Source organism: Sus scrofa, chromosome 10 (assembly GCF_000003025.6).
Source record: "Sus scrofa isolate TJ Tabasco breed Duroc chromosome 10, Sscrofa11.1, whole genome shotgun sequence".
Classification (NCBI taxonomy): domain Eukaryota; kingdom Metazoa; phylum Chordata; class Mammalia; order Artiodactyla; family Suidae; genus Sus; species Sus scrofa.
The window spans coordinates 65,646,716-65,716,953 of record NC_010452.4 but is presented as its reverse complement, the minus strand read 5'-3'; the positions used below and the strand labels follow the sequence as shown (position 1 = coordinate 65,716,953).

General features: G+C 47.4%; 3 protein-coding genes across 17 annotated transcripts; 1 reads left to right on the top strand and 2 right to left on the bottom strand.

The window, feature by feature from the left end:
* Positions 11,220-12,033, bottom strand: LOC100738684 (malignant T-cell-amplified sequence 1). Its single transcript, XM_003482845.3, has one exon. The coding sequence runs from the start codon at positions 11,907-11,909 to the stop codon at positions 11,364-11,366; it is 546 nt and encodes a 181-aa protein (XP_003482893.1). The 5' UTR covers positions 11,910-12,033; the 3' UTR covers positions 11,220-11,363.
* AKR1E2 (aldo-keto reductase family 1 member E2) lies at positions 12,253-36,640 on the top strand. 7 transcript variants are annotated; one of them, XM_021064075.1, is made up of 13 exons: positions 12,253-12,341; positions 14,764-14,861; positions 16,405-16,536; positions 23,459-23,545; positions 26,212-26,379; positions 27,850-27,966; positions 28,605-28,682; positions 30,342-30,464; positions 32,264-32,361; positions 34,447-34,519; positions 34,804-34,887; positions 35,861-35,943; positions 36,210-36,636. In XM_021064075.1, the coding sequence occupies exons 4-13, from the start codon at positions 23,507-23,509 to the stop codon at positions 36,250-36,252; spliced, it is 906 nt and encodes a 301-aa protein (XP_020919734.1). In that variant the 5' UTR covers positions 12,253-12,341; positions 14,764-14,861; positions 16,405-16,536; positions 23,459-23,506; the 3' UTR covers positions 36,253-36,636. The 7 variants fall into 7 exon arrangements, 5 of the variants coding, with proteins under 5 accessions (XP_020919734.1, XP_013835805.1, XP_013835806.1 ...); XM_013980351.2 differs by having other exon boundaries at positions 12,263-12,400; XM_021064076.1 differs by lacking the exon at positions 12,253-12,341 and adding an exon at positions 12,839-13,023.
* AKR1C1 (aldo-keto reductase family 1, member C1 (dihydrodiol dehydrogenase 1; 20-alpha (3-alpha)-hydroxysteroid dehydrogenase)) lies at positions 37,076-66,731 on the bottom strand. Of its 9 annotated transcripts, XM_005668231.3 has the most exons (12): positions 66,489-66,703; positions 61,417-61,503; positions 56,326-56,527; positions 54,489-54,631; positions 52,160-52,327; positions 50,457-50,573; positions 49,524-49,601; positions 48,472-48,594; positions 44,426-44,535; positions 42,799-42,964; positions 42,140-42,219; positions 37,076-38,893 (listed from the first exon to the last, which is right to left on the bottom strand). In XM_005668231.3, the coding sequence occupies exons 4-12, from the start codon at positions 54,576-54,578 to the stop codon at positions 38,851-38,853; spliced, it is 975 nt and encodes a 324-aa protein (XP_005668288.1). In that variant the 5' UTR covers positions 54,579-54,631; positions 56,326-56,527; positions 61,417-61,503; positions 66,489-66,703; the 3' UTR covers positions 37,076-38,850.

Here is a 70,238-nt window from a genome sequence, read left to right as displayed (position 1 = left end):
TTTTCTAAACCTAAAAGTGCCTCATGACACGTGAAAGGAAAGCCATCCGTCATGCATCTATAAGCATGATCCAAAACCATGTTTTTTTGAATGCTGTCTGGCCTATGACCTTTAGAATTTTTAAAGGTTAAATGCTTCGGAAATGATTTTCTAAATGACAGAGTCGCTCTCCAAATTATACCTGGAAACTCCGTTCTCGCAATGAAGGGCTCCTTCATACTGTCTCTTAGGAGGTGCTTAACCTGTGATGAACGCCTGGTGCCTCCGCCTCTCTGATGGGGAGCCAGTTTCTCTCCAGCATCCCTGCTGCTGCTCCAGGACCAGCCATGTGAAAGACCTCACTCTCCGTGTTTCCTGGGCTTTGGCTCTCAACCTCAAACCTTTGCTTACACACTTCCCTTGGCCTCAGTGGCTTTTCCCCCACTTGCACCTGCCCAAACCTTCCCTACCCTGCAGTCTGAAGACAGGTGTGGCTTCCTGACCCCCAGGCCTTACCCCCAGTCAGTGTCATAATTGCCTCTCTGCCACACTCCTCTTCTCACCTGCCAGGGACGCGTAGAGCAGAGCTTGGCTCTGCTGAGCATTTCATTTCCAGGCACCACCACAGACTTGATGGTCTATCGAACTGCTAATTAGTTGAGGATTATGTAGGGAAAAGCCCAGGTAGAGTTGGCCCTTTCAACCCCCAAATATCTTGCTCCTGCAAAATTGAATGTGCTCTCTCTCTCTCTCTCTCTCTCTCTCTCTCTCTCTCTCTCTCTCTCTCTCTCTCTCTCTCTCTCTCACATGCACACACACACACACACCAGGTATATAACTCTCAATCCTCTATATTTACAGTGCTGGGATTTTCCTCGTCTAGTCTCTCTTGCACAATATTTCCAAAATAATCGTTCCCTTGCTAGGTTCAAAAGGGAAACTGAAAGCACTAACAGCCTGAACCTAGCTGGAACACACACTGTTCTCGAACCCAGCCTAAACCCAGGTTAGGACTTGAACCCATGGTTTTAAATTAGAATCGCTCACTGAGGTTCAGGTTCTTCATGCCTCCTCGCAGAAGGATCAGCGAGAGACAAAGTGATAGGCAAGAAATAGATTCATTAGGATTGGACGCTTCTGAGAGATGCAAGTGGGCGGGCATGGAAGCTCTGCCCCAGGATCTGGTGGGCTAGGGTTTTATCATCCAAGGGGAGTGGGGATTGGAAAGGCCCACCTCTTCCTTTCTGGGAGTAGCAGCTCCTCCTTGGTATCTGGTAAGGTGTGTATGCAAATCAGCAGAAGGATGGTCCTCAAACTCCCGCCCTTGGTCTGAATCTGAATCCAGGCCTCATCCCACCCCCCACCCAACAACCTGAGGCAATTCTCATGCCTCCACTAGTCTAGTCGGGCAAGGCTGCCTTGTGCTGATGGCTTTGGGGGCAGTTTATTACCTTACTGTGACCTCCCAACATCCCCTAGGTTTCCCTCTCTCGCTACGATCCTTTGTTGGGACGTCCCCAGCCACCTGCGCCAACTCCGTCCCTATCAGAGCACAGTCTGAGAACTTGAGGTGAGCGCAGTCACTGAGAACTCAAAGCACCGTCTATGTGGCTTTAATCCACCCTTTCCATTCCTAGATTCCACTTTGGCCCCAAAGGAATGCGAGATTTATTTTTACAGCTTCATCTCTCGCCTCCATGAAGCCTCCTGCGCAGGTCAGACACAAGTTACTGCTCTTCTTCATGCCTTTATGGATACTGTCGTCCTAATTCATGTCTGTAGGGCCAGCTCCTTTGGTAGCATCTGAGCATTCGCAGTTGTGGTTTTAAAAACTATTTTTAAAAATTCACACTTATGGAGTTCCCGTCGTGGCACAACTAGGAGCCATGAGGTTGCGGGTTCGATCCCTGGCCTCGCTCAGTGGGTTAAGGATCTATTGTTGCCATGAGCTGTAGCAGACATGGCTTGGATCCTGCATTGCTGCGGCTGTGGTGTAGGCCGGCAGCTGTAGCTCTGATTTGACCCCTAGCCTGGGAACCTCCGTATGACACGGTGTGGTCCTAAAAAGACAGGAAAAAAAAATTCACACATATATCAATTCCATATATATATATAATTATATATGTTATAATATAATTCCATATATATGAATTCACCAAGTGCAAGAACCCTGTTTCACACCAGCTTACAGTTCTGAATGCACCCGGCACTGTGCTTTTGCTGGTAGATGACAATCCATGCAGCTTTTATTTGATTCCTTGAAGTCAGTGGGATAACGTGCTCTTAAGAGGTCAGAAGATGTGATTTTTGGTGAGAGGAATACTAGGGAGATGGAATGGAGGAAAGGCTGATCCTTCATTAAGTTCTGAAGAAAAATGGTCATGTAATTAGGCCAAGCAGGAAGAGCAAACTCAAGACAAAAGAATAATTTGATGGCAGTTCCTTGGTGGCACAACTGGTTAAGGATCAGCATTGGCACTGCAGCAGCTTGGGTCGCTGCTGGAGCGTGGATTCGATTCCTGGCCTGGGAACTTCCACATGCCACAGGTGCAGCAACAAAAAAAAAAAGAAAAGAAAAAAATTGAACCAAAGCTAGACTCCAAAATGTTCACAAAAACTCTGTGACAGGGAAGCATTTTGGCTGGATTGGAGTGGGATGTGTTAGCTCTTGTCAAGGAAAATTAAGATGCCCTAACTTTTTTTTTTTTTTTTTTTTTCAGTAACGGGAAACTCACAGCAGTTCGTGAACATCTCTGGGGTGAGGTTTCATGATGAATCACTTGGGAAAATCTGGAGGTGTCTTGTACAGACCGGCACCCAGATTCTGGAGTCAGATGGTCTGAGGCCCAGTCCCATCTCCATCACTCACGGGCTCTGTGACTTGGGGTAATTAGCCCAGCCTTTCAATGCCTCGAGTTGTTAGCCCCCAAAGGCGGTTATAATCCTATCTCAGACGGATGTTCTCATATTATGGTTATTTTTAAGGGCTTATGGCGAAGGGGGAGGCTGCAGAGGGAGGGCTGTACAGGTTTGGGAGAAGAGCCACCAGGAAAAGAAAGATAGAGTCAATGGTAGTAGCAGCCACAGAGAGTTAATTACCTCCAATCCTGTGTGGAAGTAGCCATAGCTCAGGGAGTTCTCCTGCATCTCCAGCTACAAATAGTGCAAAACAGCATCCTTTAACCACAGAGTAATTGTACGCTAACTAAATTTCAACAAAAGCAACAAAAACCCCGAAATGGTGCTTTACCTGTAATTAAAAGAGTGATATTCAAAATCTTAGTGCAGCTTCTCAGATGTCATCTAGTACAACTTGGAAGCTTAATAGGATAAACGAACAAACAAAAAAGCCCAGCATAACCAACAAACAGCAACAAACAAATCACAGCTCTTTTTGGCCTGAGAATCGGCAATGGTTTTAAGAATGAGCCTCACTTAGCGTAAAATGCCCTTAACATTCACCCAATGTTTTTATTCGTTTTCACATTATTGTGGATTTTTAATGAGATATAGAGATCAATACATATGTAAAAAGACCAGTTGTCCTTTGACCTCAAAAAAATAGAGACATAATTCTTAGGGGGGCCATCGGACCTGACTTGCTAGGCGACACCCAAACTCTAATCAGACTTACAATCTAGAAGGCTGATCCCTCCCCTACCCGTGGGCTGCCTTGGAGACCAGCTAAAGTCACCTGTCACGGGATGTTTCTTTACAACTTCCCCCCACCCCTAAACCACTATCCACCTTCCTAAGAGATTGGCTCCCCCTAACCCTTGAATACTGACCTAGCCCAAGAACAAAGCTGGGCTAGAAATAGAAGCTACCCCATTTCCTATATAACTAACTGCTCCCAAAGCAGCGGGGAGGCTGCGTTCTCTCTCAGCGCTCCTGGCCTGTCTGTTGGTCAATAGAACTCGCTGGAAGTCTTGGCCCTCCTGCCTCTTTCATCTTATGATCTAACAATAATTATCAAGCGTATCTTTAAGGAGCCCTGGCAGAAGCTCTCACTTCCTGTTTGAAAAGACACGGTCATCTGCAGCTCAAATCCTCAACACCCTGCAAACGCAGGGCTTACTTTAAAAAGCACGAGAAAATGTTGCTCTAAGAAAATCATTGAATTTCGCGTTCAGTTTTCATGATTGTTTGGCTAAGCTTCTGACACAACCATGACTTGCCCACATTTCTAAATCATTCAGACTGAAGGGGAAAAAAAAGCCTTTGGACAGAGATAACTCCAAAACATGCGATTGAAAATGTGATATTTTGCAGAGTCAGATAGACTTTTCCTGCTTAGAAAATATGTTCTCTGTAACACAGATGTGTTTTTCAAAGCCTCGGAATTTCCTCCTTTGAAAATATGTTGAGCCAACTGAATTTTTAAAGAAAATAATTATGTGCTGAATTTAGCTCTGCTGAAAGAGCACGCAAGAACTGCAATCATGCTCTTTGTAAGTGTTTTAAAGTTTTCCTGGAGTTTATCACGTGAGGTTGTGCTGAAGGAATCAAGTACCTGGATTAACATAAATTTTGATTTTTAAAAGGATGAGATGGGGCAGAGGTGGAAAAAAAATGTGCCGACATGTTCATTATTGTTAATCCTCAGAATCTGATAACCTCAGTTTATAACGTTCAAAATCCTTTTTGGTCATTATTTGTTATGTGTTTATTGTTAAGGGATCCCTAGTAAACTAAAGATGAATAGTGGATAACTGTGACGATGCTAAGAATGTCCCTTTATGTGTTTCAAGTTTGAGGAGTTACAAATACAGCCAGAAGGAACGATTTGCATTCCCAAGCAGCAGTGTGGATGAGAGTTTCATTTGCTCAGTTCTGGTTCTTTGTTTTTTTTTTTTTTTTTTTTTTAGTCTTTTTGCCATTTCTTGGGCCACTCCCACTGCAAATGGAGGTCTGGGAACCCAGGCTAGGGGTTGAATCTGAGCTGTAGCCACCGGCCTAGGCCACAGCCACAGCAACGCAGGATCCGAGCCACGCCTGCAACCTACACCACAGCTCACGGCAACGCCGGATCTTTAACTCACTGAGCAAGGCCAAGGATCAAACCTGCATGGTTTGATCTCATGGTTCCTATAGTTGGATTTGTTAACCACTGAGCCACGATGGGAATGCCTCAGTTCTGGTTTTTATTGTTGTTGTGCCTATGTTGTGGTAATTCGTTGTGGTTTAATCTGAATTTCTCTCATCCTTAAAGATCTTGAGCATCTTTTCATGTGCTTGTTTGCTATTCATATATCTTATTTGGTGAAGTGTCTGTTCAAATCTTTTGCCTCGTTTTTACCTGCTTCTGCTCTTTCACCACTGGATTTTGAAAATAGTTCTATATTCTGAATTCTAAAGACTTATTAAATACGTTTCTATATAAGTTTCTCTTAGTTTATGGCTTGTCTTTTCCTTAACAGTGCCTTTCAGAAAAAACTCGGGAGTTTTTTTCTGCTTCTTCGTTGAAGGGTGTTCTCTTGGTGTTCCATCCAAGAAATCTCTCCTAAACTCAAGGTCACAACGTTTTTCTCCTTTTTTTACTCCTAGAATTCTTTTTCTATTGAGGGCCGCACCTGCAGCACATGGGAGTTCCCAGGCTGGGGGTCCAATTGGAGCTGCAGGTGCCTGCCTACACCACAGCCACAGCAACACCAGAATCAAGCCTCATCTGTGAGCTGTGCTGCAGCTGGTGGCAATGCTGAATCCTTGACCCACCAAGTGAAGCCAGGGATTGAACCTGCATCCTCATGGACACTATGTTGGGTTCTTAACCCACTGACCACACAGGAACTCCTGACATTTGATGCGTTGTAACATTTAGGTCTAAGATGCATTTTGAGTTAACTCGTGCATACATTGCAAAGTGTGGGCCAAAGATCACTGTTTTTGTGCATGGATGCCCCCAGAACCATCTATTGAGACTATTCTTGGATGAAATTACCTTTGCTACTTTGCAGAAAATCAATCAATTTGCAATATTTAGCAGGTCCATTTCTGTATTCTTCTCAGTTCCTCTGATTCATGAGTCCATCCTTTAGCTGATAACACACTGTCTACTGAAACCTTATCAGAAGGTTTGGAGCCTGGAATTGTCAGCCCTCCAAATTTTTCTCTCCTTTTCCAAAATGGTTTGGGCTATTCAGTTCCTTCGAATTGCCATTAAAGTTTTAGAAATATCTTGCCAATTCTTATGAAAAATCCCGTGTGATTTTGACTCAGATTGTGCTAAGTTTCTATATTGATTTGGGGAGAATTGGCGTGATCACCTATTCAGTTTCCTCTTTTCCGAACAGATCAAACCTCTGTGTTTTAGAAAGTTTCCTTTCAGTGTTTCACTCGTAAGTGTTTTGTGGTTTTGACATACAGATCAGGCCCACATCGTTAGATGGAAACTTAAGTATTTCATGTTTTATGGTGCTACTGAAAATGGTCTACTTTTAAATTTCAACAATTGTTCATTGCTATCACGTAGGCATGCTGTTGCTTTTTAAATATTGATTTGCTGTATTATTCATGTGTTTGTTCTAGTAGCTTATTCTGTACATTCCTTTGGGATTTTCTGCTTAGTGGGTTAAGCTGTGAATAGAGAGTTTCACTTTTCTTTTGCAGGCTGTATTCCTTTTATTTTTTTGTCTTCCACATGGCACTACCCAGAATGGCCGATAGAAGTAGTTATGGGAACATCATTACTGTCCCATTCCTGATTTTTGGAAGAGAGCTTTTAGACTTTTGCTAATAAATATATGTGAGCTGTAGGTATTTTATAGATCTATTTCATCAGGTTGAGGTAGATTTCTTTTACTGAGTGAATAAAATTGAACTATGTCAAATATATTTTCTGCAGATAATGACCGTATGCTTTTCCTTCTTTAATCTATTTTTATGGCAAATTACATTGATTTCTGAATATTAAACCGGCCTTCCATTTCCAGAATAAACCCCACATTTTGCCATTTTTACATATTGCTGGGTTCCACTTGCTTATATTTTTTAACAGTACTTGTGTTTATATTCAGAAGGAAATTAGTCTGTAGGCTTTCTTGTTGTTGTTTGCTGTGTCTTTGATTTGGACTTTCCAGCACTGTGGGCCTCATAAAATGAGTTGGAAAGTGTCCCCTAAACTTCTTTATTGTAGAAGAAATTTTGTAAAGTCTTAAAATCATTTCTTCCTGAAAGTTTTGGTAAAATTCACTAGTGAAACTTTCTGGGTCTGGAGTTTTCCTTGTTTGAAGAATGTTTAACTACACATTTAAATCATTATTTTACTAGATATATAACTATTGTAGTTATCTTTTTTCTTTTCTTTTCTTTTTTAGAGCCACACCCTCGGCATATGGAAGGTCCCGGGCTAGGGATCCAACTGGAGCTGCAGATGCCAGTCTACACCGCATCCACAGCAACACAGGATCCGAGCCACATCTGCGACCTACTGCACAGCTCACGGCAATGCCAGATCCCCAACCCAGTGATCGAGGCCGGGGATCAAACCTGCATCCTCATGGATACCAGTCAGATTCACTTCTGCTGCAGCACATCAGGAACTCCTTCCACTTCTTTCTTTCTTTTTTTTTTTTTTTTTTTTTGTCTTTTTAGGGCCAAACCCATGGCATATGGAGGTTCCCAGGCTAGGGGTCTAATCGGAGCTATAGCTGCCGGCCTACACCACAGCCACAGCAACTTGGGATCCAAGCCACATCTATACCACCGCTCACAGCAACACCGGATCCTTAACCCACTGAGCGAGGCCAGGGATCGAACCCGCAACCTCATGGTTCCTAGTCGAATTCATTTCCACTGTGCCACCACGGGACCTCCCTTCCATTTCTTTTTAAGTGACCTGATAATTCATTTCACTTCCTAGGAAAATCTCTGCAAATATTTTTAGAATAATTCAAATCCTTTTAGTCGGTGCCGTCATCCTTTGCCTGAAACACCTGCAATCTCGCATTAGTTACGTTTTCCAGTCTTATCCCCACCTGAACCCATCCTCCTCCCCACTTTCTATCCAAAATACAACGTTTTCACATGTCTTTGTCTCTTTCTGTCTCGACAGCCTTTTCAGGCACATTCCAACTGTAAGTGTATCAATTCTTTAGTACATACAAAGGCGTGTCTTCAAGACTCTCCTTTCACCTCCTCTCACCTCTCCTGGGAAATCAGGGCCCACAAAGGCCAAATCCCTTTGATTTCTGACCTACTGCTTCACTTATGCTATTTCTTCTATGTAATTTCTCACCATATTCCTTAGGAACACATTCTTCATCATTTTTCTATGTCTCCACTCAGAGAGCCTCTCGTTCAGAAAGCCTCTTGGATTCTCTAGGCAGAGACATTTCCTTATCCGTTCATACTATATTGTAGTACGTGTTCATAAATTTACCATTCCTAGGTTTTATACACACACATGCAAGTGAAATGATCTAAGTTTGCCTTTCTACCAAGACCAAACTCCTGGAAAACAGTTAAGGTGGTATTACATTTCTATTTCTGTCCCTAACTCCTGCTCCTAGTCTTACTGTAGCCCCAAAGTAAGTACCCAGTAATGTCTGCTGAAGCACTGGAGTGATAGATTCTTGAGGTGAGATGTGACTATAATTTCCATTTCATTGGCCAGCACCCTCCTCGCGGAACTAGGTGCTGGCATTAGCCAAGAGGAAGGTGAGGCGCTCCTCTTCCACTTTAATCGTTCTCAATATCTTCTTCACTCACAGATCACCTTAAACTCCTCATCAATGGAGAGAACACTTGAACAAATGAAGTTGTCTGTGCACATACACACCAAATTTTGTATGACATTCCAGGAAGTTCATAGAACTCTTCATCTCCACCTGTGTCTCAGTGTGTACACACGCTTTCAATTCTGAGTGGTTTGGGAGGATTACAACAGCATCCAACAAGACCAGGTGAACCGGGAATGAGTAACAGGGAAAGAGAGGGAGTTCTTGCTCTGGCACAGTGGATGAAGCATCCAGAGTTGTCTCCGCAGCTGTGCAGGTTCGATCCCAGGCCCAGTGCAGTGAGTTGAGGATCTGACATTGGTCAGTCACTGGTGCTCCAGAGTATTATCATGAGAAATGCAGGGACCCTCCACAGGCACCCAGCAATGCTGAGTTAATGGTGTTGATTGGGGTGGAGGATTCGTAGGGGCAAAGGCCCTAATCCTTTAAAGAAAAAAATAGCGTTTCGAAGAGGAGTGTTTAACGGTTGTTACACGAAACCCCGCCGTGGAAGAAGATAATCCGAATGTGTGGATTTCCGGGGACAGAGGACAATTCCCTACCCTCCTTTTGGAGCCACCCTTTCCTGCTTCCCCTCTCTGCTGATTAGATCCCCATCAAGTCTTCCCTCTATTAGGGAATCTTTCCCCTCAGCATATAAATGTACTCAGCCCACTAGCAAACAGGCCTTACCAAGAAAGGAAAAAAAAAAAGCCAAAACAATAAAAATAACAGCAAAATAATGTAAATTCCAAAACTAAGTATCTTGACAACATTCCCCTTTCCCCCACCTTTTAACTCCCCAAATCCTCCACGTAATAACATGAGGTGTAAACTCTCTTACTCTCTCACTCCCATTCACCTCCCCCCAAACCTACTGCACTTATCTCACATTCATAGGAACTTCACTGCAACTTCATGAGCTTCATGTGAAAGTCACTGATGAACGTTGGGCTGAACTATTTTATCCCCACATAAGATATTTTTTCAGTTAGGCATCTGTGACGCCAGACTATAAAAACTGAGCTATTTCCAGCTTTACATTTCAGAAAATGCCAGTAAAAATGAAGTAAGACAATTTTATTGTCTCATAGAATTTAGTCACATTGCTTAAGAGGCCCCAGTATATAGAATCGGCATAGTTGATTAATGGTACGTTCATAAACTATCAAGAGCACTATTGCTTTCCATTTTCAATTTTACCACGGTTCAGACTTTGTGTTTATTGAGGGTGTGTGGGTGTGTTTGGCCAGAGCAAAATCATACACTCCAATGCCCATCTAAAGTAGGGAGACTTGGGAGTTCCCATCGTGGCTCGGCTCCGTGGACAACTCCAACTAGGAACCATGAGGTTTTTTTTTTTTTTTTTTTCTGTCTTTTGTTGTTGTTGTTGTTGCTATTTCTTGGGCCGCTCCCGCGGCATATGGAGGTTCCCAGGCTAGGGGTTGAATCGGAGCTGTAGCCACCGGCCTACGCCAGAGCCACAGCAACGCGGGATCCGAGCCGCGTCTGCAACCTGCACCACAGCTCACGGCAACGCCGGATCGTTAACCCACTGAGCAAGGGCAGGGACCGAACCCGCAACCTCATGGTTCCTAGTCGGATTCGTTAACCACTGAGCCACGACGGGAACTCCTTTTTTTTTTTTTTTTTTTCCCTGTCTTTTGTCTTTTGTTGTTGTTGTAATGAGGTTTTGGGTCTGATCCCTGGCCTCGCTCAGGGGGTCAAGAATCCTGCATTGCCATGAGCTGTGACGTAGGTCACAGACGCAGCTTGGATCCTGAGTTGTTGTGAGCTGTGGTGTAGGCTGGTGGCTACAGCTCTGATTAGACCCCCTAGCCTGGGAACCTCCATATGCTGAGGGAGCAGCCCTAAAAAGACAATAATAATAATAATAATAATAATAATAATAAAGTAGGGAGACTTGCTCCCCAAGCATCTTTCTATTAGCAGCCCCTGGTAACACAAGTCACACATCCATCTAAAAATGACTCAAAACCATGGGTTTCTCATTTTCCATGGGTTCCTAAATAGAGAAGATCCTGCTTGGCCTTAGGCCCCTGCCCCGCTGTAAAGGAATCAGAAAGAGACCACATTGAGAGGCCTGGACCAAGCAGCACTTTCCAGTCATGAAGCAAAGGGGCGGACAGAATTCTGCAGGCAAGTCGGGAGCAGGCTGTGTTTGTTGGGTGGACAACCGGTCATGCCTGCTGTACACTCTTTACTGGTTTGGTTTCTAGCACTCATCCCTTAAACGGTCGTAGAGAGTCGTTTGGGGCTCTCTCCACTCATTTTCTTCTCAACGTTTCACTCACAACTCAGGTCTGTTTAACTAAGTGCACGCTCCTGACGTTGAAATGTTTTTCTACGATACTTTACCTGCTTGAAAGGATAGCTGTTTAGACAAGACAGTCCATCTCAACTGGTCACCCCTCCGTAAACACACACACAGAAACCCAGAGGCATACACACTCACACAGGCACACACACACACACACCGTGACACAGACACAGACACAAGGATTCGTTCCAAAGCTTTACTCCCGCCCTCTTCTTTAGCGTCTGTGGAACTGCTAACCCGAGGTGCTGTCTTCGCGCCACCGCACAGACACAAACACAGCGCCCGCACGAGGTCCACGTGGAGCGCAGGCGCACTTCTCCCGAGGCTCACTTGTACGTCTTCATGTGCCACAGCCCGTCATTTAAATAGTGGATGTTCTCAATCCCGATTCCCTTGTTGACCTTCTCGATTTCTTCCGCGGACATCTTCATGACTCCGACACACAGGGCGTGCTGCTTTCCTTCGGCCATGATCGCCACCACCGTATCCGCGGCGGCGGGGTAGAGCTTGGCCCCGGGAGAGGTCAAGCCTGGACACATGATGTTGGCCCCGCTGAGCACGAACTTGATGGCTCCCTTATCGACCTGCTGGCGGGGCAGGATGAAGGGGTATTTGTGGAGCAGCCTCAGCGTCGGATAAAAGGGCCCTTCTCTTTGTCTGAAAAACAGTAACTCTCCGTTCACCGTGAGGATCTCTATGTGCTCGTGGCACCGCACTATTTTCACCGGATCCTTCTTGGGCATGATTTGATTCAGCCACGGCTCGATACCTGGGAACTGCTCTATCAGCTGGTTCTTAATACCCTTAATGACGGAAGTTTTCAACTGGATGCAGTTGGACACATTCTCTTTCTCATCGAACTTCTTGAACATGATCCAAGGTGAAAAAGGCGACGCTCGGGGAGAAAAACGAAGTACCGACACCGGCGGAGACGCTCACGGCAGACGGCCGGCAGGGACGGTCCGGGCGGCTGTCGTGCGCGGCTGTCGTCCACCGGAAGAGGCTGCGCTTTACGGCTCCCGTGAAATCCACTTCCGCCCTGGGGACCCGGCGGCGCGCCTGCGGGCCGTTAGGGGTCGGCCGACCCCCGTGCGCAGCGGGCAGATGAAGGGGTGGGACTCGAGGAGGACGCCGAGAGGGAGCCGTGGTTCTTGCGGCGGGAAGGGCAGCGTGGAGGGGGCCGGACTTTCATTGTGGGGGAGTCGAACCGCCCTCCGTCCATGTACCCACGCCCGAGACCTGGGGGCGAGTCTCCACGGATGAGCCCTCCTCCTCCGCGCGGTCACTGCCAGGAGTCGAGGCCGGTTCGTTCCTCGTCCACGGTCTCTCACGCCCTCTGAGGTTACCGACCTGTTTGGTGCAGGTTGGTAAACTTGCAAACGCTTGCTGCCTGTCACCTGCCGAATTCGGCCCTCCTGCCCGGGAGAGGAGAGGCTTCGTGGCCAGGAGGCGTGCACATGTTGTGGGATTTCAGTCCTTTAAAAGATACCCAAACTCACTTTATGGCCTGGAAGACGGGCTCTTGGTGAATGCAAGTGCTCCTGAAAAGAATGGGCAGCCTGCTTTGTTTGGGTCCAGGGTTTTTCTGTTCTTAACTGATTATCCGTGCACTCGTTCTGTGCAGTTACTGAGCAGCATATTGAAATCTCCGTGACTGTGCATTTCTTTCCCTTTTCAGTTCTACCAGCTTTGGATTCTTTTTTTGGCCTTGCCTGGGGCGTCCGGAAGTTCCCTAGCCAGGGATCAGAACCTGTGCCCAGCAGTGACAACAATTATATATATTTTCCTTTTTCTTTTTCGGCCTCATCCGTTGCAGATGGAAGTTCCTGAGCCAGGGTTGGAATGAATTTGAGCCGCAGCTGCTGGTGCACCACAGCGCGAACTCTGAGTCGACCATCTTAATGAGGCAGTGTGGTCGGGTGGTTCTGCGTGCTGACCCTACAGCCCGGGAATGACTGCTGCTCCATCACTTACTAGACTGAAATCGTGGGAGTTAGTGAGCTTAATCTGTGTCTTAGTTTATTCATCATGAGTGTGTGGTTAACAAGAATACCCATCTCCTGTGGGTTGGGGTGAGAATTGCTTGAATTAATACTTGTAACAAATAGGTTTTAAATATTTGTCATAGCTGTTATTATTACATTAACATCTAAAGAGTTACATGAATATTTTAATACACTCTTTGCATAGGCCACAGTACTGCTGGCCCCACGTATGAGCTGAGTCTGTGTTTTGCCTCCAAATCCTATGATGAGTCACATTTCCAGACATTCTGGTTATTTTATAAGCAGCTAACCTTCTCCATTATATATGGATTTTATGTATTTATCTCTTATAGGCTATTTGTCTATCCTTTGTTATTGAGGGTTGTCCCCTTGTTTCTATGTGTGGAGTTATACACAGGAGCAGCATAAAGCAGATATAGAAATTCAGGGGAGAAATAGGCATTACTGACCTGTCTGTAGATGCCTGACAGCTGAATCAGAAATGATCTGACCTAGACCTGCCTGCTATGAAGAATGCCCAAGGGATTTTTTTAAGTGAAGCTGTTTTAGGCAAAGGACCCTGAAAAAGTTTAGCCTGGAGTTCTATAGCAACGAAAAATCTGTTTGAAGCTAATTATTCTTACCTGAAATCATGCTCTTAATTCTGTACCTTGTGACCCTTCCTCAGGTTGTACTTTTTCTTAGCCCCCAAGCATCTGTTTGCTGTCCACCTTGAAAAGGGACAGGGAGTGCTAGTTTTCCTTCTAAATTCTTTAGTTAAAAAAATGAAAAAAAACAGAGTTCCTGCTGTGGCGCCGTGGGTTAAGAATCCAACCGCAGTGGCTCGGGTCACTGTGGAGATCGGGGTTTGATCTCCGCCTGGCACAGTGTGTCAAAGGATCCTGTGTTGCCCACAGCTGTGCTTCAGAGTCCGTCCCTGGCCCAGGAACTTCCATATGCCACCGGTGCAGCCATAAAGTTAAAAAGAAAAGAAAAACCTCTTTGTAGACCTGCTCTGAAATCATAGGGCCTCGTTCTTAAACTTTACAGAAGAACCTAGGTCTTTGAGGCTGGCATGCATTAGCAAATGAAAAAATATGATACACAGGTGTTGCTTTAAACACACTAGTATGTTAAAACATTACCACATATTCTGATTAAATAAAGTGAATTAAAAATTAATTAACGTTATGGGTTTTTAAGAGAAGAAGGGACATTATGGCACAAAACTCAGCTTTTCTGGCCTGGGGAGTACTACCTCCTAAGTTTTATCAGCCCCCTAATACCACTTTATTTCCCCATGAAATCGGAATAATACACTGTATACTTCACAAGTTGTATTGGGTAGTTATAAGGAGTAAAAAATATAGTATATAAAGGACTTACCTAACAGTTGGAAACAGGGTAAGTATACTTTAGACTGATAATTTGCAAAGTACCCCTTATTCAGTAGTTAAAAGATCTAAGATTATTCTATATATGTAAAAATTTTACAGAAAATTACCATAGCTTTGGATAATTCACTAAATCAAATAGTCAAGAGATTCTGGAATTCAATTTTATGTCAGTAATGTCAAGGGAACGTGTAATCGAGACATGATTGTGTTACAAAAATGAAAAAGCCAACTGAGAACGACTCTCAGGTTTCTCAAATCTCCAAATTGCCAGTGTAATTCCCATACCTGGGTTATTTTAATAGTTTCAGAGAGTTGGCCTTAATACAGCTTTGTCTGCATTTTAGGAGATGACCACCAGAGGGCAGGATACCCCAACTATGAAGTCTATGTGCAGTCACCAAAATTGAAGCTCTGTATTAGAAGGAATATTCTCAACTAATAGGTAACTTTCTTCCTCAAGTGTATTTCCTAAATAAATAAAACTGTCTCTACAGAGTCACCAAATATTTCCCAATTTCAGGTAAAGCACATTCTAAATAGTAACCTACTTGATTTATAATTTGTAAATAAAAATTATAAGTAATCTGCAATAATGTAATTCTAAAATGATATCTACTAAAACAAGATTCAGCCCTACATTTTTGGCCTTTTGATTTTTTTTTTTTTAATCTTTTTAGGGCCATACTCACAGCATATAGAGGTTCCCAAGCTAGGGGTGGCATTGGCCTACACCACAGTCACAGCAATGCCAGATCCAAGCCACGTCTGCAACCTACACCACAGCTCATGGGAACGTGGGATCCTTAACCCACTGAGTGAGGCCAGGGATCAAACCTGTGTCCTCATGGATGCTAGTCAGATTCATTTCCACTGAGCCACGATGGGAACTCCTGAAAGAAATATTTAAAATGCTTTTCTCTCTTTGCTTTAATGTATGAACTATTTTTAAAAAAGTTATGTGTATTGTAAAAATAATCTCAACAACATCCAAAATGTTTTAATTATGTCATCTACCTCATTGCTCCATTCCACAGGTTAACACTGCTAAGCTGCTCATATACTCCAAAGATGTGCTCTGTGTACTGAGTGTATAGATGGATGGGCAGAACGTGAGGCAGAGTCCCCACACCTGTGCGGGGGTGGGGTGGGCTGGGGATGCCCGGACAAAGGGCCCTGCATGGGAGGGGTGGGCAGCGGGCCAGCCAGGATATCAGGGGTTCTCATTCTCAAAGCAGAGCCCCCAGGAGGGTTGAGCTGTGGCCTGTGGGTACCGAAACCTGCCTTCTCCTTTGGACTCTGCTCACCTCTTGGGCCCTGGGCTGATCCCTGACTCTCCTGGCCTTAACACAGGACATGTCAGCCCCACTCAGTGTGGACATGGGTTGGGCTCCTGACGCAAGGGTGGGTGAAGCAGGAGCCTCTTTCCCACGTGCTGACTCAGTGCAAGGCAGCCGGCCTCACATCCAAGTCCACCCAAGGGCTGACACTCGGGCCCACAGATGGTGCAGGCCCAGGACCCCCCCCTTCACTGCACGCATGCTCAGTGTGCCAACGGCTCCCACTCTGTCGTTACTGCATGTCCCCAGCGGTCCAGGCTCTGAGACCCACGGGCCACCTCACTTCAGTCAGGCTGGCCGGAGCCCTGGGACATGAAAGTCACGGAAAACACCCCCCCACACACACACACATCCTGCTGTCCTGGTCCCCAGACCCCTCCCAGGGCCAGCTCAGTGCAGGGCTGAGTAGAGGACCTGGAGGTGGCAGAAGACACGAGTTGGCAGCTCCCACTCCCTCCTCCACAGCGCCCCCCCGCTTCCCTGGCAGGACCCTGGGACACGCTGGAGGTCCAGCCGCGTCCTGGCTGGTGTAAGGGGCTGGAGGGGCCCCAGGAGGTGGCCCCACAGTGAGGACTCAAGGCTGTGGGGGTGATTCCTGGTCTTAGGGAGCCCCTCCCAGGCACTCAGGGCATTCCCCCTCTTTTATAGATGAGCCACTTGGCTCTAGTGCTCGGGGTCACTCAGGTCTCAGTGACCAAGCCCAGTCAAACTGAGAAGTCACCTCAAAGGCCATGCTGTGCACAGGAGCCCAAGAGGCGGCCCCTGAGCCCAACCCTGGAGGTGAGTCCCTGTGGATGGGGGCACATGAGGAGGAGGCAAGGGCTTGGCAGGGTCCCTGGGTGAGGAGAGCTCTGGGGGGCTGAGTGAGGGAGAGGGGTACCCACGGCGGAGGTCCTCTGGGCCAGATCACAGGGCTCTGATGCCCAGCTAGGATCGGGGCCACTGCAGGTTGGGAGCGGGAAGGTGCAATCTGGGTAGTCTTCTCAGCCGCAGCATTGGCGTGGGGAGAGCTTAAGTGGTGTGTCATCCACCCAAGGGAAGGAGGACACTGCCTGTGCCCTCCGTGTGCTCCGAGGGCTGTGGTGCCTGCTCAGGAGGGGTCTGCGCCCAGAGATGTCTGAGTGAGGGGACCTAGGGGACACCCCACCGCCCGGATTACCAGGGTGCTTTTGTCCATTAGCTCTTGTCCACCAGGCCTCCTGCCTGCTGGAGCTGTGCCTGCAGCCCCTGAGACTGGGGGCTTGGGGCTGTGCAGCCATCGCAGGCAGCAGTGCTGGGAAGGAGGTGCTGCTGGAAGCTGAGCTGAGGCTGTGGACTGGGGAGACTGAGGAGCTCGACCCCCAGAAGAGTGGGAGGGTGCGTGGCAAGGTCAGCAGCAGCCCTGCACTCTTCAGGGTGCCCTGTAATAGGGTGCAGCTTTAGGGGCTTCTTGGTTCCTTTTGTGGCTAAGGATTGGGGAGCCCTGGGAGGGGCTGCAGGGGTGCTGCAGAGTCGGGCTTGGCATCTGTCCTTGGCCATCAGAGGACTCAAGGGCAAAGCTCATGTTGGTCTCCACTTCGGAGCCAGGCTGCATGTAACGTTCCCGGGACTCGGGGTCCTATGGTCTGTGGACTTGGAGCTGCCTCTGGCCCTGGCTCTTCGATGGGCGCCTTGTGGCTGCATGAAGGGCTGGCCGTGCAGTGGTCAGAGCCGTGCAGGAGTGGTGCTCTGGGGTGCCTGTGGCACAGGTGGCAGGGACCCGCCCCAGAAGACAGGAGGGAAGTTCTCCGAGGACAGCAGTGGTAATGGGCAGGGCTGCGTGACCATGGCAGCGCAACTCAGCAAAACTGAGTTGGAGCTTGGACCAGAGAGCACAGGGCGCCCCAGGCTGTGAGCGGAAAGTCAAGCCATAGACCACTCATTTCTCACGTGTGACATGACATATATTCTCAACAGCAAGAGTGTTTCAGGTGAAGTGGAATCCGAGAGTAGCCTGGGCTCCAGGTGGGGCAGAAAATGCCCAGGCAGCTGGGTCTCCTCTGGCTTGTGCTTGCCTTCCCACCACCCGGGCTCTCTGTGCCCGCCGGTGCCAGGGCTGCCTGCCGGTGCCAGGGCTGCCTGGGAGAGGACTTGGTGAGCCAGAAAAAGAGGCGGCAAGGGAGCCCAGAGTTAGAGAAGGGAGGAAGTCATAGGGATTAGAGCGAGATGAATGGAGCAGAGGAGCATTCCTGGGAAACAACCTAAGATGACTAAAAGGTACATTTCCTCTATGTAAAATTTAAAATATAAAGTCTAATAAATCATCAAGTATATGAAACAGAAACAGAACTTTTGAAAAAAAAAAAAAATTTGTCCCCCCGGGCGGGGAGGGAGCTCCGGTGCGGAAGCTGCCAGTGTTCACCGCTCACCGCTCGGGGCTGAGGCTGGGAGCTGCCGCGCTCATGTCAAAATGTGTGCAGAAATACAAGGGCCAAGAATAGGACGGTCGTGAAGCAGCAAGTTGGAGGAGAGACACTACTAGACTGAGACTTTTATTAAGCACCAGCCAACAGGGCAGGGGGCAGTGGAGTAGGCACAGGTCCCGCGCAGCGTCCCACACACTGCTTTCTTCCGGGGTTTCGTCCTCGGGCACCTCTGGTCGCACCCGAGGGACAGCTGCACTGGTTCACAGGGCGCCCTTGGCCTAGAATGTGCCTCCCGAGGGAGGGCGCCCTCTCCTGGCGGCCCTGTGTAGGGTCCTCATCATGGAGCGGGGAGCGGCTGAGGTCCTGGCAGGTGCAGGCACCCCCGGCGCAGTCTCACTGAACCCGTCTTCACGTCACCAGAGGAGGCCGCTGCTGCCCCACTTCACGGAGGCGCAAACTGAGGCTTCCCTGGTCACTGCGTCTGTCTGACTTCAGAGCCTGTGCCCCGGCAGCAGGTGGCACCGTCCCAAGCAAGGCTATCTGCCCGGTCGCCCCCTCCCTTCCCCCCCTCCCCGCCCCCGCGCGTGGTCTTTCCATTGGTGGCGTTTTCCTTGTTGGACACCAGAGCCACCCTTTGCCTTATGGCTCCTGGCCTCCTCCGACACCTACAACAGCGGTTTCCACCCCGGGATTCTGAACACGTCTGCTGTAGAGGCTTCCGCCTCCACTGGGATTTCCTTTTTAAATCATAAAGTGCTATTTTAAATACAGGCAAAAAGGCACAATTAATCAGTCCCCACTTAAAATATGTGAAACAGACGCAAAAAGCCACATATTACATCGTGTCATTTATAGAAATAATCCAGTCGAGGTAAAGCCACAGAAAAAGACACATGAGCCGCTGCCGAGGGCTCGGGGCTGGGAGGGGGAGGGAGCGGCTGCCTTGGGGACCAGCCTTCCTTTTGGGGAGAGGAAGAGAGGCTGCAAGTGGACAGGGTGCCGGGTGCACAGCATATGGGGCTCTTAATGCCTCTGAACCGCACAATTTAGTCATTACAAGGTTATATTTTATTGAATCTGAATTTTAATGCACAAAATGTTAACATTAAATATAGCTCTGGTGCTGGGGAGGCGCTGGGTGTGGCCTCAGCTCCTTGGGTCGGGAGGGCAGAAATGCAGCAGAGGATTCAGCCGAGGATGCAGGGGCCCAACCCTCCGGGGGTAGCTGTGGAAGCAGCCCCAGCTCAGAAGCTGCCCAGGAATGGGCTGGGCCCTTGGCTCTAGCTCTGGGCGACCGGGGTCTGCAGTCAGCAACTGAGTCAGCTCTTGCGCCCAAGGGCCCAGGAGAGGCAGTCTGCCGGGCGATGGGTGTTCGAGGCCAGTCTTTGCTCCTCCCCTACAGCAGCCCCTGCGGGCTCCTCCCCGAGTGGCCTAGTAGGGACCCTCCTTCTCCACCCGGTCGCAAGTGCTTCCTCGCCCCAGGCTCGGCTCTGCCTCCCTGGGCTCCTGGTCCTCCCACGCAAGGAGGAGGAGGTGGGCCTGGGGCTCCAGGTCTGGGCCACGCAGCCTGCGCTGCTCCTAAGCCATCAGCTGCTTGAAGGGTGACAAGCCCATGGGCCACTCACTGGTCCAGCCCGGGGCCCGGGAAGGAGGAGACGGTGCTGGGGGTGGAGGGTGGGCAGCAGAGTCGGAGCCTGGCTTTTCCTTCCACTGGCCCCTGTGGGGGCTGGGCTCCGGCTTCCCCCTGCCACCCAGAGGCCATCCCCCCACCCCACTCGGCGGCCAGGCGGAGGCCACAGAGAAGGTCCACCGCAGGAGGCTCTGACCACCTGACCTCCTCCCAGGGAGGCCTGGCCACCCCTCTGCCCACCCCTCCCACCCTGGACCCTCAGTGCCAGGTGGGCAGGGAAGGCTGCGCCTGCTCTGCTCACGGCACACAGCAGCTCTCCACGGGCAGCTGGGCTCCGAGGCGGAGGTGCAGCCCTCCGTCCTGGGTGGGCCCTCAGATTGGGGAGGGGGCAGGCAGGGCGGGGCTGCAAAGGGGATGGATTCTCAGGTGGCTCTGAGCCCCCAGCCTCCCCTCTGCTCCCTGGGGCCTGGGACCACAGCCCCCCAACTCCTTTCCTCCTGCAGGAGAAGCTCCCCCCTCCCCCGCCTCAGTGCTCTAGCAGGAACCGCAGGACCTTAGGGAGCCAGGGTTCTGTCCAGCACCTCCCTCAGGCCCCAAATGTCACCACCGTGGAGAGGGGGCCCTCTGTCATTGCCTGCTCACTTCTTCAGTTGTTCCCAGGGCCTGTCCTCCTGACAACAAGGGCAGAGGGACCCCCACCCCAGGGGAGGTCAGGAGAGCCTCACATGTGTCCACTACCTGCCATGGCGTCCAGGGGGACTGGCGGACTCCAGACCTGAATGGAAGCCCCTCTTGGGGGGGGCAAGGGTTTTGTCTCCTCTGTCCACTGAGCTCAGCTAAGTGCCTGGCAAGCGCCTGTGCACGGCAGGTGCTCTGTACTCTTGCTGCCATGCAGCTTCTCAGATGTCTGCGTCAACCTGGAGCCCTCATCCCCAGGGATCCCCACTCTGGCCACACCCGGGACAGGAACACTGTCCCCAGACAGAGCGTGAAAGCGCCTTTACAAGCGTAAGAGCCTCACCCGAGGTCACAGGGCAAGTGAGGCTTGAAGCACAGGGCATCTAAGAACGGCCACGTCCTCTCCAGAGCTGGACACAGGCTCGGTGCTCCTGGTGCCTCGCACCACTCAGCCCTGGCAGGATGCCTCTGAGTTTGGACCTTGTAGCACCCCCGTTTCCACAGGAGCAAACCCAGGAACAGAGAGGTGACGGGAATTCCAAAGACACACGGCTGTGCCACAGAGGGGGAAAGCGCCCCCCTTCTCTCCAGCAGGCCCAGGACCTTCCGAGTGTCAGTGACATTTCAGCAGGTACACAGAGGTAGCATCCAGCTTAGGGGTGACCTGTCTTCATGCAGGGGTGGACCAGGGCCGGGGGCGGGGGGGGGGTCGAGTGAAATAATGTATGTTAACAGCAGGAAAGTGAAAAAATACTCATGGCCATTATGTGAAGTCAGAGCAATATATAAAGAATTTTCCCCCAAATATATGAAAAGCAGTTGTGCAACCGGCCAGGGAGGAGCCGATTGGTGGAGGCAGAGGGAGGGAGGAGCCCGACTCCTGGCCATTGAGACCCGGGCCACTCGAGGGCAAGGCCCCAGCCTGAAGCCCCACAGCCTGCTGCCCACCCCCAACACGCGGGGTCTGCACAGTGAGGACCTCACCAGCCTCTGCTTCCGGGCGTCATTAGGCCTGTAACAGTCAAGACCACGAGACCCCAGGGGTGACGCCACATGTGACCAATGTACAGACTCAGAGGTGGAAGGCTACAAACCAGGGAGGGATGGGAATGTAGCTGGCATTCAGCTCAAAACAGGCGTCGGTTCTGCCGTGATCTCCTGAGAGACACCTCCCCTCTTGGCCTCGTGTCCTAGTTTGTCCCTTGGGGAGGCTGAAATGAAATTCGCTCCTCGCCTTCTCTCGCATGAAACTCTCCAAGGACCCCCCACATTTAGAATCAGGCCCCCAAGGGCCTTATCTTGCTCCCCTAAGCGGCCCTCTGTGTCCGGGTTCGCAGGCACGTGTAATCCCTCCCCCAGAGGGTGGGTTCAACTTAGACACTGGCTTCTAACCAACAGAAGAGGATAAAGGTAATGGGCTCTCACCTCAGAGGACATACAGAAAGTCAGTGACCCTGTCTTGCTTGCTCTGTCCTGAGTACCCCCTGCCCACCATTGCAAAGAACCAAGAGAGGGCTCAGCAACTGACCTCCAGGCAACCTGAACCCTGCAAATAACATGTGGGCAACCGGGAGGGGGGGGGGTGGCTTTGGGAGCAGGGCCCAGTGCCCTGGAGACCGAGGGGCAGAGGCTCCCAGCTGAGCAGAGCCTGGAGGCTGGTCACAGAAACTGAGATGCTTATTCTTGTAATGCTTGTTCTTGAAAGCCACTGAGTTAGCATGATGCTGTCACAGGGCAACAGACTTGCTAGTACTTCCTTTCAGGCTGAGGATCTGACCCTGCCCTCTCCCCTCCCTCCTCCCCACGCGCGCGGGCTCTAGTCACCCAGGCCGGCTCTTGTCCTACCTCCTTCCCGGGCCAAATTCTCCTCTGCACCTCTGGGCCCCACGCCGCTGGCAGATGTGCCCAGGGCTGGCGCCTCTGGTCGTTCTGGTCACCAGGAGCTCCTGGCCCTCTTTCCCGCTCCCAATTTATTTCCCTAGAGCACGTGCTCTCCTCTTGCGCACGGATTTGCTTTTCTGCTTTGGTCCACCTCCCTGTAGGGTCTCTGAGTTCCTGGGCGGGGCAGGGACCACGTGGGGCCTTTCAGCCCCACCCACAGACTTCACAAGACCCCAACTCGGGGTGAGTGCTGAGAGCACAATTGATGAATGAATAATAAAAGGATCTCGGGGCCCCTTCCACCCTCCGAGCAGCTCATTCTGTGGAGATGGAGGCTAATAATAAGAGGAGGCAGGGGGACACCCAGAATGACCCTGGGTGTCCTTTCCAGAGCCAGTTACTCCGTTGACGACAATGGGCACAACCGCCCTCTGCTGGTCAGCGCCAGCACTGCGGCGCCGGGCAGGAAACAGAAATTAAAACACATCCTTGCAGGGTCATCAAGTCAGTGAGGTCCCTGTGGGCTCTAGGGGTGGGGGTGTCAGGGGACCTCGCATCCTGCATGTATTTATTTTGGCAAGTCACCAATGGAGAACCAAGGCCAAAAACTCTTCTACGAGCCTGTGAGACTCTCGGGGTCCGACCCAACACATCAATTTGTGGAGGAGGAAGCAGGCCTTCCCTCCTATCTCTTGGGAGGGTGGAGTAGGAGTGTCGCCATGGGAGCAGGACTGTCGGGGGCTTACCCTCCTCCAAGGCACTCATTGGTGGACACAAGGCCCCAGATCCTGTCCTCTTCCCGCTGCCCTGGGACTGCCCTGGCCCAGACGACCCTGGGACCTCCGGATCCCTGCTCAGCAGCCGGCATCTTCAAGTCCGGAAGCAGAGAGCCGCTGGAGAGTTGCTAGAAGACGGGCGGTGGGTCGGCTCCTGCCGAGGTCCCGATGCCCCGCGCCGGTGCCGGCGCGTGCGCACAACCACTCCCGGACGCCCAACCAGCGGCCTCTGCGCTCGTGGGCGTGGCCACTGCCTGAGTGCCCCGCCCACTAACCAGCTACCTCCGCCAGTCAGCCAATCAGGCCACCTGTGTCCGCCACGGTGCCGCCCCCTAAACTGGCTGTCCCCTTAGGTGGCGTCCCTCTGGAGTCGCGCGGCAGCCCCAGACCTGATCTGAACAATGGAGAAGATACCTGTCCTGGGCCTGGGCACCTGGCAGGTGAGGCAGCCTCGCCGTCCGGGAGGGGCGGCGCCTTTCCTTGGCGCGCGCTGACGTGGGCGGGGGGCACCTGCGGGGCCACCTGGGGTGGGGGCACCCGCCTGGACCCCTCGGAGGAGACGCCTGCCGCAGCCTCCACAGGACCAGCTGGTCGCCCGCACCTGCCCCCCCCCCCGGGGGGGGAGGGCTCTTGCTGTGTTTGAAAGATGGAATATTTAGGCAGCAGATTTTCTGAAAATGAGGGTTGTCCTTATGGTATTTCATATTGAGTCCCAATCATAATTATTCAGAAATAATGTCTGGGAAAGTCCAGAAGAAAAGGTTGTCCAGCTTGAATTTGGGCAGGAAGATTGGCAGTTACCTGACAGATCAGAGCAGCAGACAACCGGGAGATGGAGAAATGTCTGTCTCAAAAAGACAAGGAAACGCTGTCATCGCCAACTTAATTTTGAAAAGAAACTTTGAAACTTTGCCTTCTTCTGGGTGTGAAAACCTGATAGCGGAGGCACTTTGGACCTTTTTCTCTACTTTGGACTTTCTAATTGCTGTCAGGACTTTAGACACAGCACTAACTAAAAAGGCTTTCCTATTTGCTTTAAAAAAAATGCAGAAAACCCCTTAGGTTTTGATAAAAAGATACTCATTTAAGAAGTCACATAGGAAGTTATTGGATGGGTAGGAATTAGAATGATCAACCCTTGCTCGTTAAAATATTATTCAAATTATTTCTTCTATTCACTTATCAACTCGTAGAGGTCAGGAATGTGGTTTAATTCATCGCGGTTTGGCAGAATGAATTGGAATTATTTCCTCTTTTTCTTTTGTTGGAAGGATTTTGTTATAAAGTGGGGTGAATTCTAACCTGTAATTTTTTTGCAGCTATGTGTGTGTTGTATTTAATTGCTTCATTTTAAAAATAATTACAGGACAGTTCAGTTCAATTATAGAACTTTACTTCTTAAGTTTTTCTAGGAATTTTTCCATTTCATTCCAAATTATCAGCTTCTAGTCATTGATAATAGTTTCTTATATTTTATTTTATTTCTTTCTTTTTACAGCCGCACCTGAGACGTATGGAAGTTCCCAGCCTAGGGGTCAGATCAGAGCTGCAGCTGGGCTACGCCATAGCTGCTTGTGACAGCACCAAATTCTTAACCCACTGAACAAGACCAGGGATCAAACCAGCATCCTCACAGAGACAACATCGGGTCCTTAACCCACTGAGCCACAACGGGAACTCCCAGGTTCTTAGATGTTAAATCTCTCTCTCTTTTTTTTAATCTACATGTACTGCTTTTCTTTCATGTCATTTATTTACTTATTTATTTTTTCCTTCTTCCATTTTTTTTATTACTCAAATGAATTGATCACATCTGTAGTTGTATAATGATCATAACAATCTGATTTCACAGGATTTCCATCCCACAGTCCAGGCACATCCCCCCACCCCCCAAACTGTCTCCTCCAGAGACCATAAGTTTTTCAATGTCTGTGAGTCAGCATCTGTTTTGCAAAGAAGTTCCGTCCGTCTGTCCTTTCTTCAGATTCCACATGTCAGTGAAAGCATTGGATGTTCTTTCACGTCATTTAAAACAATCAGTCTTCTCAGTCTTGTCAAAAGTTTGTCTCCTTGGGAATTCCTGCTGTGGGTTGGCATCAGGTTAAATCCAGCGTTGTCTCTGTGGTGTTGCAGGTTTGATCCCCAGCCTGGTGCACTGGGTTAAGGATCTGGTGTTTCTGCAGCTGCAGTGTTGTAGGGCGCAAATGCAGCTAGGATTCCCTCCCTGGCCTGGGGAACTTCCATATGCCTTGGGTGTGCACCCCCCAAAAAAAAAAAGTTTGTCTCCTTTATTAAGGGGTTTCAAAGAACTAACCTCTGGCCTTGTCGATTTTCCCTACCCATTGTTGATACTCATTCTTATTTTCATTTTCTCTTCCCTTGTAATTTCTCCGTGGTCCTTCTAACTCGAGATGGACACTGGGTTCATTAGCGCTCAGCCACTCTGACCATGTTCTTGTTACGTGAAGATCCTTGTACTGGTGCGTCTTGTGGGGTCATGTGACGTTCACGTGAGAAAGCGCCTTGTGAGCTGCGAAGCCCTCTGGGAACGCTGGGTGCAGTGATCCCGCGCCCCATCCTGTGCCTCTTCCCTGAGTTCCAGGCCCCTCGCCTGCTTGAGCAACCCTGTTTCAGGGAGCCTTCTTTCCCACACGTCCACACTCTGTTCCTTTGGGTTCTGGCAGATGCTCCGTGGGATGGATTACCTTTGAGCGCACCTGTCTAGCTTTACCTCTGGGCTGACGGGCTTTGTGGGGTGGGGGTGCGTCTATTACCTCCTTGCATCTCATTCATGGTCATTGTTCCTCCTAAATCCATTTATTCCTTTGTCCAGCCTGGAAGCACAGCATCTAGCTCAGTTATTTACAGGCACTAAAATGACTGAAAATGTAGCATTTCCCCACATAAGTAAAGGAATTTGATCGTAGATAATCTGTGAATTCTTTCCGAACGACACTCCCTAATTTTACGATGGACTCATGTACCGAGGCAGTAGCGTCCTTTTGCAGCTACTGCTGATGCTGCATTGTTCTAGCGTGAAAGGGGCAGGCCTGGGCCAGGCTCTCCCGAGTGTTGGCCGATTACTTCTGCTTCATTCATTCTGTAGGCCGCTCCGGGGGAGGTGACGGAGGCGGTGAAAGTGGCCATCGACACGGGCTATCGACACTTCGACTGCGCCTACTTGTACCACAATGAGAACGAGGTCGGAGTGGGGATCCAGGCCAAGATCGACGAGGGCGTGGTGAGACGGGAGGACCTGTTCATTGTCAGCAAGGTAGGACCCCCTGCGAGAGGGTAGGGCGCAGAGCCCCCCTGGGCTGGGCCGAGAGGGGGTGGGCACGGCACGTGGGGGGCTTTCCGTCTCCTCCCAGCAGAGGGTGACTCCATCCCTGCTTGAATGGGGATGTCCGTGAGTACTGCTTCAAGAATACATGCAGAGCTTTTACAAATATTTCAGGAGTTCCCACTGTGGCTCAGCGGCTTAAGAACCCAGCATAGCTTCTGTGAGGATACGGGTTCAATCCCTGGCCTCTATCAGTGGGTTAAGGATCACCCAGGGGCGTGATCGAAGGCACAGGTCGAAGATGTGACTTGGATCCGGTGTGGCTATGGCTGTGGTGTAGGCCAGCAGCTGCAACTCCGGCTAGACCCCTAGCTGAAGACTTTCCATGTGCTGTGGGTGGGGCCGTAAAAAGACAAAAAGATGAGACTGGGGATCTGACGTGTCCTGAGTGATTTCCCGGCCTCCGTTTCCATAATTGGCAGGATGTACGGTTGCTTCAGTAGTGGATTTGCTCTTCTGGGTCACTCTGAGTTACTCTCGGTGCTTCATCCGTGCTGTCTAAAGCTAGCTTGGAGGGCTGCTCAGGAAGAGGCCTCGGGGTGAACTTGACTGATCTCCTGATCATTATGTGGGTGTCGGTAACGGGTCTTTCGCAGGCTCGCCCCTAAGTTGGTGACAGGTGGCTCTGAGTGGATCAGAGCCAGCCGTGGAAGTGTCATCTCTATCCTCGAAATTTGGAAGTCACGGAAATATAACTTAAAAAAAATAAATCATGTAAATACCATCGAGAGAGTACTGTTGCTGACAGTGTGATGCATTTAGTTCCAGTTTTCCTCTCTCTCTTTTTAATACACTGTGGTTTGTTTTTGTATCTTTCAATCCTCTTTCTTTTACTTATTTTTGTTTTTTGGTTTTTTTTCTCTTGCTGTGATGGAGCCTTCAGATTAGCTTCCGAGGGAAACAATGCTGACAAAAAGAAATTACAAATTTTCTACCTAGCAGAGGGTATGGATGGAAATATCTAAACGTACTCAGTTTAACCTGCATGTTTATGAGCCCAAGTGATGGTAGAGAACCTTTAATATGAATTCTCTTTAAGTGGGAAACACAAGATAGAAATTCTTCTGACTTTTTTTCCTCAAATCTTTTCTGCCTGTGGGCATTTTGGGGGTTTGGTTTTGCTTTGGGTCCCAAAGAACCAGACAGCCCTCCTGTAAAGTACTTCCCAGTGTCGTCCAGGTCCTCCAGCGGGCATCAGGCAGAAGGGGCCCCGCCTTGCCGTTCCCTCCCGGGGGTGTCCTGGAACCGTCTGAGGTAGCGCCCCTGCCCTGTTGTCTTTATTGCCATCGGGTCTTGGATGTCATGTGCCCTCCAGACCCTGGTTTGTGGGATCAGGCGAGGTGTGTTAACATGAGCCAGGCTGTGGGCATGTGTGTCACCGCTTCCGTCCCCTCCCTGTAGCTCTGGTGCACCTGCCATAAGAAGTCCCTGGTGAAGTCGGCCTGCACCAGGAGCCTGAAGGCCTTGAAGCTGCAGTACCTGGACCTGTACCTCATACACTGGCCCATGGGCTTCAAGGTACCGCACAGGAGCCGGGAGACACCCGTGGGCAGCCCCTGCTCCCTGGTCACGTCGCACTGGGCGGTGGAAGAGCCGGGGCACGTGGGGGCCACTTACCTCCAGCACAGCCACCCTGTGGCTTGAGGCAGCGGCCAGATCAGCAGCTGCAACGGCTCTGAGTGCCGGCTTTAGGTTTCACCATTTCCAAGGCCTCGCTCTGCGCGGGCAGCCCTGTACTGATTCTCTCTTCCTTATGTCTCCCCACGACGGGGATTCTTAGCAAAGAAGGGGAGATGCTAACGCTGGACCTGGGGGGCTGAGCTCTCAGGTGGCGCAGGAGGGAAGACAGGCCCCCTTTCCCCATTCTGCGCCCGAAATTGCCAAACGGTGTCCTGACAATGGGCCGGGATTCAGGGTCTTCCATTCCTACCCCGTGGGGGGTGGGGGCAGTGAAGCTCAAGGCTGGGGGGGGCTTTGCCCACCATGCCTCTTAAGAGACCCCAGCCCTCGGTCTTGCAGAGGTGGAGGCTGGAGAAGGGCAGCCGCCATGGGAGTCACATCCAGGCTTCCTGACCCCTGGCCCAGTGTCCCTCCCTGGCCTCCCTCCGCTGCCCTCCACTGGTCACGGTGAGCTCCTTTTCTTCTGGTTCTCACAGCCGGGGGAGGTGGACTTGCCTGTGGACCGCAGTGGCATGATCGTCGCCAGCAACACGGATTTCCTGGACACGTGGGAGGTGAGCTGGGCCTCTCCCCGCCCCTCCATCCTGCCGACGGTCTCTGGATGGGAAGCCACGCGGCCTGGGGCTGCCTGCGGCCTGGGGACGGACATTATAGAAAATATGAAAAGTTGGGAGTTCCCATTGTGGCACAGCAGAAACAAATCCGACTTAGGAATGATGAGGTTGCGGGTTTGATCCCTGGCCTTGCTCGGTGGGTTGGGGATCTGGCGTTCCCGTGAGCTGTGGTGTAGGTCGCAGATGCGGCTCAGGTCTGGCGTGGCTGTGGCTGTGGTGTAGGCCAGCGGCTGTGGCTCAGATTTTACCCCTGACCTGGGAACCTCCATATGCCACGGGTGTGGCCCTAAAAAAAAGAGACAACAACAACAAAAAAAGTATAAAAAGTATAGACCTTACAAAAAGTATAAGGAGGACAATTTGAAGGCCCGCTTCTCCACCCGCTGGTGACAGCCACTGCTGCTGTGGCGTGGGTCCCTTTCACTCTGTGAGCGGCTCAGAACAGCAGCTCTGGCAGCTGGGGACATTTGGGGTGAGGCTGGGGGAAGGGTTCCCGCCTTGAGCCAGAGTCCAGAGGAAGAGTGACCAGGCCAAGGCAGACGGGGAGCCTGGGAGTCAGAGGGAGTGGGGAGGTGCAGGGCAGGGCAGGACAGTCTGAAAGGAGCGTGGGGCCAGGGGGTGGGTCCTGGTGACACAGCTTCTACAGCTTCTAGCCTGGTGAGCATGAGCAGGTGGGTGAGATCCTGCACACCCATGGGGGGCATGTGGGGGGTTGGAGGCGAGCACGTGGCAGGTTCATGCTGGGACTTGCTGAGTTCAGGAAGATGGGGTTCAGGAACCCCTCGTGTGAGATTGTGGGGAAGAGACAGGAGGGGTTGGGCCAGGCCCTCTTCTCCTCCCTTTCACTTAAAGGGTGAGTCAGAGCTTCCCTGAGGTGTCTGGGCTTCAGGGCCAATGTGGGGCCCATCCCGTGCACTGCCCTGCCCTCCTCAAGGCTGTTTGTGTGGCTGAGTGAGGGTCCCGGGGACTTCAGGGATCACAGGTGCACACAGCCTCTGGTCACCAGCCTGTGGCCGCTCAGGACTCATCGCTGACCGCTCCTGGCACCAGGCCTCGCTCTTTCTGAGGCTGAGGGCCTGTCCGGCTGGCTGGTCAGTGAACAGCCCTGGAGCTCCTGGAAGTATTAAATGGCAGTGGACTAGGAGCTGTGGACACAGCGTGGTGCTGAAAAGACTGCAATCCAGGCAGAAGCCAGGGGAGGGGGCAGGTGAAGGTGGCGGCGGACACCCCCGCAGATGCCAGGCAGACCAGAAGAATTCGCAGTAGCGGGAATAACAGTGTCTGCACTGCGCTGGGTTTGCGGATGCCAGCCCTTAGCCAGGCACTTGTGTGCACTTGTTGGCATAACCCTAAGACAACCCTGTGGTGTGGACACGGTTGTCCCCAGTTTGCAGGTGAGGAGACTGCGGCTGGGTGGGGTCACCCAGTGTGCCCAAGACCCCAGCTATGTAGTGATGCGCTGGGAGCAGGCCCGAGTGCAGCGGCGCTGATGAAGCGTCAGGGAAATATTGTCACACAGCGGCCAGGGTTTCACATGCCGTGCGGACGATCAGCGGGGCTGACGGGCCCAGACGCCCCGAGGGTCTGTCTTCCCTTTAGGCCATGGAGGACCTGGTCATCGAAGGCCTGGTGAGAGCCATCGGGGTGTCCAACTTCAACCACGAGCAGCTGGAGAGACTCCTGAATAAACCCAACCTGAGGGTCAAGCCAGTGACCAACCAGGTGAGCAGGGGACCGGCTTAGAGGCTGTGACAGTGGAGGCGGAAAAGCCGTTTCTTCCACGAGGCCCCGGGAGGAAGCGTGGAGCATGAAGTAGGCATTTCCCCCAGTGGCTGTCAGAGTCGTGGCTGGCGGAGGGGTCAGCCGGAGAAGGCGAGGAGGCAGGGGACCTCCTGTAAAGGCGGGGCTGGTGAGACGGGGAAGGGCCCCGGGTGGGCTTGGCTTCCCACGTGCAGCAGCAGGCAAACCTCCAGGGGCGTTAGACGTGGCCAGGGCCCCAGAGGCCCTGATCCCCCCTTAGGGATGCGGCTGGAAGGCGGGTGGGTTTCCTGGAAAAGCACAGGGACCCCTCCACTCTCTGGCCGTGCAGATGGCCACCTGGAAGGCGGGGAAAATGACGGGCCCTCAGCCCAGATTCACGGGTGCCGCTGAGACGTGCAAGAGACACGATGTGTGTGGGAGGGGATATTGTGCCCTCGGCGCTGGCTGGCTTCGCCCACAGAAAGAGCATTGCTTTGCAGCACTTTGTGTTAAACCTTTGCTTAAAGTGTTAGGTGCATACAAAAAAGCGCACCCGTGACAAGAGAGCTTGAAACATCCCCATAAGCTGAGCTCAGCTCTGACCAGCATCCGGGTCAGGAAACAAACATGACCAGCCCCCCAGAAGCCCTCTCCTGTTCTCCCCCCACCCCCACAAAGGGCAGCGGCTCTTCTGATGGCCGCAGCATCAACTCGCTTCAGAGCTTTCTGGGAGCCACGCGGTACCCCGCATGCTCAGTTGTGTCCGGCTCCTGTCCCTCCGCATGGCGCCCATTAGACTCCTTCACAGCCTCGTGTGGCCGCGGGTCACCTGTCCTCTCTGCGGCGCCCCCGTGGGAACACAGCACGGTGTCCATTCTGTCCTCGAAGGAATACAGAATAGACCATCAGGTCCTACTCTTTTCTCTGAATAAGCCCTTTCATCAGGGGCAACAGACACAGAGAAGCACGTGGGTCTTGAAAGGCAAGGCCCTGCGCGTTCCCACCAGCAAGCGCGCTCACACACCAGCAGCCGGAGCAAGAAACAGAACACTGTCCAGCTCTGGAAGCTGGAGGGTCTGTCTCCTACACAGGGTTGTGGACCCCCCGCCCCGGGACGCCCCCCCCCCCAGGTTTTCAGGGAGCCGGAGGCTTCCCTTTCGAGGGGGTTCCTGGTGGTCTCTGATGCTCTGGAAGGGAGCATCTATCAGGTCCACTCCTGGCCTGGGTCGTACAAGACCCAGTGCGGAGGGGGCAGGGGTCTGCTCTCCAGCTTCTCAGAATGTCCACTGGGCCAAGGGACAGGTGTCTGTCCCCTGTGAATCCCAGCTTCCCTCATTTCCTCAAAAGATATTTATTGAGCCCCTTCTGAATGTCCAGCTTGTTCTAGATGCTGAGGAGACATCTGTGAACAAAACAAAATCAGACCTGAATCCCTGCCTCTGGCGCTTACATCCTAGCTGCAGCAGATAGACAGGAGCAGAAAGTACAAGATATGTAAGATGTCACCAGTGATACCCACGTGTCACAGGGGGTGGGAGGGCTGTGGTTCCTACCCAAAGTGATGAAGAAGGGCCCCCCGGAGCAGCTGATGCTCGAGTGGTCCTGATGCAGGTGTTCACAGCGGGCTGGCCTCTCGGGGACCACAGTGCAGCACCTCTACTTCACAGGCGCAGACACTCCAGGGGGGCCCCCCAGCCCATCAATGGCAGAGGCAAGGCAGGAAGGCAGGGCCTCCCTTCAGATGGACTGTTGGTCAGTGACCTTGGTCTTCCCCTTTGTAGATCGAATGCCACCCATACCTTACGCAGAAGAAGCTGATCAGTTTCTGCCAATCCAGAAACGTGTCCGTGACTGCTTACCGGCCCCTTGGTGGCTCCAGGTAGGAATGGGCCAGGGGTCGAGATCGAGGCCCAGCCGGAAATAGCTGCACCCTCCCGTGTAACTGGGATAGTTAGCAGAGGGTTTGCAGAGGGCGTGGGCAGGGTGTGAAGTGACCCCAGGCCCCAGAGGAGGGACCATCAGCGCCCTGGGCACGTGGACTCAGGAGGGGCCCACGTCGAGGGACGCCCCAGCTGGGAGCGACCAGCTTGCTGACTCTTGACCCGTACAGATGCACTCCTGGGCCTTGAACGGGCTGCCTCCCAGACGCCTCCATCCCACAGAATCCCAGTGCCCCGTGTCATCTCCCAGAACCTGCACCGTGTCCTCTGCTCCACGGCAGCCACGGGGCCACCACCCACTCGGCCCCTCAGACCAAAAACCTGGAATTCACCCTTTCTGATCCCTCTGGGCCGATCCATCGGCAAGACCCCCTGATTCTCTGCCGCAGAGCTCGGGATCTGTCTCTGATCTCTGCTCCGTCTGCCCTAGCGAAGTAAGGAGTCTCAGGCGGTAGAAGCAAGAGCTAGACCAGACCTGCCCAGCTCCCACCACTGTCCACACGGTCTCAGCGAGGAGCCATCCCCGTACAATAGTGTCCCTTTCTTGCTTAAACATCCCCCAATTCTCTTTGTTTTTTTTTTGTCTGTTTGCCTTTTCTGGGGCCGCTCCCGCGGCATATGGGGGTTCCCAGGCTAGGGGTCTAATCAGAGCTGTAGCTGCCAGCCTACGCCTGAGCCACAGCAACGCGGGATCCAAGCTGCATCTGCGACCTACACCACAGCTCATGGCAACGCCGGATTGGATCGTTAACCCACTGAGCAAGGCCAGGGAGGGAACCCACAACCTCATGGTTCCTAGTCGGATTCGTTAACCACTGCGCCACGACGGGAACTCACAAAAGTCCCTCAATTCTTGACGCAGCCTGCGAGTCCCTGCTGGTCTGGTCTCTGCCTATTCCTAGCATCATTTCTTCCTGCAAACACTTTGCACGGATCATCTGAAATTCCTTGCGATCCTGGACAAAACATGTACCTTCTCATCTCCGTGCCTTTGTTTACAGTGTTCTCTTTACCTAGAAATCTCGTTATCTTTTTTTCTGAAATCTGGTTAACTCCAACTTCTAATGCAAGGCTCAATTCAGCATCGCCTCCTCCAGGAAGCCCTCCTGATGTTTGACGTTGGTCCACAGCCTTGTCACACTATCTTGTCCTTATTTTCTTCTCGCTCTCTCCCACATGTCAAGGCTCCAAGGACCACATCTAACTCCTGAGTCTCGGTGGCTGGGATGTGTTAAGGGCCCAGAGAGGCTGAAATTACTTGGTTATTACCCGTGTGTTTCCTATGTGAGATGGGGCATGTGTATTTGAACTTGGTAGTTGCAGGGGCGTTCCTAGAAGGCCAGGTCGGACTCTGCAGCCGAGCTTGGGGCAGTGGAACCTTTGGCGGGGGGAGGGATGCCAGGAAGGGGGCCAGCTGGAACCCGGGCTCAGGGCAAAATGAAAGGGCTCCTTCGTCCACTGTGATGGCTGTTTCTAGCGCGGTGCTTGAAACATAGTAGCTGCTTACGTGACCTTCCCTGGTAGATGGTCTCGAGCGGCCGAGGGCCTGACCCCTGACCCCTGCTGGACAGAGGCTCAGGGACAGAGCGTGGTCACCATCTTCACACTGTGCACTAGCGTTTCACAATCTCAACTTCTTCTAGGTATTTCTGAAATTACCGTCACCGACAATTATGTATCAAGGCTCATCAGTGATTCGGTGTCTTCCAATAAGAGTAAAGAGGTCAGAGGGTCTTTAAATGGTCAGAGGGGCCAAAGCCTGGCGGACTCGCTGCCTCGTATGTGCCGGCGCTGCCGCCCGCTTCTCGAGCAAAAGCACCAAACACACCTGAAAAGCAGCCTGTCACTGTCTCCGCTGAAACCTTAGCAGCGGCTTCTCTGACCGCTCCTCTGAGTTGCTTACACGTATGACGCTGAGCAGGTGTTACGACCACACAAAGTACATCCAGGTCTCCGTTTGGAGAAAGGCTTGGTTTTTTCTGACAGCTGCTCTCATAGCCCCTGCCCTGTGCTCTTCTCCCTAGTGAGGGGGTGCCCCTGCTGGAGGACCCCGTGATCCAGACTATCGCGCAGAAGCACGGGAAGTCTGCAGCCCAGGTAGGCGGGGCGCTGGTCCCTGCCCTGATGTCCCGGTTTGGGGGCTGGACCGCCTTAGTGAGTTCTCCTTAAGGCGGGTCCTCTGAGCTTCTCCCGCTGGAACAGCTCTGAAAACGCCGGTTTGGTTCCTAAAAGGCTTTGCAGTGAAAGAGCTTGGAGTGAAGCTCCTGCCGTCCCCTGGCTTTGGCGCTTGCCCTGCACAGTAGCGCGGGCACCGGAGGGAGAACGCTGAGCTCTGCCTCCAGCAGTCCCCGCTGATTTAGATTTTTTTTTTCCCCCTGCAGATTTTGATCCGGTTTCAGATCCAGAGGAATGTGATAGTGATTCCCAAATCTGTCAACCCAAAGCGGATTCTTGAGAATTTCCAGGAAAGTGTCTCCTCCTGTCCCTTTGGAGGGTTTGGGGTCCCGTGTCAGCTCTGGGGCCGAGCAGGACGAGGGTGGGGGGCCCACCAGAGCCGGAAGCCTCGCCCTCTGTGACTCTGACACCTCGACGCCGCCACTGGGGAGGGGGCAGGATGAGGCCCCAGGAGCGAGACAGGCCCTTGTTGCCGCCTGGGGTCCTGTGAACGAGGTTGAAAGGGAAGCGCAGAGGTGATGGGCTGCAGGGGTGCGGGCAGCCGGAAGCCCGCCCCCCGCCCCCAGGGCCGCCCCGTAATGCCCTGCCCAGGCTGCCCAGCCGAGAGGTCTCTGGACCCTTCCAGAGATGTTCCCTCGCTCCCCTGCACGCAGAGTACCCCGGGCCCCAGCTCTCCCTCCAGGCACAACTTTGGTTGGCGCTGAGTCTCTGATTTCTACTAGACTTCGGGGTGCAGGACCCCCGTGGGCAGAGGCTGGCCCGTGCTCTGTCCCCTCTGAGGTGGACTCGCCGCTCCTCCCCCCTGCCCGCTCCCCCTCCCCGCTCCTCAGCTGGGTTCAGGGTCCCCTCTCCCCGGTGGCCAGTTCCTCCTGTGGCGAGGGCGTGGCCCTCGGGGACTGAGTGGGGATGGCCTTAGCGGGAACAGACCAGTTAGCCTGCGCAGGGACACTGCAAGCGTTAATGGTCCTGGGCCCAAGAGACTCCGTAGATGGTGGGTGTGGAAGAAATAGTTTTGTCTTCTGTTTCTTGGGGGGTTTTTTTCTGGGGGGGTGGAGGGTGGGAAGATTCTGTCCTGGAATGTCCCTTTACACTTGCAGGCTGCCGTCCCCCCGCAGCCTGAGGTGGGCAGAGCCCACGTGCCTTTGGGGGCTGAGGCCCATGTTCAGGGAAGGTCCTGGTGTCACAGGTTGTCACAGGTCACAGGTCCCTCTACCAAAGGCCCACTGACCTGAATCTCCTGTGACTGTTTCCTTTTGGTTCCAGGTGTTTGACTTTGAATTATCAGAACAGGATATGACTGACCTCCTCGGCCTGGACAGGAATCTGCGTTTGTCCGCCTTCCCCATGTAAATACGGCTCCTTTTCCTCCTTCCAAGGGGGCGCAGCGATGTCCAGGGCAGGGCTGTTTGCTGCAGGGGTGTCTCTTATGTGCACCCAGGTGAACCAAACCTTCTTCTCAGGATCCTGTCCTCCCCAGAAGGGCCACTTTCGAGGTGAAACATAAGACTAATTCACTCTACACTAGGGAGTTTAAAAATGGATAACTATGTTTTAAAAGTTTCTCTTAAAAACAGTAATCATTCTCTGTTTTGATTGTTTTTCTGTTTTTCAGAGCTGAAAACCACAAGGATTATCCCTTCAAAGCAGAGTACTGAGACCCTGCTGGGCCAGGCAAATCCTCACCTCTGCCAGGGGCGGGGCCACAGCTTGAGCGGAGTGGAAGGTTCCGGAGAAGCCTGGAGAACTGAGTGAGGTCTGCCATCGGAGGGGAGGCTTGGAGAGAGTGAGCAGTGAACCCCTTAAAGTCTTAAGGCTCCGTGGGGCACACGGTGTGACGGGCTTCTCACAAACCTGCCGCGTGGCCTGTACTCTCCCACAAGGATGTTTGATGGCTCATAAGTTCACATGTTAAAAAAGTGTGTTATGGAAATATTTGATTATCTGTTGCATAGCTAATCTCTCTCTGCTATAAAAACAGTTCTTATAAACATTAACAAAATGATAAATTCCCAATTAAAAAATGATGCTGGAAGAACGCAGTAACTCGCAGTTGTTGATTCCTTACTGTGCACCAGGCATTGACTCTGCACAATCCCCCCTAGGAGCTGGGTGCTCTTTAAGAAGAGAGGCGTGTGGAGGGCGGGTGATTTCCAAAGACTCCAGGGTTGTGAAGGTTGAAGCCAGGATTTGAACCTGGGGAAACTAATAAGCAAATTAACAATAATAGAAAAAAATCAAATCGACAGGGCTTTTCCAATCTCCCCACTCAAAGCGGCAAAACAAAACAATGAAAACCAAACGCTCTTGAATCCATGTGACTTTTTCTATAAATAGCCCTTTCGGTAGCTTTGGGTGGGACTGTGAGTTTATATAGCTCTCCCCGGAGGCAGCTTGGTATTATATTCAAGTCCTTACAAATATGCACATTAATTGATGGCATTTGAACCTTTAAGCATTAAAGTTTAGGAACAAACAGGGTTTCCAAGAAAAGTTGTATTTATGGTTATTCATTTGCAATTGTGAGGGGAGATTGAAATTTGAATTTAAAAACGGTTTCCAGAAGTTCCTGTCGTGGCGCAGCGGAAACAAATCCAACTAGGAACCATGAGGTTGCAGGTTCGATCCCTGGTCTTGCTCAGTGGGTTAAGGATCCGGCATTGCCGTGAGCTGTGGTGGAGGTCGCAGACACAGCTCGGATCTGGTGTTGCTGTGGCTGTGGTGTAGGTGGGTGGCTACAACTCTGATTTGACCCCTAGCCCGGGAACCTCCATATGCCGAGGGTGTGGCCCTAAAAAGACAAAATAAATAAAGAAATAAAAGCAGTTTCCAGAAAGGATTGTTTCCCCCCTAGGATTCACCTGGTCTTTTGACCTCTCATCCTCCCAGTTCTCAATCATCTTACCATTTGGTAAAAGCGGTGCCAAAGCCCAGGACTGGCACGGAGTTTCTAACAATCAGCCACTGGTTTTCACCATCCGGACTAAACCCGTCCTGTTTTGATTCCTTCTTCCTCCAGTCTGTGCTCTGGGCAGAATTTCATCTCTGATGACACCACACATGGGGTGCGGGCTGAGCCCCATCCAGACTCTTGACGTGCCTCAGAGAGGCATCCGAGACGGAGGGGCCGGGTGGAGCTGGTCTCCACCTCCAACTTCTCCTTCCAGAGTACACGTTTCTCGAGACACAAGTGTCGACTCCCACGCGGTTGAAACAGGCCCCGAGTCCGCTCCGCTCCGTGTTCCCGCAGTGTCACCGTCCTGCAGAGGGCAGCACCGTGTCCCAGCCGAGGTACCGACACGGATCCGACCCGCCGAGCCAGTCCACGCTGTCCCAGACTTGCAGTGCGTGTGCGCTCACGTTTCTTCATCTTCCGGAACACTGATTCTTTCCTCTGCTCCCTCAGATCCGTTGAGCCTATCCACTGGGTTTTTAATTTTTATTATTGCATTTTTCAGCCCCCAAATTTCCATGTGGTTTTTCTTTACGTCTTCCCTTTCTTCTCCCAGGAGTCTATTTCTTTGTTGAAACTTTGTACTTTATCATTTGCCCCCAGTATGTTTATAAGGGCTTGTCGAAGCATTTCCATGATGGCCACTTTAAACTCTTGGTCAGGTACTTCTAATATCTCAGTCGTCTTGTAGTGGGTATCTGTTGTCTGTTTTATCATAATTTTTATTTTATTTTTTTGTCTTTTTAGGGCTGCACCTGCAGCATATGGAGGTTCCCAGGGCCAGGGGTCGAATCAGAGCTGCAGCTGCCGACAGGGATTGAACCCGCATCCTCATGGATACTAGTTGGATTCTTAACCCACTGAGCCACAGCGGGAACTCCAAGCTGTAGATGCCTTTAAAAGTGTGATAAAAGTGTGGATGTGGTAAGGTCACAGGATAAAAGAGGAAAAAACACCACAAGAACTACAGACAGGTGAGAAGCTGGACTTGGGCAGTTCGGAAAATACACTCTGGTGAGCTTTTTCCCAGGCGGGCACTTCCAGGGATGTCAGTTACATGGGGGAGAAAATAAGACAAAAGTGAAACAAAAAAGCCAAGGCAGCAGTAAGTTAGATTGTTCCAAATGTATCCTTATTTACTTTGGGCGAGAAAGACTGGGTTTGGAGACTTTTATTTCTTGATCGAAGGACTCTAGCCATATCGCGACGTCAGGCTAAGTGACAGGGAATGAAGCGGTTACTTTCTCACCCTTGAGATGTCCCCCAGCATGAACCAAAATCTGGGCAACCACAGACACTGCTCTTAATCATTGCCGTAAGAAGCATCATCTGTATGACCAGAAAATCTAAAAGATAAAGCAGAGTATCAGTCAAGTCATTTTCTGGGCTGGCTAAAGATATATATATATATATATATATATATATATATATATATTTTGGTCTTTTTGCTATTTCTTTGGGCCGCTTCTGCAGCATATGGAGGTTCCCAGGCCAGGGTCCAATCGGAGCTGCAGCCACCGGCCTACGCCAGAGCCACAGCAACTCGGGATCCGAGCCGCGTCTGCAACCTACACCACAGCTCACGGCAACGCCGGATCGTTAACCCACTGAGCAAGGGCAGGGACCCAACCCGCAACCTCATGGTTCCCAGTCGGATTCGTTAACCACTGCGCCACAACGGGAACTCCAAGAGAGATATCTTTTAAATGGGTTTAAGCATGAAAATTAATGTAGGAGCTCCCGTTATGGCTCAGCAGTAACAAAGCTGACTGGTATCCATGAGGATGAGGGTTCGATCCCTGGCCTCACTCAGTAGGTTAAGGATCCGGTGTTGCCATGAGCTGTGGTGTAGTTTGAAGATGTGGCCGGGATCTGGCATTGCTGTGGCGCAGGCCGGCAGCTGCAGCTCCTGGCCCGGGAACTTCCATAGGCTGTGGGTGCGGCTTTAAAAAAAAAAAAAAAAAAAAGGAAAGAAAAGAAAATCAGCTTTTGGACAAGTACAAACCCAATTTGTTTTATCGCAACCATGTACAACTGCAGTACAGTGTAATGATCTCACTGTAGAAAATATTCTCACATGCACTTGGACACTCAAGAATAAACCAATGTATTTCACTTGTGTAGGTATATTATTCTATAACTTAAGGAGATAAACTATTTGTGTCGATATTATAAAATCCCAAGAGGGCAGAAATGAATTCTGCCTCTTTCAAAGCACTGCCAATGCGGTTTAAATACACACAGTGAACTATTTCAAGGTGTGGCTGAGGAAGGTGACAAAAATATCTCTGTTGTTCCGTTTCTTCCAAGCACTCAGCAATAATTTATCTATGCCTTTACTGGGTGAAAAGTTACGTATTAGGCCTAGAGATGGAGAGAGTGCTTCTAAGTCTCTTCGACAGAAGTTCCCACTTTAGCAAAAGGGAGGTGAGCTCTCTATAGCCATCTTTATATACGACTATATCAAGTAATCATTTTTGAGATAGAAAACACTCCATCACTGGATAATTATTATTGATTAAAATTACTGATATCATTTGTTTAAAATGACTACCTGCTTCCTCACTGCCCCTTACTCTTTCCTATTATTTTATTATTCACTCAACAATATTTTCTAATTACTCAGGGAGAGGGTGGTTTTTTAAAAATCCGGTCCTAGGACTCTAACGTTCTGTGGTGAACAGAAAGTAAACAAACAAGGCTAGAAACTGTACAGAGTGCTAACGTGGTGTGCCAAGAGAAAGCACCGCAGGATGGAGGGAAAGGAAGGGCTGTCCTGGATGCGTTTTTATTTTATTTTTTTTTCTTTCTTTCTTTGTAGGGCCTCACCTGTGGCATATAGAAGTTCCCAGGCTAGGGGTCAAATCAGAGCTGCAGCTCCAAGCTGCATCTGCGACCTACACCACAGCTCACGACAATGCCAGATCCTTAACCCACTGAGCGAGGCCAGGGATCGAACCCGAAACTTCATGAACATTATGTCAGGTTCTTAATCTGATGAGCCACACTAGGAACTCTCTGGGCCGCAGTTTTAGATGAAGTGACAGAGACGGTGTCTTTGAGTTGGCACCTGTGTTAAGACTGAAGGAGATAAAGGAGAGACCGCGCAGGATCTGGAGGCAGGGCACGGTGGGCAGAGGGAACGGGCAGTGCAAAGGCCCTGAGGTGGGCCCCCGCATGTGAGGAAGAACAAGGAGGCCATTAGGCTGCGCTGGAGTCAGAACGGGCAGAGTAGCAGGACGTGGAGGCAGAGACGGAGGGAGTGTCCTGCTGGCCTCTGTAGGTTTTGTAAGGACTTTGGCCTTTACAGAAGGCATGAAGAGGAGATACCAGACACTAGAAGAGGAGTCCTGACCAGACCTACATTTTACCTGGTTCACTCTGGCGACTACAGGCGGAGATGAGAGAGCAGAGAGGTAAACAGCAGCCAGTTTCCTTATCAGGAAGAATTTGACACAAGTGTGTTTGGTAGGTGGGCTGGGGGCTGGGGTGCAGGTTCCGTCATGAGCTCAGCTGTGCCCTTGGTGAGTTAGCGTGGAGTACAGGAAATGGCTGCACAAACTGTGGTCCAGGGTTCCAGGTGTGAGCTGGACATGATTTTGGGAGTCAGTATTCACACAGCGGTTAGGGCAAGGGGCTAGAGGAAGTAGCAAGGATGAGGATGTGTTTGGAAAAGAGAAGAGGCCGGACTGAGACTCCACCCAGAGTTAAGAGGTCAAGTTGATGAAGAGACACCTGCAAAGACCATGAGGAGGAACGAGGAGGGCAGTGGGGCAACCAGATCCGCAGTAAAGAAGCCAAAGCTGAGAGAGCATGTCCAGGAGGAGAGGGGACTCACTGGCTTAAAGAAGATGGATGAGAATCACCACTGGGCCAAGCGGAAGGCTGTGGCTGACCTTGCAAAGAGGAGGGCGAAACGTCTGATGCGTGTGGCTCGGAAGAGAAAGGGAAGAGGGAACGGAGGGCAGCAAATGTGGACCCTCTTCAAGAAGTTCGGCTCTGAAAGGAGAAATGCAGGGGCTGGTGGCTGCAGATGAAGTCAGTTCAAGAGAGGACTTTTTTGAAGATGAAAGAATGTTTGAAAGCCTCTAGGAATAATCTCGCAGCGAGGGAAAAACAGATGACTTAGGCAGAGAACAGGATTTAACCAGGATTCACTTAGAACAATGAGTAAGACAAAGAAGAGAGAGAAGAGAGTTGAAAGTATGTGCAAAGGGAGTTCCCGCTGTGGCCCATGGCACAGTGGTTTAAGGATCTGGTGTTGCCGCAGATGTGGCATAGGCTGCAGCTGCAGCTGGGATTTGATCCCTGGCTCGGGGATCCATATGCTGCTGTGCAGAAAAAAAAAGAAAAGAAAAGAAAGAAAGAAAGGTACGTGCACAGAATGTCATTGTGTTTGATGTTGGGATTTAAGCAGAGAAAGGACAGAGAGGCGTGAAATAACAAGGGCATGGAGGCTTGAAGGAAAATTTTTTCCCAACCACTTCCCTAAAAGAAGAAGTGAGAGAAGACTCTGCCCTTTGTGGACCAGAATAAATGGAATTCCTTCATTCTCCTGCTGCCTAGCAACCAAAGTGGAACAAGCTACTTACAGATCTTGCAAATAGCACATGTTTCTGTTTAGGCCGTCCAGGCTTTCCATATCCTCTGGGGTCAACTCGAATTCAAAAACCTATCAGACATGGAAGATCAATTTCCTAGAGATGATACGGCACATCTCCCCTCCCCCTCCACACACACCCACACAGGTGCAGACACACAAATTTATGTAGGAATTTATGTTTCATGAGACAGTTATCATGAACCTGGGGTTCAACCCCTGGCAAAAGTCTTGGGAATTTGTCCATTCAGAGTTGAGATTGGCAGTTCAGGTCACCCTCGGAGGCTTTAACTGGGTGACTGTGGTTGCAGCAAAGGAATCCTAGAGTTTGGGGAGCTCAGATCCCCTCTCAGCTAATGCCTCCATTTTTCAGCTGAAGAAGCCTCGAGGTGATTTACCGGCCACACTGTGGAGGGAAGACCAGGACTGAGACTCAAACCTGACCCTCTGTTGACTGTTCTTCCCAACCACCATACACACCCCTCCCTTGCAGGAGGTGGAGGAAAGAGGAGTTAAATACAGCACAAATATGTGCAGGGTATACAGGGAGACAGGCTTTGCCTAAATACGCGTTGAGAGGCCCCCGAATAACACGCGCCGGGGGAAATGCGCCTTTGTCAGCCCCCTGCTGCCCACAACCCTGCCGTGTACCTGGAAGTTCTCTTTCATCCTCTGCTCACTGAAGCTCTTGGCCAGGGCCACCACCCCCCGCTGCAGCTGGTAGCGCAGGGCAACCTGGGCTGGAGTTCGCCTGTGCTTTTCAGCAATGGCATTGAGTACTGGGTCCTGCAGGAGCCTTGGTTTGTTCTTGATCACCCTGGGAGGGAGGCAGAGAAGCTGCAGGTCTGAGGCTGTATATCCAGCCCACCTGGGGGAAGTTCACGCAGGCTAGAGGGGGTGAGTCTCTAGAGCTTCCTCCTCATCCTCTGGCTGTCTCAGTATCACTTTTGCTTCTTTTGGTAAATCCAAAGAAGACAAGGGAAAGTAAGGTGGGAAGGGAAAATCGGGCAATTTTTCATCTTTTAAACATTTCTAAAAAACTTAGTAAAAGATTAAGTCAAGAAGACAAAATTGTTATCCAAAGACCCAATAACCACCATTATAATAAATAATCAAGAACTTCATAAAAATTTACTATTTCAAAAAATGCTTTCTACTAATTGTCTCAGTTTTGTCCTGAAGTGCGAAGAGGCACACATCTATATTCCTCTCGAAAAGATAAAGAAACTAAAACTTAGAGATACTGTTCCTTGTCTCATATTCCTCAACTGCTAAGTGTCAGCGTCATGGCTTAGAATCACCTTGTTATGGAGTTCCCACCGTGGCTCAGCAGAAACGAATCTGACTAGCATCCATGAGGATACAGGTTCAATCTCTGGCCTTGATCAGTGGATTAAGGATCTGGCGTTGCTGTGAGCTGTGGTGTAGGTTAGAGACGCGACTCAGATCCCGCATTGCTGTGGCTGTGGTGTACACTGGTGGCTATAGCTCTGATTTGACCCCTAATCTGGGAAACGCCAAAAAATCACCTTGTCGATCTTTAAAGCCAAAGCTTTTGAAGTGGATGAACATTTTAATCAGTCACTTTATTATTCAGTATAGTTTTCTTGAGTCCTCACCATGTAGGGTCAGTAAAGGGTTTGCAAAGGTGGGCGGCTCCCGATGACTATCCGTAATTTCCCCCAGACATGGAGAGATGGCGCAGAAGGCACAGTGTCTAAGAGCAGAGATGGCTCAGAAGGCACAGTGTCTAAGAGCAGAGATGGCGCAGAAGGCACAGTGTCTAAGAGCAGAGATGGCGCAGAAGGCACAGTGTCTAAGAGCAGAGATGGCGCAGAAGGCACAGTGTCTAAGAGCAGAGATGGCGCAGAAGGCACAGTGTCTAAGAGCAGAGATGGCTCAGAAGGCACAGTGTCTAAGAGCAGAGATGGCTCAGAAGGCACAGTGTCTAAGAGCAGAGATGGCTCAGAAGGCACAGTGTCTAAGAGCAGAGATGGCTCAGAAGGCACAGTGTCTAAGAGCAGAGATGGCGCAGAAGGCACAGTGTCTAAGAGCAGAGATGGCTCAGAAGGCACAGTGTCTAAGAGCAGAGATGGCTCAGAAGGCACAGTGTCTAAGAGCAGAGATGGCTCAGAAGGCACAGTGTCTAAGAGCAGAGATGGCTCAGAAGGCACAGTGTCTAAGAGCAGAGATGGCGCAGAAGGCACAGTGTCTAAGAGCAGAGATGGCGCAGAAGGCACAGTGTCTAAGAGCAGAACACCTTTATAGGGTTCATTACCATTTCTTCCTTGCATCAGACCCCAAAGTAGCATATGCAACAAGGAGAATGTCGTGGGAACGGCAGAATTCCAGGAGTTTGCTCTGGTTTAAGTAAGGGTGACACTCCACCTGTAAATTGCCAAGCAGAAGAATGGAGTGTAGGACCAGCAGGACCACCAACACCAAAATTTACAAGGAACATTCATGGTGTCAGAAAAGTTTAGAAATAGCAGCAGCACGGGCCAGCACACGACCACCATTCACAGCTGTGCCTGTGGTGCATCACACAGGATCGTTTTCCTCTCTCAAAAGTCCTGTGCTTTACCCATTCTCCCCAGCACTCTTGTCAACCACTGATCTTTCCTTTTCTCTCTTCCTTCCTTCCTCTCTTCCTTTCGAAGCGGTTTTGGGTTTACAGAAAAAACCTGAACAAAACATACAGTTTCCATATTCATTTCATTCCCTCCCCAATTTCCCATTATCATCTCACATTAGTAGGTTACCTTTGTTAAAACTGAAGACTCAATATCGATGGATTATTATTAAGTCAAACCCAGAGTTTGCATTGTAAATTCTGTAAGTTTTAACAGATGAATGGCACATTTCTTTCATTACACTATCCAACTGAATACTTGTTACACTGCCCTAAGAACCCCCTGTGTACCACCCAATCATCGCTCCGTCGTCCATTTGAACCCTGGGCAGCCACTGATCACGTTACTGTCTCCATAGTCTGCCTTTTCCAGAATGCCATAGAGTTGGGATCATACGGTATGCAGCCTTTTCAGAGAGGCTTCTTTCACTTAACAGCATACATTTAAGTTTTCCCCGTGTCTTTTTGTGGCTTGATAGCTCGTTTTTTTAATTGCTAAATAATATTACATTGAAAGGGTGTCCCAGAGTTTGTTTATCCACTCTCCCATTGAAGAACATCTTGGCAATTATGAACAAAACTGCTATAAACCTCTGTGTTGGGTTTGTGTGTAGACATAAGTTTTCAGCTCACTTGGGAAAATACCAAGGGGGACAGTGTTGGATCACACGGTAAGAGGATGTTTGCTTCCGTTTAGTCTTGGTTTTGGCCACACCTGCAGCAGGCAGAAGTTCCCAGGCCAGGGATCAAACCTGCACCACAGCAGTGACCTGAGCCACAGCTGTGACAATGCCAGACCTTAACCCCCTGCACCGTGAGGGAACTCCAGAGTCTGTTTAGTTTTGTAAGGGGTTGCTAAACCGCCTTCCAAAGCAGCTGCACCGTGTTGCATCGCCATCAGCCATGGGGGTGAGGGCTCTGCTGCTCCAGGTCCTCACCAGCATTTGGTGTGGCCAGTGTTCTGGATTGGGGCCCTACTAACAGGTGTGTGGCAGGAGAGTGACTACCCCTTATCTATGGTCACTCTCTCTGGAGTCAGTACCCACAGTCAACCATGGTCCCAATACAATAGAGGGAAAGTTCCAGAACTAAAGAATTCGTAAGCTTTACATTTTGCACTGTGCTGAGTGGCGTGCTGGAGTCTGGGGCTGTCCTGCTGCAGGCCAGGTGGGACAGGAGCCATCCTTTTGTCCCGTATGGCCACACTCTATGTGCTACCAACACATCAATCACTTAGCAGCCAGGTCAGTTATTAGATCAGCTGCTGTGGTATCTATCGCAGTGCTGGTGTTCAAGTGACCTTTAATTTATTTAATAATGTCCCCAAAGCACAAGACTGGTGATGCTGGCCATTCAAATGTCCTTTTGCTGTGCTTAGTTATAAATTAAACTTTATCATAGGCATGGAGGTATAGGAAAAAAGTCTATACAGCATTCAGTACTATCCCTGATTTCAGGCTTCCACTGGGGTGGGGTGTGTGTCTTATCCTGCAGATAAGAGGGAACTGCTATCTCATTTCTAGCTTAATTTGCATATCTCTAATGAGGTATGATATCATTTGTTCATATATTTATTTGCTACCTATTCAGGCAAACCTTGGAGATATTGCAGATTCAGTTCCAAGCCATTGCAGTAAAACAAATAGCACAATAAAAGTTTCCCAGCAAACATAAAAAGTTATGCTTACACAGCACTGTAGTCCATTAAGTGTGCAAAGGCATATGTCTGAAAAATGCACATACCTTAATTCAAAAAGGCTTCATTGCTAAAAAGTGCCAAAGCAAACATTAAAGATCCTTGATCAGAGATCTTCATAACAAATATAATAATAATAATGTTTGAAATATTAAGAGTTAACAGAATGCGACGCCAAGTGAGCACATGCTGTTGGGAAAATGGTGCTGACAGACTTGCTTGACACGGGGTCCCCACAAACCTTCCATTTGTGAAAGATACACTATCTTCAAAACACAATAAAAGGAGGGGTGCCTGTACATCTTTGTTGAAGTATCTATTCAGACCTTTCGCTCATTTTTAAATTGCTCAGGGTCCACTTGGCCAAAGTCCATTCACACCTTAGAGTTCAAGGCAATGTCCAGCTCTCCCCTAACTCTTCGTCAGTACTCCAGTCAAAGCCAGTTTGCCCAACAGTTCAAACACTCGGGTGTAAGACAGGCTCATGCATGTGTGCAACACGGAGAATACAGCCCCATGTTTTAAATTAACTGTAAGTGGAAAGTAGACTTTTAGAGGTATACATTTTTTAAATTTAAACAGCAATTAAAATTTTTTTAAATACTAGATTTTTTTTAAAATTTATCTTTAGGGCTGCAACTGGGCACATGGAAATCCCTGTGCTAGGAGTTGAATCAGAGCTGTAGCCACCAGCCTACGCCGCAGCCACAGCAACACCAGCTCTGAGCTGCGTCTGAGACGTACGCTCAGTTTGTACAACACCAGAGCCTCATCCCACTGGGCGAGGCCGGGGTCTCACCCGCGGTCTCATGGACATTACGTCAGGCTCTGAACCCGCGGCGCCACAACGGGATGTCTAACCTAGATTTTAAACATGCGATGTCAGTGTATTGATTTAGTAAAACCCAAAACTCTATGTCGTATTATCATGGATTGATGCAGTTCCTTACAATATAGTTTGGTTTGATCCTTTTCCTTAGGTATTCTTGACACATAGCATTACATTCGTTTTATCTGTACAATCTGATGATTCGGTATTTGTATTGTGAAAGGATCATCACAGTAAGTCTAGTTAACATGTCACAAAATTATTAACATTTTATAAAAATTAAAAAAAAATTTATTTCCTCTCTCCAATTCGTGATCTCTAAACTGGAGATAAGCTTCCCAAAGGACATAAAATGAACAGCGCTGGAACTCCTGTTTGTATCTTTCATGTAAAGGTGGGGAAACAATTAGCCTTTCCACTCTCTAATATGTAGAGTGACTCGGTCCTCTGAGTCACTGAGGCGTCTTGAAGGAGACGGACCGGGCGGGACGGGCAGCTCCGCAGCACAGGCTGGTCCTACAGCCCTGATTTCCTTCACTCTTCTCCCAGGTAAGGAAGTGTAAGTGCTGCTCTTTAAAGTGAGTTTATCTTATCTAGCAGATTTCTTAAATTTTTTTAACTTCTAATTTTTTTACGGTGGTAAAATAGATACAACATACATTTACCATCTTTTTTAAGGGTCCCCTCAACGGCGTTAAGCGCGTCGGCATTGTTGGGGAGCGATTTTGTACCATCAAGAGTCTCAGTGTTATCGCATGACACGGAACTCCAAAGAGTTAAAGGTGGATTACCCATTTTCTCTGACCCACGAGTGTTCCAACTTTACTGACCTTTTGTGAAATGAGAAAGTCAGTCGTTTGCCAGCTCTGCATTTCCAAGACCAAGCACTGAAACACCTGGTCGATTATACTTCAACCTGACCCTTAGTTTTTTTTTACAAAGTGGCAAGGGAACAAAAACAAATAAAAGAATAGAAATAAAGTGGCACAGTCTTTAGAACGATCTTCAGTAACTTAAAATGTATTTTATTCTCTTGAAGCCGCTCACGTCCAAAAGTCATTACAGGGGAGTGCCATAGGTGACTTTGTTGAAATGAGCAAAGAATAAGCTGCAGAGGAGGAAGAAGAGGTGTGTGTGTGTTGGGGGGGAGCGGCTGGTGGGGCTCACCTGGTTGCAGACGGGCTTGTACTTGAGCCCTGGCTTGTTCAAGATCCTCTCCAGCTGCTTGCAGTTAAAGTTGGACACACCGATGGACCTGGTCAGTCCCTCGTTCTTGCACTTCTCCATGGCCTGGGGAGGAAGAAATCTGTGTAACTGGCTAGAGAAGAGTAATAAGTGGTAGCATGTGAGTGGGGAATGGAAAGAGATAGACAGAGCAGGAGAGAAAAATCTTTAAAGATGCAAGTGTCAATGAAAAAGACAGGAATTAGCCACTAGGAGGACAACGAAAAATAGAATAGTTTTTTAAATGGCTAAGAAGATAGAATAAGAAAAAAAATATACAGGGCTAGAAAAATTTGATTGAACCAGAGCAGAGCAGGAGAACAGGAAGTGGAGTCAGGTGCCACCTGGAAACAGGAAGTGGTTGAGCCGATCTCCCTGACCACTGGCTCCGTGTCTTCTCTCTGACCTCGTTTCCTGTTACTGTCCACCAAACTCACTCTGTTCCAGCCACACATACGCCGCCGCCTCCTTGCTGCTTTTGAGCGTGGGGGACTCTCTCCTGCCTGAAGGTCTTTGCGTGGCCTTCTTTGTGCCTGAATCACGCCTCCTCCAGAGACTCACATCAGTGATTTCCTCACTTCCTGCAAGTCTTCGGTCAAGTGCCACCTTCTCCAAGACACGTGTCCTCCCCATTCTGTTTCTAGTTGCCTCTCTGTGCCCCAAACCCACCCTGGCCCTCTCAGGTCCTTAAATCGGCTTTTCCTTCCTATATCACTGCACCTGCTCCCCCACAGCATCTCTGGAGCCAGAGACCTTGGTTTTGCTGATGGACGTAGCCTGAGTGCTTGGAAGTACTCACCACTGGGTACATCAAAGGCACTCAACTAACTACCTAGTTACGAAATGGAATACAAAACTGAGGCAGAGGGACATTTGGGGACTTGCCTAAGACCACATGGCGGGCAGAACTGGGCCACATCCACACTTCCTAAGTCCCTTGACGGTCCCCTCTCCCTCAAGGTGCAGAGACACAGTCTCTTTGGAGTGGCACTCACCTCCCACGTGGTACAGAGATCCACTGTGTCAAAAATGATGTTTCCATGGGTGTCCTTTGGGAAAAAGTCCTCCCCAGCCTGGAACAAAGGAAAGGAGAAGCAGTTGTATCAAGCTGTGTCTGCCCTTAGCCAGACCGTTTGGAGTCTGCAGGCCTTGAGGCTAAGGAAACAATCTATCCTGATTCTTGAAAGGCGTTGTAAGGTTAGGCTAAAGGGAAAGGACGTGCGCTGAAAAAGTACACGCCCTAGAAATGCTTTTAACTGCAAGCTTTAATCAATATGTTGGTGTCAAGGACCCCTGGAGACACCCAAGACCCCATCCTAGGAGAGCCCAGAGTGGTGCCAGGACTGAATGGGATCCTTGGTCCCTGAACCTCGTGGAATGAGTCTCTCCCACGCCTGCTTTCCACCCGCAGGTGGTCGTAGGAGAGAGCGCCTTGCCAGCATCTCAAGGGCTGGGTCTCCTCATTAACCTTTCTGTGCCTTCACTGGCCTCCCCAGTGGGATGTTCCCCAGACACCAGTGGGCATGAAGTTGAAAATCAAGAGCACAGAACCTTGAAAGTATAGACAGTTGTCCACAAGATCGAGGCAAAGACATTGAAGCCAGTAAATCTTTGTCAGCCTGGGACTACACTTGTGAACTGGGATGGGGGAAAAAAGGGAGAATATTAGTATGACATACTTTTCTTCTCATTTTCAGAGACTATATCTTCTTTTTTCCTCTTTCATGAGATTTTACTGTCCCTTACTAAAGTTTCATATGGTGATATCAGAAAGTAAGGACACCTGACAATCCGTAGGACAGTGTGTGAAGTATCATTCTAGTGTGTACTTCCCTGAGGGCCATGATTTAGTGTATTGAACTACGTCCTCTTTGTATTTAGATGCTAATGTTTACATGGATAAGCAAAGTAAAACAGCTTAAATGCACCTGCAAAGCTTCTGGGTGATGAAGTAGATAAAGATCCACATAGCTCATCTGAAGTTTCTTCAGCGACCTTTCCAGATTAGTTTGGACCAATTCTGGACGGAAAAAGGTGCCCCACACCTGCTGGGGTAGAAGCAGAAGCGAAGGGGGGTTATTTACTGAAGAATCTTTAGGAGAGAGTAATACAATGGCTAATACACAACAACAACCAAAAGCAGCTCATGGCCATTGAGAAGTGGTACGCCATGCTGTGAAGTTCGGGCTTCCTTATCATCATAATTTATTTTCTTAATGAATTCACACAGCACAGTAGAAAATAAAAATATGGTCTTAAACAGACATTCTCAAAACTCAGGATATAAAAGAATTATTTGGTTTCCTGGGGCACCGTTTATACCTGGGTTCTCCCTTAAACATCAAAAAATCACAGTCTTTGGAGACTGGGTCAGAAAACTGCATTTTCAACAAGAACCTCAAGTGACGGAGATTCAGGAAATCCTATCTTGGCCATATTAGATAATTAGGTTTGCCCAGCAGGAAAGAAAGTTAGGCCCAGCAGGAACTTTTTTTTGAGGGGGAAGTATTTTTAAAAGTGAGAATTTAAGGAAAATCCACCAAAATTACTGAAGGTTAGGAAACGAGAGGGTTCTATGAAAAGAGGATTAAAGGATGAATGCTGGGAGGGTTAGTGCTGTAGCAACATCTCATGTAAACCCAGTCGTGTGGAGAGATTCGAATTCTGGAGCGAGAAGGAACAAACACCCAATTCGAAGACCTATACAGGGTGTGCTACCCCGGACAGCAACTCTTTTCTCTTGGGCTACTTTATCTCCAATTCGAATACGTTTTTCTAACAGGAGTCAGCTCGGTGAACATGCCGGGACAAATTCCTCTCAGGTTCCCTTTCCAATCTGACCTAAACACAAAGTTCTTTTATTTGTTTTGCATGCGTATCAGTGGATGTAAGGAGTATTAGTAGAAAATGGTTTGAAAGTTTTAAAAACACATGAGAAATACTTGTACAAACGTGAATGTTATCCTCACATCAGTTCCATAGTATTTTTTTTTACCTCATAGGAAAGAGAAATAAATATCTACTAACACAATAGGTTGAGATAGAAGGACTAAGGCTCAAAGGGTTCAAAAGACTTTTTGGTTAAGAAATTTCACAAAATCAAATATACGGACTATTAAAGAATTAAAATTTGATTGTAGTTTCCAAAAGCCTATGCTTTCTGATTAAATTGCTATAGCTAAAAAAGATTAAGTCATTTCACCAAAACTTGAGTATAACAGAGTTGGTAAAGCCAAATCCCTCCCTGAGTTTTAAAACATATAATAATAATGATAGCTAGTATTTTTGAGCATTTAAGACACACTCTTTTCAAAGGCGCTACATGTACCTTTTGAAGTAATACTCATGAAAATCCTGTGAGGAAAATATTCCTCTTCGTTTTACACCCTGGGAAACTAAGGTATGGACAAAGCTGTTTGCTCAAGGTCACACATTTAGGAAGCGGCAGAACCTAGATTCAAAGATAAGAAGCCTGACTACAGAACCCACATTCCTGGCCAGCTGTTCCAAAGAAGCCTTCTCAAGGTCTGAGAGTGAATGAAAATTCAGCCAAGGAGAAGAGAAATCCACCAAGAAACCATTCAGCTATCAGTGAGCTTCCTACAGATACATGTGCAGCCATGCACAGCACCTTCGTAGTGTAGAAGATGTCATCTCTCTTCACAGTGCCATCTGCAATTTTCATCTGAATGGCTCTCCCAATTTCCTCTTCATTTTGGTACAAATGAGCTGAGTCAATATGGCGGTAGCCTATGTCAATTGCTCTCTTGATGGCCATTTCTGTCTCACTCTTAAGAACCTAGAAGAGCATAAAAAAATAAAGACCTACTTGATTCAGGAACAGATGACCAATTCCATAAGCAGAGTGACTCAATAGAACCTACTGTGGTTTTTGTTTGTTTGTTTGTTTTGGCCACACCCACGGCATCCAGAAGTTCTCAGGCCAGGGATCAAACCTGCGCCACATAAGCTGCAACATTGGACCCTTAACCCACTGCACCACCAGGAAACTCTGTATCTGTAAAGGCTAATGCCAGTGGTGACAAAACTTAACACTGGCATACAACCAGTGATAAAGGTTTCACAGCTGACTCTAAGGAAAAGGAGTCCTGATTTGTAGTATTTGCCAATTTCTATGGTAAAAATACTCCCACCATACTGATGCTGGGAAAAGATGCTTACAATTGAATTTTTTTGAGCCCATGAACTGGTCTCAGCAGGTCACTATGTTTAAATCTCTATTTCTGAATTTATACTACCTATGTGGCCTATAGATTTATCTTTTTAAACTAATTCACTCTATAAGTGATTACTAAACTGCTTTCAATCCAGAAACCCGGTACTAAAAATTATCAATGTAATGAAGATGTAACTTTAGATATAGTAAATTAGTGACTTACCAACGTAAACTTGGAGAAACACTTCAAACGACATTTGAGGAAGAACAAAACTATTAAAAAAGCTTCTTTTTCACCCAAAGATCTCATAATTAATTCCTTTTTGGTTGCTAAGTCTTTGGCTGACACTTTCTCCTTCACAACTTTGTTATTTTTCTCAGCTGCTCACTGTTCTGCTGGCCCACCAGGCCGGACTTTTGAAGTTATCTATAATTTTGCCTCTCCATTATACCCTCTCTACTTCACTCAGTAATTGAAATGTCTCTTTTTTTATTTTTATTTTTTTTCATTATAGCTGGTTTACAGTGTTCTGTCAATTTTCAACTGTACAGCATGGTGACCCAGTTACACATACAAGAATACAATCTTTTTTTCTGTTTGATTAAAATGTCTCTTGAGTGTATAGTTTTGTGTTTTTTTTCTTTTTAGGGCTGCAGCATTTGGAAGCTCCCAAGTTAGGGGTGGAATTGGAACTGCAGCTGAAGAATATACCACAGCCAAACCAGATCCAAGCCACATTCCTGACCTATGCCACAGCCTGCAGCAGCACTGGATCCTTAACCCACTGAGCCAGTCCAGGGGTCAAACCCACATGCTCAGGGACATTATATCGTGTTCTTAACCCACTGAGCCACAGAACAGGAACTTTTGGGTATATTTTTTAATTTGCAACTCCTGGTGAGTTATCTAGTCCCATGGAAATGAATTCACCATCCACCGATTAAAGAGCCAAGTTGACATAAAAGCAACACTTCTTGCCAGTGTCATAGCCACAGACCACAGCACCACCTAGCGTGTGGTTCTCATGTTGGGAAATAAAGCATGAAGTTCAGTTTTCCAAACAGAGAGAGAGTTTCCAAATATCATGGGGCTCTCCCATAGCCCAGTATTACCTGCCTGACCTCTAAGAGACTATTTTCGCCTCAGACCACCACAACTTCCTCTGAGACTAAGCTTGCCTCTCTTTCCCCAGGTCCCTCTGTCCCCATGATTTTCTGGATATTCTGCAAGTGATGGTGGACAGGGACAACCTGGACATTAGAGATCACAGAGGAACTTCCTCACAAGCAAGATGCACCCACGTCTCTGATGGGTGGTAATGATGACGACTGGATTGCCTTTTTCCTGGTCTCCTGTGAAATGGCTACCGCTGGACAGGAGACGAGACTGACAGAAACAGAGGTACCCTGCCCCCCGCACTGTCGAGGGATGGCACACTTCCATTCCCTTCACTGAGTGCCACTTCAAGCGTGATCCTTGGACAAGCAGCCCCAGAATCCCTCAGCAGCTCATCAGAAACGTGAAGTCTTATCCAAGATCTACTGAATCAGAACCCTTGTGAGTAGAGCCCCCTGGGCTACATTTTAGACTAGATCCTCCGATATTTTTATGCCTATTAAAGTGCGAAAAGCACTGGCTTCGTGCACAGAGTGACCTAACCTGGAGAGAAGCATATTACAAAGTAAGAAGGTGGGGTCCATCTGAATGCCCAATTCCCAGCGTGACTGGTGCTGCTCAGGACCCACGTCTGCCATGCCTCCATCTTCAGTAGCATCATGATACCTGAGAAGGAGCCGAAGTGCCCAATCCCAGCATAGGTATGGTGTGTCCATCATTCATCTTTAAAGAAAAGTGTCTCATTTGACTCATCATCTCTCACTCTTCTGGGTAAACAAACACCAATTTTCCTCTTTGTTGAGAGAAACCTGCAGAGGGAAGAAAGTCGCACAGTTGTTATTTTTTAACACTTTTAAAGAGGTACAGTTCACATACCCTAAAATCATTCCCTTTAAAGTATACATTTAAAAAAGTATATAGAAAGTAAAGTTTTACCGTAAAAAAGAGGTCAGTTTGATGAGTGATGGCTTATATTTGAATCATTTTCAGAGAGACAAACTTACTAGGACTCTACTGAGAATAAATCAGTCAACCAAATTTGGCAAAGTTGGCTAATTTTTTGCTCAAAAAAACCCTTTATTTATGAATACCTAAAGTCACAGGTCACATAACTTTTATATGGCATGAAATATTATTTATCTTTGGGGTTTTTCAGCCATTAGAAAAATGTATAAGCCATTTTTAGCTCATGGGCTATAGAAAACCAAGTGGTGAGCTGGGCCGGTAGACTTAGCTTGTGGATCTCTGCTCTACATAATTAGTAGACATCATCACAATATCTAAATTACCTTCCTAATGACAACATAATGATAACGTAATATTATCCTTTTAACTACCCATAAACACATGACCCAGTGGCACTAAATACAGTTGCAAGGCTGTAGAACCGTTGCCACTATCTAGACCCAAAAGAGTTTTGTCGTCATGAACATAAACGATGTACCTGCTAATTTCTTTTTAATTGTTCTGTGCAGAGGTTTAGAAACACAACACATTTTTGTGTGTTTATCTTGTACCTGCAACGCTGCCAAATTTATTTATTAGCCTTAGTAGTTTTCTTGTGAACTCTGGGATTTTTATATGTTAAGTCACATCATCTGTGATCAGAGATAGTATATTTCTCCTTTTTCAAACTGGTGCCTTTTATTTCTTTTTCTTTTCCTTTCTTTCTCTCTCTCTCTCTCTTTTTTTTTTTTTTTTTTTTTTTTTTTTTTTTTTTTTTTTTTTTTAGGGCAGCATCCATGGCATATGTAACTCTCTAAGCTACGGGTCTAATCAGAGCTACAGCTGACAGCCTATGCCACAGCCACAGCAACTTGGGATCTGAGCCGTGTCTGTGACCTACACCACAGCTCACGGCAACACCAGATCTCCCACCCACTGAGCAAGGTCAGGAATCGAACCAGCATCCTCATGGATACTAGTTAGATTCATTTCTGTTGTGCCACAATGGGAATTCCTTCTTTTTCCTGTCTAATGGCTCTGGCTAGAATGTCCAGTACAGTGTGGCACAGCAGTGATGAGAATGGGCATCCCATCTCATTCCCAGTTAGGAGGAAAGCTTTCGGTCTTTCACTATTGATTGTGATGTCACCTGGAGTTTTTGATATAGGGCTTTATTGAAAATTTGGATAAACCACTTCATAATATCACTGCCTTGTTTTGTACAGCTCAGCCATAAACTGACACTACCTTCTCTAAAAAGCGAGTGCCTTAGATGACGGCATTTTTTGAATGCTCCCTCAAAGCATCAACGGCTTCTTTAAAAGCCCCAGAAGCCACTTTAGCTTGTAGGGTATGACACAATGGCAGCAGCCTCTAATTGCATTTCAGCAATCAGAAGCTGCAAACTACCATCAGAACATAGAACACTGCCATGTGGAAGACAAGCTCCTTCTTGCTCACAGTGGATCCAACAAACTACAGCGGAACCTAGGATGGGGTAATGGGAAGATGCTATCACCCTGAAGGTTTTCGTTGACCAACATTAACTGCAACTTACTAGCCAAGCTTTTCCCTGGATGTGACAAGCTTTCAAATAGATTCCAGACTTCCAAAACATGTACTTCAGAAAGATTCCACCAACACAACTGATGTCTAGGTAGAGAGGTGGATTCAGAATACTTCCAGTTCTGCCGTTTTCCCTGAAGCCCCTCTATAAATTATTGGGATTTATCTTTGGAGGCATTGTTTTATTTTAAGACCTGATAAGATAGAAATCAAATTAATTTTCCAAAAAAACCTCATTAATTTTTGTGTTGCAAAATACTGAGATAATTTAATTAAAATCTGATAAAAGATGTTTTACTGTGAACATGTACATAATTTAGAATTAACTAACCATAATAAAAGTGTGCTGTAGGATGCAAATATATTAACAAATACAAGAGATTCTAGTAAAAGAAAATGCTAGAATATACTAGAGATTGTTTGCCATTGATACCAGAGCGTTAGCAGCTAATGTCTCTAGTATATTCTAATATTTTTACTGTACTTGTCTTGCATCTGGACAAACGTCTCTAGTATATTCTGGTATTTTCTTTTACTGACTCATCTGTATTTGTGTGCACACAGTTGACCTCAAACTGTGCAGGGGTTGGGGGTGCCCACCCAAGCAGTCGAACATCCACATATAATTTCCGTCGCCTTTTCATATCCGCAGTTCTGCCTCTGTAGATTCAGCCAACCACAGATTAGTAGTGTAGTACATATTTATTTTTAAAAAAGCCATTTGGCCACACATGTTCAAACCCGTGTTGTTCAAGGATGAATTATAAATAAATTCCAGATACGGAAGTGATATAAAGTGTGAAAAATGAGGAGAAAAATATTTACAAAAAACTCCAAGACACCGTCTTGAGTGAGAGAAGATCTTGTTAAATAAACCAGAAAAATCAAATGCTAGGAAAGAAGAAATAAACATATTTGACTATATAAAAATAAAAACTTTTGCATGACAAAATTTACTATTAACAAAGCTAATAGGAAAATGATAAATTTGGAAAATATTAATAAACGACGTAAAAGAGCTGATATTTATAACTTAGAGCTCTTAAAATTGACAAGAAAAAGACAAGTAATTTATAAAATGTTGACTATGACTCTGAAGATAGATTGCAAAGAATCACACAGTCCAAGTGGCCAGAGCAAAGTAAAAGTAAATCACCAGTCATTAGGGAAATCAAATTAAAGTAACGAAGAGGTTCCAGTTTATAGTCATAGTCATAGTCTCTAATGTGGGTAGAGGTGTGGAGCAGAAAGTGATGTTATTGGAGTTTCCATTGTGGCGCAGTGGAAACAAATTTGACGAGGAACCGTGAGGTGGCAGGTTCAACCCCTGGCCTCCCTCAGTGGGTTAGGGACCCGGCATTGCCATGAGCTGTGGTGTAGGCTGCAGACACAGCTCGGATCCTGTGTTGCTGTGGCTGTGGTGAAGGCTGGCAGCTACAGCTCCAATTCGACTCCTAGCCTGGGAACCTCCATATGCCACGGGTGCGGACCTAAAAGGAAAAAAAAAGAAAGAAAGAAAGAAAGTAAGAAAGAAAGTGATTTTATGTACTGTAGGTAGATAGATGAAATTAAATTTGAAAAGTGCCTTGACAACAACTCTTGGAACTAAAATGACATATACCTTTTAACTCATAATCCTCATTCCCAGAAACAAAAGTTCCCGTGTAATGCACATGTAGAAGGATATTTTACATAATTTAGTGGCAACACCAAGAACCAATTGAACATTCACCCATAAGAAAATCAGTGAATAGGAGTTCCCGTAGTGGCTCAGTGGTTAACGACCCCGACTGGCATCCATTAGGACGCAGGTTCGATCCCTGGCCTTGCTCAGTGGGTTGAGGATCCGGCATTGCTGTGAGCTGTGGTGTAGGTTGCAAATGTGGCTCGGATCCTGCGTTGCTGTGGCTGTGGTGTGGCCAGCAGCTACAGCTCTGATTGGACGCCTAGCCTGAGAACCTCCATATGCTGCAGGTGCAGCCCTAAAAAAAAAAAAAAAGAAAAAAAGAAAATCAGTGAATAATTATAGTGACTTCACTCTATGTGGTATTTGCCATGCTGATGCACTTGGGGGAATTTCCAGGTGCTGAATACAGGATAAAATTTTGTTAAAACATGACAAATACTTTCCATATGCTATATAATGTGTATGTAACACACATACATTTATGCATAGGACTATATTCTATAAGCTTGGAGAAAATGCAAGAAGTACACATTAAGCCGTTAACATCCATTATTGTGAAGTGTTGCTGAAGTGAGTGAAGGGGGAGAAGAGCATGGGGATCTAAGCAAAAAGAAAAAAATTCAAAAGCAAATGCATGATAATTTATGTATTTATTACAAATTATGTATCATTTTATTTATGCAAATAAAATTAATTTGGTAAGTAATATCAAGTTAAGAGACAGCAAAGGATAAAACACTCAATATAATCCCTTAAAAGACCATGAGGTATGTACAGTAATTCACAACTGAGCTACTTGGAATGGTCCCAAACCAAGAAAGGGAGAATTCCTGACATCGGAGAATTATTTTCTCCATGTAAAGACTTTGGTGATTACCTCTTAAGTGGCTATCTGGGATAAGCAACTTCTTAGGTGAAAAAGCAGAGGTAAAAGCTGAGGCAGTTGCCCAGTGGACACTGGGAGGATATTTATATGCTCATTTGCCCTTGATTTTTGTTTGTAAAACTTACAAGTCAGTGCTGATTGGCACTGCATCTTTCTGTTTTAAGGATGGCAGGTGTGGCATATGGACGTTCCCAGTCTGGGTGTCTAATCAGAGCTGTAGCTGCTGGCCACGGCCACAGCCACAGCCGCAGCAACAATGGATCCAAGCCATGTCTGCAACCCAGCCCATGGCAACACCAGATCCTTAACCCAGTAAGTGTGGCAAGGGATTGAACCCTCATCCTCATGGTTACTAGTCAGGTTCCTTACTGCTGAGCCACAATAAGAACTCCTACATCTTGTTTTTAAACTTCTCTCCTATGCCACAATGAAAGTCATACTCAAAATTATGTATTATGATCAAAGAGGAAATGGTCAATACATTTTTAAATACAGAGAAAGGAAATGAAATTATCTCTGGTGTTCCTCACGGCAAACACTAACCCTTCTTAAAATGTGAAAACTCAGCTATGAATCTGTCTTTCAGGAACAGATCTGAGTCTGATCTTGAAATGCAGAGTTTACCCAGACAAAATATTCTGTTGGAGAATATTGACTCTCCTAAGATGGATAAATTTAGGCTGTCATTTACAGAATTAAAACTATAGATACCATGATATGAGTCAAGTGTGTGAACAGTGAGAAAAATGTTACCTCATTTGTTAAATTTTCATCCTCAACCACTAAGGGGAGCAAGTCCTCTGAAAATCCCTCCCATCTTCACTCTTCTTCCTTCCCTCTGCATACCTGACAGTGTATGTGGTAGCTTGGAATGTAGGGCTGTTGGACTCACTGAGATGCCAGGAAGATAAGATGGGAAACCAATGAATCAGTCCATACTATATTTGAAAAAGACCTTCTCCAAAACACATTATATTAAAGCTGTCAGAAGTCTGTGACAAAAAATGAATTTTTTTAAACAGCTAGGAAACAATGGATAGAAACCTACAAAGGAACCCCCATTAGGCTATCATTTCTCAGAAGAAACTCAATAGGTTGGGGATGGGGGAAGGCAGAGTGGAATGACATTCTCAAAATGCTGAAAGACAAAAACTGTCAGTCAAGAATACTCTACCCAGGGAGTTCCTACTGTGGTGCAGCAGAAACAAATCCAATTAGAATCCATGAGGACGTGAGTTTGATCCCTGGCCTCCCTCAGTGGGTCTGGGATCTGGCATTGCCGTGAGCTCTGGTGTAGGTCACAGACATGGCTCAGATCTTGTGTTGCTGTGGCCGTGGCCAGCAGCTGTGGCTCTGATTTGACCCCTAGCCTGGAAACTTCCATATACTGCAGATGTGACTCCCCCACCCACCAAAAAGAAATTTTACTCAACAAAGTTGTTATTTAGATCTGAAGGCAAATAGTTTCCCAGACAAACAATAGCTGAGGAAATTCATCAACATTAGACCTTGCTTACAAGAAATGTCAAAAGGAGCTCTCCTACCAGAAACACAAAGTCAAAATTTTGAGTAAGATGATAAATACAGAATCAGAAAGTTGAAATTCTATATCAGAATAAGTTAAAAAAAAAAAAAACCACTTGGCATTCTGCTTGTGGTGCAGCAGAAACAAATCTGACTAGCATCCATGAGGATGCAGGTTCGATTCCCAGCCTCACTCAGTAGCTTGGAGATCCAGTGTTGCCGTGAACTGTGGTGTAGGCTAACAGCTGTAGCTCTGATTCTACACCCTAGCTTGGGAAAATCCATATGCCATGGGTGCAGCCCTAACAAGCAAAAATAAATAAATAAGTAAACAAATAAATAAAATAAAAACAAACAAAAATATTATAGCATGAAGGTTAAAAAGAAAAAAGCAGAAAAAAATAACTACAGCTACTTCTATTTGGTAACAAACTCACAACATAAAAAGGGATAATTTGAGGCAACAAAATCATAAAAGGGAAGAGGAAAGTAACAGAACTCATATAGGCAAATGAAAATAAGATGCTACCAGCAGAAAAAGGCCTATTTTATCTATGAGATATTCTATATACAACTCATGTCAACCACAAAACATAAACCAAGAGCAGATAACATGAAACATTAAAAAAGGAAACTGAGAAAAACACTATATAAAACCACCAAACCAGAATGGCAGACAGAAACACAGGAAAAAGAAATAATGGAGATACAGAACAACACCACCAACAATAACAGCAAAACAGAAGACAAAATAACAATAATAAGTCCTCATCTATCAATAATCACTCTAAATGTAAACGAATTGAATTTACCAAAAGAAGGACACGGAGTGGCTGGATGGCTGTACGCTGCCTTAAGGAGACTCACCACAGCTCTAAAAATAAATATAGGCTAAAAGCGAAGGGATGAAAGATGATCCTCTAAGTAAATAGAGCCAAATACCCAACATAGGAGCACCAAAATAGATAAGGTAATTATTAACATACCTAAAAGGAGGATTGAGAGCAACACAATGATAGTAGGAGACTTTAACACCTTGCTTATGTCAATGGATCATCTTGGTGGAAGTCAACCTGGAAACAAAGGCCTTCTATGAAATATAAGATCAGATGGATTTGATATATTTGTACAGAACATTCCATCCAAATTCTGCAGACACATTCTTCTCAAGTGCACATGGAACTTTCTCAAAGACAGGTCATATGTTGGGGCACAAAACAGGTTTCAATAAATTTAAGAAGGCTGAAATCATATCAAGCATCTTTTCTGATGACAATGGCTTGAAACTAGAAATCAACTACAATGAGAAAGCTAGAAAACTCACATATATGTGGAGACTGAACAATGTGCTACCAAACAACTACTGGTTCAAAGGAGAAATTAAAAATTACCTGAAGGAGTTCCTGTTGTGGCTCAGTGGTTAACAAATCCAACTGGGAACCATGAGGTTGAGGGTTCATACCTTAACCCACTGGCCTCGCTCAGTGGGTTAAGGATCCGGCATTGCCATGAGCTGTGGTGTAGGTCACAGACACAGCTCGGGTCCCGCGTTGCTGTGGCTCTGGCATAGTCTGGTGGCTACAGCTCTGATTAGACCCAGCCTGGGAACCCCCATATGTTGTGGGAGGAGCCCTAGAAAAGGCAAAAAAAGACCAAAAAAAATTACCTGAAGACAAAGGAAAATAAAAATGCAATGTACGGAGTTCCCGTCGTGGCGCAGTGGTTAACGAATCCGACGAGGAACCATGAGGTTGCGGGTTCGGTCCCTGCCCTTGCTCAGTGGGTTAACGATCCGGCGTTGCCGTGAGCTGTGGTGTAGGTTGCAGACGCGGCTCGGATCCCGCGTTGCTGTGGCTCTGGCGTAGGCCGGTGGCTACAGCTTCGATTCAACCCCTAGCCTGGGAACCTCCATATGCCGCGGGAGCGGCCCAAGAAATAGCAACAACAACAACAACAAAAGACAAAAAGACAAAAAAAAAAAAAAAAAATGCAATGTACCACAATATATGGGATGTGCAAAGTGGTACTAGGAGGGGAGTTTATGGCAATGCAGATCTACCTCAAGAAACAAAAAAACTATCTTAAATAAACAATCTAAACTTACACTGAAAGGAACTAAAAAACAAGGATAAATGAGGCCCAAAGTCAGAAAAAGGAAGAAAATAAAAACCGGAGCTGACATAAGTGAGATATAGACAATAAAAATATAAAATAGATTTATAAAATACAAAATATAAAAAATATAGACAAAAATACAGGCAATAAAAACATCAATAACTAAGAGTTAGTTCTTTTCAAAGATAAACTAAATTGGCAAAACTTTAACTAGACTAAGAAAAAAAGAGGTAAGTCTCTGATAAATCAAATCAGGGAAATAAGATGAAAAATAACAATAGATAACAGAAACATAAAGGATTATAAGAGAATATCATGAGCAGATATGCCCACAAATTGGACAACCTAAAAGAGACAGACAAATTCTTTTTTTTGTTTGTTTGTTTGTCTTTTTGCCTTTTTCTAGGGCCACTTCCCACGGCATATGGCGGTTCCCAGGCCAGGGGTCTAATCAGAGCTGTAGCTGCCGGCCTACACCAGAGCCGCATCAACACAGCCACGCAACACAGTCTGTGACCCACACCATGGCTCACGGCAATGCTGGATCCCCAACCCACTGAGCAAGGCCAGGGACCAAACCCACAACCCCATGGCTCCCAGTCAGATTCGTTAACTACTGCGCCATGATAGGAACTCCGAGATGGACAAATTCTTAGAATCATGCATCCTTCCATGAATGACTCATGGAGAAATAGAAAATCTAAATAAACCGATCACTAGTAAAGAGACTGAAATAGTAATCAAAACTTCCCATGAAATAAAAGTGAAATCTACTAAACATTTAAAGAATATGAAAATATATCTTTTTCAAAATCTTACAAAAAAATTGAGGAGGAGGGAACAGTTCCTAACTAATTTTATGAGGCCAAAATTATCCTGATACCAAACCAGACACACACACACACACACACACACACACACACACACACACACACACACAATACAGGCCAATATCTTTGTTGAACATAGATGAAAAAAATCCTCTGCAGAATATTAGCAAACTGAATACAATTCATTAAGAGGATCATATACCATGATCAAGTGAGATTTACTCCAAGGATGCAAAGATGATTCAGTATTTTCAAATCAAACAATGTGATTCACTGTGTGATATGAATGATAAAAACCATACGATCATCTCACTCGATGCAGAATAAGCATTGGACAAGATTCAAAACTGATTTAGAGTAAAAACTCTCAATAAAATGGGTATAAAAGGAATGTACTTGAACATAGTAAAGGCCATATGTGACAAACCCACAGCAAAAAACCATACTCAATGGTGAAAAAAATGAAGGCTATCCCTCTAAAATTAGGAAAAAGGCAAGGATGCCCATTTTTACCACTCTTATTCAACATCATATTGGAAGTCCTAATCACATCTATTAGGCAAGGAAAAGAAGCAAAAGGCATTTCACTGGAAAGGAAGAAGTAAAACCATTACTATTTGTGGATGACATAATTTTACATGTAAAGAAGCCCAAAGACTCCACCAAAAACTATTAGAAATGATAAGCAAATACAGTGAAATTGTCAGGTATGAAATCAACATACGAAAATCTAACATGCTACAAATGAGGTAGAAGAAAATAAATTAAGTAAATCGTTATTTACAATTGCAACAATAAAGAATTACATACCTAGGTACAAACTTAACCAAGAAGATGAAATACTTGTACACTGAAAACTATGAGAAATAATTGGAAATTGAAAGAAATGAAGAAGACGCAAATAAGTGGAAAGATATTTAAGACTCATGAGTCAGAAGAATTAACATTGTTAAAATGTCCATATTACCTACAGCAATCTAGAGAGTCAATGAAATCGCTATCAAAACACCCAGGGACATTTTTCACAGAAATAGAACAACAAATTCTTAAATGCATATGGGATTACAAAAGACCTCAACTAGCCAAAGCAATTCTGAGGAAAAAAGAACAAAGCTGGAGGTCTCACACTCCCTGATTTAAAACTATATTGTAATGCTATAGTAATCAGAACAGCATAGTATTGACAGAAAAACATTCATATAGATCAGTGAAACAGAATTGATAGCCCAGATACAAACCCACACATAATCAATGTACAACAAAGGAGCAAAGAACATACAATGGAGAAGGGACAGTTTGTTCAATAAATGGTTCTGGGAAAACTGGACAGCCACATGCAAAGAAAATAAAGATGAAACTAGATATTATTGCACACCATACACAAAAATCAACTCAAGATGAATTAAAGACTTGAACATTAAACTTGGAACCATAAAATTCCTAGAAGAAAACACAAGCAGTATGGTCTTTGACATCAATCTTAGCCATATTTTTCTGGATCTGTCTCCTCAGGCAAGGGAAACAAAACCAAAAATACACAAATAGGACTCCATCAAACTGAAAAGCTTCTGCATAGCAAAGGCAACTACCAACAAAATGAAAAAATAAGATGTGGAATATTAGAAGATATTTGGAAGTCATAATTCTGAGAAGAAAATATATGAACTCATACAACCCAGCAACAGCAACAACAATAACAAAACATTACTGTTTGTGGATGACATAATTTTGCATATAAAGAAGCCCAAAGACTCCACCAAAATTTAAAAATGGGGATCTGAATAGGCATTTTTCCAAAGAAGACATACAAGCAGCCAACAAGCACATGAAAAGATGTTCAGCATCACTAATTATTAGGGAAATGAAAGTCAAGACTACAATGAGAGATCATTTCACACCTATTAGAATGGCTATTATCAAAAAGGCAAGAAAGAACAAGTATTTGTGAGGGTGTGGAGAAAAGGGAATATGTACACCATTGATGAGAATGCAAATTGGTGCAGCCACTATCGAAAATAGTGTGGAAACTGCTCAAAAAAATTAGGAATAAGACTACCATACAATTCTGCTACAGTGAATTCACCAGAATGCATAAGATGTAGGGATTACCAGAATTTGGCCTTCTACTCCATGCCAGTTCACCTCCACAGACCTGAGAACTATTACATCTCCCTGTCATCTTGGGAGTTCTCTTGTGGAGCAGTGGCTTAAAGATCCAGCTTTGTCACTGCAGTGGCTCAGATCACTGCTATGATGGGGTTAGATCCCTGACCCAGGAGCCTCTGCATGCTGTTGGCATGGCCCAAAAAAAGAAAAAGAAAAAGAAAAAAGACACACTGACATCTTGGCTGCAAGAGTATCAAATCCTTTAAGGGTGGTATCATGAGATAGTCATAAAATCTGACTTTTAGCAGATGCTCCAAAAAAATGATTTTTTTTTTGTTTTTTGTTTTTGGAAATTAAAGGTAATAAACTGAGAAGTAATAAAATCTAACTATGCATTGTTTATTTTAAATAACAGATTATTTTTAGAATAGTATTGAATTGACAGGTAAATTGCACATAGAGTGGGAGTTCCCTTTGCGGCTCAGCAGAAATGAACCTGACTAGTACCCACGAGGATGTGGGTTCTATCCCTGGCCTCGCTCAGTGGGTTAAGGATCCAGCATTGCTGTGGACCGTGGTGTGGGTCTTGGTTGCAGCATTGCTGTGGCTGTGGTGTAGGCTGGCAGCTGCAGCACCCATTGACCCCTAGCCCAGGAGCCTCCAATGTGGCCCCTAACAAGCCAAAAAAAAAAAAAAGCAAAGCGGCTGACAGTCGGCCGAGCTTCATCTTTTCTGCCAAGCTGGGAAAGTGATAGAAACTGGGGGCAGCCCAGAATAACCTGCAGGTGACTACGTGATCAGACCCCAGTGCAGAGTAAAGGCTGATACTGAATACTTCCCACCCAACTCCCACCTCCATCACGAGGAATGGTTCCTCCTGGTTACGAGAAACAAGAGCACCTCCCGGAGTCACACAGGAATTCAATGAATTGACAACCCAAGTGGGCTTCCACTCGTGTTACATCCATTTGCTTCTGAACCCTCAACCCCAAGACCACACCTGTTACCTCTTCAGGTACAAAGGTGCTAAATCATGGTACAGGAATGAGGTGACCATCATTAAGCTCCAGACACTGGCTTTGGGGATCCATGGACTGCTGCTCCTCTGAGGAAGCAGACTCTGTATATTTTCCTTTTGCCTTCAAAGGTTATAAATGGTAGGAAGTTAATAGCCCAACTGCACTGTACAGCTCATAGCAAATAGGTTATAGGAGGCAAAAGGTTAAAGCAGCTCCCATGGAGTAAAAATATAACTGAAACCAATTAACTTGTTTGTACTTTTATCAGCGTAGTCCTAAGTAAACTGTTATATAATACAAATAAATCATTAATCCCTTGCAAAAGTTTAACTCACATTTTTAATGAATAAATTTTAAAGTTTGGATCCACTCAACATTAAATAAATTATTACAAGAGAATGTTGACCATTTGTGAGACTAGAAAACTGCACATACTAATCTTTTTTTGCTTTTTTCCATTTCCATTTCCAATCTTTTTTTGTTTTTTTCTTCTTGATCAAGGGACTTTGAAACATTTAGCTATATTATACCACACACACAAACAAATGCACAATTTAAATGAAAGATTAATTAGCAATTTTCAAATTGTTAAACTTTAATAAAGAAATATTTCAAATTGAAAGAAAATTTGCCTTTTTAACTTTTCCATTGGCATAAATATCCTGACAGGGGTATAAGCCTGAAAAGGTAATAAAAAAAACCCAAAAAAACATTCTGTCAAAGTGCTTACTGAAAATTAATTAAAAATAGTTTCTGGATATCATGTGCAATTTGCAAACAGAATGTTAGAGTGTTTATACTCTTTGACCAGTATATAATTTTTAGAAAAATCTCATTATATAAAACCCCAAATGAGAAGTATTTTGCATAATTTATTATCTTTCTCAGCATTGCGCATAAAAGAAAAATCTGTAAACTAGTTAAATTATAATACGTTTGGGAGGAACAGGGGACATCATGGCACAGTGATACAATGGAATGTTGTGAAGCCAATTATAATTTAATTTGTAAAGTCAGCAGTGAAATGGTGAGCTAGCAAGTTTTTTTCCTCTTCTGTGTCTCCCGTGGACATAGAAGAGGAAAAAAACAACAGTAATGGGGTGGAAAACCTCATAGGTAATTTGGAAGACAGCTGAACAAAAATCTAGAGCAACCAAGTGAACATCCAGTAAGGAACAATCCAGAACAGAGTGAAGGACATTTCACTGTGCTTTTACTCACCCGCAGCCTCCTCCCGCCGGGTGCAGCGCAGCCTTGATCTGTAAGGGGCAGCAGCTCAGCTCCCGGTACCTCGGTACCTCCCTAAAATCGGGGTGATCACAGAAAATCTTATTTGCAATGTTGCAACTGGTGTTTGTTCTTTTTAACCAGCCACTGTCTGAACTGGTGTTTGTTCTTAACTCTAAGCTTCAAGAGAAGGGCAGCTGAATCGAGCCATGAGCTGGAATGTTTCCATACAAAGGGACTATATATGCACACACGCCAGGGTCAAGGGTTTAAAGGTAGAGACATAGAATAGATTATGTAAAGCCCTGAGGGGCTGGGGTATGGATTAGGGGCATATTAAGGCATTCAAAAAGCAGCCATGGCTTCAGAAGTATGAAAATGCCACACACAGGCCAGGCAAGATGTAGACTCAGAAAACCACTGCGTAGCCCCTTAGCTTGCATGGTGGGTTCTCCCAAGACTAGGAGCATGCGGACCTAGATATTGCGGGACAGTCGTGACATGGGACAAGTCTGCACAGGTGGGTATTCGCCCAGTTACAAACACACATAGAATTGTGGAAAGAAAGACAGAAGGGAAGAAGGGAAGAGAGAAAGAGAGGCAGAAAGAGAGAGAGAGAAAGGGAGGAAGGGAAGGAGAGAGGGAAGAAGGAGGGAAGGAGGGAAGGAGAGAGGGAAGAAGGAGGGAGGGAGGGAAGGAGAGGAAAATGTGCTCCATAAAAGGAAGACCATTAACTGGCAGAAGCGGTTCCTGAATAGTCAGAGGTACAAACTGAGGACACAATGAGTCTGACGCCAGCTGTCTTAGGGAGAAGATGAAAATGCAAAGTAAGAGGATGCTGAACTCATCCCCCCAAAAACACATCAACATTACATCTGCCTGTGAAGCGATTATCACCGAAAACACACTGGCAACTAGCAGGAAGGTTCCTAACAGCCAGGCCTGTTAAGAAGTGTCCACACAGATTGGGTGGGAAGGGAAGAGGAGCAAACGGATCACGGCCTGCCCCTCTAGGGTGGACACAGAAGAGGGGGGATTCCAGGAGCTTGGAGATCCTCCCTGGACCCTGAGCGGTTCCAAGCGCATACTGCGCACCCCAGCCTGGGGCCCAACCCTGGGAAGTCGAGGTGGTAGCTGGTGTGAAAGCCAGTGGGACTGGAAGGAGGGCTGTGAAATCCTAGACTCTGCTCTTGAAGACCATGCACATGGTCCAGGGAACAAGGTGGAGGAGACAGATTGAAACCACCCAGAACTCCGGCCTGCTTCCTGTTGGCCACCCCAGCCTGTGCTATGGCCCATGCCGAGCGTCTGCTCTGGTATCTCTAGGTCTGGCTCAGCTCCCCCTAGGGCAAGGGCTGCCATTGCTGAGCAGAGTGTGCACCTGTGGGGACAGCGTCATCACTGCCTCTGAGCCAGTAGGGGTGCTTGTGGAGGCAACAGATGAGCAGTGGGTTGGGGCAATGAATGGTGTGCCAGCACCACCACAGAGTGTGCCCCACCTGTGTCAGGTGCCCACTCTGGCTCCTCTTGCTCCAGCACTGCTCCCCTCTGGGGTGAAGACACCAACGCCAGGACAAGGGTGACTGCAATCTTAGAGGGTACAGAACCAGCTTGGACCAGAACCTCAGGACTTCTGCTCGAGCACCTTGGGACCCACCCCCACCCCATCCCCACCCCCACGAGGACGGTGATGGCCACTGAGCATAGTGAATGCTCGGGCTCACACTTGGCTTTGGCTCTAGCCTCCCCTCCTTCTCCAGCCACATTCCCCACCTAGGTAACAGCTGCCAGCACATCTTGGGGAATGATGTGTGATCCATGCTCACACGAGATCCAGCTCTCCCAGCCAGACGACTAGGCACACCCAAAATGCATAGGGACACTCCCACACAAGGACACCCCTTCAAGAAAAGGAGAGTTAACTCTCTCACCTAATTTCTTTCTCTCTCTCTCTCTCTCTCTCTCTCTCTTTTTTTTTTTTGTGGATCACGACTCTATTACATACAAATTCCTGCCACGACAGACTTCTCTGTCTGACGGAAAAAATTTCATAATCTTGTTTAACCACACAAACTATGAATGATTCATTTAAAAATCACACACAGAATTTCAAATTTAATTTTGCTTTAAGCATTATTGAGACACCACAATTGGGCATTTTATACACTTAGACAATTTTAATTCCCTTGTTTTCACTTTTCCGGAAGTATCTTGGGTTCATGTATGCCCTGAAATTTTTTGGTCTTTTTCTGATATCCTAAACTCCTGTTTCCTTCTGAATATAAAATATCCAAGTTTCCAGAATTACATGTCAATATGTATCATTGATACGATTCTTCCAAAATATTTCATTGAAAGCTTATTTTAAGTCAAATTTCAAGGACAAGTATTATCTTTCTCTGAATTATAAATAACAAAAAATTACACAAAGAGCCAAAAACAGACACTTTGCCACATTCGGAAATGTAAGTGTATACATATGGATTTCACCTAATTTCGCAGAGACAGAGA

Bases quoted from the DNA above. Each gene is read 5' to 3' on its own strand.
- AKR1C1 (XM_005668230.2), bottom strand. From the start codon at position 54,578: ATGATGAGTCAAATGAGACACTTTTCTTTAAAGATGAATGATGGACAC. The intron at 44,536-48,471 runs GTGAGCCCCACC...GGCAATTTACAG, and splicing joins ACAAGCCCGTCTGCAACCAG to GTGGAGTGTCACCCTTACTT. The intron at 42,965-44,425 runs GTAATGAACCCT...CCTCCCTCCCAG, and splicing joins TCTGATGCAAGGAAGAAATG to GGTGATCAAGAACAAACCAA.
- LOC100738684 (XM_003482845.3), bottom strand. From the start codon at position 11,909: ATGTTCAAGAAGTTCGATGAGAAAGAGAATGTGTCCAACTGCATCCAG.
- AKR1E2 (NM_001044568.2), top strand. From the start codon at position 23,507: ATGGAGAAGATACCTGTCCTGGGCCTGGGCACCTGGCAG. The intron at 26,380-27,849 runs GTAGGACCCCCT...CCCTCCCTGTAG, and splicing joins ACCTGTTCATTGTCAGCAAG to CTCTGGTGCACCTGCCATAA. The intron at 32,362-34,446 runs GTAGGAATGGGC...TCTTCTCCCTAG, and splicing joins CGGCCCCTTGGTGGCTCCAG to TGAGGGGGTGCCCCTGCTGG.